This window comes from Dasypus novemcinctus, chromosome 18 (genome assembly GCF_030445035.2).
Source record: "Dasypus novemcinctus isolate mDasNov1 chromosome 18, mDasNov1.1.hap2, whole genome shotgun sequence".
Classification (NCBI taxonomy): Eukaryota; Metazoa; Chordata; class Mammalia; order Cingulata; family Dasypodidae; genus Dasypus; species Dasypus novemcinctus.
The window spans coordinates 78,486,415-78,558,503 of record NC_080690.1 but is presented as its reverse complement, the minus strand read 5'-3'; the positions used below and the strand labels follow the sequence as shown (position 1 = coordinate 78,558,503).

The 72,089-nt window shown below is 43.4% G+C and overlaps 1 protein-coding gene, 1 non-coding gene and 1 pseudogene across 2 annotated transcripts; all 3 read right to left on the bottom strand.

The window, feature by feature from the left end:
• Positions 1 to 46,571: 46,571 nt before the first annotated feature.
• LOC111764681 (leukocyte immunoglobulin-like receptor subfamily B member 4) lies at positions 46,572 to 49,594 on the bottom strand. The gene is made up of 4 exons (XM_058280799.2): positions 49,555 to 49,594; positions 49,439 to 49,476; positions 49,156 to 49,208; positions 46,572 to 48,500 (listed from the first exon to the last, which is right to left on the bottom strand). The coding sequence occupies exon 4, from the start codon at positions 48,468 to 48,470 to the stop codon at positions 48,132 to 48,134; it is 339 nt and encodes a 112-aa protein (XP_058136782.1). The 5' UTR covers positions 48,471 to 48,500; positions 49,156 to 49,208; positions 49,439 to 49,476; positions 49,555 to 49,594; the 3' UTR covers positions 46,572 to 48,131.
• On the bottom strand, positions 47,760 to 47,866 carry LOC111763959 (U6 spliceosomal RNA). Its single transcript, XR_002796677.2, has one exon. It is a non-coding gene; the product is annotated as a U6 spliceosomal RNA (small nuclear RNA).
• Positions 49,595 to 49,924: 330 nt separating the features above from the next.
• Positions 49,925 to 53,642, bottom strand: LOC101429350 (leukocyte immunoglobulin-like receptor subfamily B member 3; annotated as a pseudogene).
• Between the last annotated feature and the right edge of the window lie 18,447 nt (positions 53,643 to 72,089).

The window sequence follows — 72,089 nt, the reverse complement described above, 5'->3', positions numbered from 1 at the left end:
CTGAGGACTGTACTGTTGACACAAAGAAAACAGAATTGATTCTGGAAATTCCAAGTCTCTGGAAGAAATCAAGCTCCCAGATGATAGTGCCCCATTTGAAGACTTAGCTAAACTTGGAACTTGTAAATCAGGATTGAAGACTTGTGGAAAGTCTTACTGTCTGACGGCTTGGACCCTTGTTCCTTCCTTGCTAAATGAAGAAGCTTTTTCTGCGAGCTCTTTGAACACAACCACTGGCAGCCTAGAATAAAAGGGACATGAAAAGGACAGATTGAAAGAGAAACAGCTTTAAGTGTAAAACCATGGAAGCTAAGATCTGTAATTAGGACATTGCGTTGGCCAAGAGAGGAACCTCATCCATGAGTACAGAGGGTGAGTTTACCCCAGCAGTTGAAGAGGGTGGATGTTCCCACTTGATGGTCAGAGAGAGTTTTGCTGCCCCAGAGTACAGAGAGGGTGGAACACATTCTTCAAGAATTAGGGCAATTAAGGTCAGCACCCCACAATTCTGAGAGTGATGCACCTATCCACCATGGATTAGGGAAAGTCAGATGGTCAACTCATTGCTCTGAGAGGGTTGAGGTTATATGCCAAATGTTAGGGAGGATGTTGCCTTCACCTCACTGTACTAGGATGGTTATGTCTCTAACCCAAAGATAGGATAAGGTGTGACAATCACACCAGTGCTCTTTGAGGGTGAGGTCTGGAGGTTGGTTTCACCACCCAGAGCCTTGATGAGGGTGGAACCAACACAATGGCCATTCAGTAAGCCTTTGGAAAGGGTGAATTCCCATAAGGCCCCAGGAGAAAAAAAAGACATCTTAAGAATGACTTCAGACGTTGAATGAAGGTACACTGCATGTTTACAGAACTCTTCTGGACCCATAATATATGTTTCCCTCCCAATTTCTCCTTATTGTAATGAAAATGTTTAGCCTTTGTCCATTTGTGAATTGGAAGCAGTTAAATTGTTCTGTAAGTTTCAGAGGACTATACAGACAGGACTTTTCCCCCAAGATGAACTCCATTTCTTTAAATTGATTCCAATGTGATTCTACATTTAGCATTCCTTCTGATTTTTTGATTGCGGACACAAACAATAACGTTTCCGCCTAGAACCATGACCCCCCAAGCCCGGCTGCTGACCTACAGCAGTTACAAAGTGATAGCAACAAAGAAATGCTACCAGGGTCTCACAGGGTGGCAGACGATTGGAAGCTGATTAGGGGAATATTTTGCGAAGTGTGGGAATTTCGGGTTTGGACTCTGTTATTAGCGTTTCTGGCTGGAGCCCCTCCCCGGACCTGGATATTTGATCTGAATCATTAAATTGGCTGCAGCCTAGAGGAGACCCCAGGTGGACATGCCCGGGGACCACAGGGTGGGAGGGTTCCTGAAGTCAATTGGTGATATATCCACACAATAGACCCTAGTAAGGGAGTGAATTGTAGGACACAGAACACAGGATAGAGCTTGTGGATGAGACCTCACCCATAGGGCTGGCACCCAGCTGCGGGGATTCCTGAAGGCTGTGATGCACTGTGGTGCTCCCAGGCTTCCTGTTAACTGGACTTGAGGTTGCCAGGTCTGAGTTCCCTGGACTCTGGTGGCCCACACGCGAGAGACTCACACCGCCTGAGGCCTCAATACCTCAGACTGTCCATCCCTGAATCCACCACGCCCTGAGGTTCATCTGAGGCCCTTGAATGTCCTAGCCCTGAACGTTTGCATTTTTTCTTCTTTGTTTTATTTTGTTTTGTTTTTGTTTTTATTCTATTTCTATTTTTTATTCTAGTATTTTTAATGTTCTGATTCCTGGCATTGCATTATCTCCTAGTCTTCCCTCCCAGCGTATCCCCCAAAGTCTCTTTTTCTTTTTTTTTTTTTTAATCTTCTCTTTCTTGTCCCTGATCTTCTTCTATTCTATTTAATCTTAAAAATACAATAGGTCCTGCAGGAAACACCTCACATTTGCTGGGTTTCCTCATCCTCCACTGCCTCATTTCTCTGTGAATAGATTTAGGCTATCTACACTATCCCCTTTCCCCTACAACTTGATATCCTCCACCATCTGCTATCTCTCCTACATTCCACCTCCCTTTCTTTGATCCACTAAGCATCTAAATCTTAATTTCTAATACCTTTGTTTAGTTTTCCATCTGGTATCCGCCCTTGAAACTATTACCTTTCTTTTCTCTTTCCCTCTCTCACAAAAACAATAGCTTCTTAGTACGTACCATATTCCTCCCATATTCAGTCGTCTACCTCATTATAGGTACTTTCCTACTACTATAACTCTACACAATTTACACGATCTAACCTCCATCCTCCCAGAACTCATATTGTTGCTTTGTTAACATATATCACCAATACTACTTTACACTTTTTCCTTCCTTACACAATTGCCTTTCCCCAGCACTAATATTTTCCTTTAAAGTGAACTTAACCAGCAATAAGAAATTGGAATAAGAAGAACAAAGTGACAAAGAGAAGATATAACACTTATGAAAAAACAACAGCTAATTAATCCCCAAGACTAGACAAAGAAGCTACGGAACTGATTAAACCCGTCAAGGAAAAATGATGACAAGACAGCAACAAAAATCTACAAACCAAACCAGTAATCAGGAAAACATGGCTGAATTCAATCAACAAACTAAAAATCAGGAAGGGGAGCAGAACTTCGCACAAGCAATGAAAGATCTCAGAACATTTATCACCGACAAATTTGATGAAGTAATGAAAGAGGTTAACAACATGAAGACAACACTTGGAGGGGAAATTGCAGACATGCGCAAAAAAATAACAGATATGATGGAAATGAACACCACAATTCAAGAAATCAAAAATACACTTCCAGCAAATATCAGCAGACTAGAAGAGGCAGAGCAGAGAATTAGTGATGTGGAAGATAGTGCACTGGAAATCAAACAGATAGTAGAAGTGGTCAATAAAAAGGTAGAAAAAATCCAGATAGGACTTAGGGACCTGAATGATAATGCAAAACGCTCAAACATACGTATTATAGGCATTCCAGAAGGAGAAGAGACAGGAAAGGGGTCAGAAGGAGTGTTGCAGGAAATAATGACTGTAAACTTCCCAAATCTACTTAAAGAGACAGATGTACATATCCAAGAAGCACAGTGCACTCCACTGGTCATAAACCCCAGGAGGCCCACCCCAAGACATATACTTGTCAAATTATCCAATGCTCAAGACAAAGAGAAAATTCTAAAAGCAGCAAGAGAAAAGAAAACCATCACATACAAGGGAAGCTCCATAAGATTAAGTGCTGATTTCTCATCTGAAACGATGGAGGCGAGAAGGCAGTGGTATGATATAGTCAAGGTACTAAAGGAAAAAAATTTCCAACCAAGAATACTCTATCCAGCTAAACTACTATTCAAACATGATGGAGAGTTCAAAATATTCACAGATAAACAGGAACTGAAAGAGTATATCAACAAGAAACCTCCCCTTCAAGAAATTCTAAAGGGAGTTCTGCAGGAAGAAAGAAAAAAACAGGACAGTCAGAGATGGAGGAGAGTGTAAGAGCAACAAAAAAGACAAAAATAGAAGGGGAAAATATAATAATACAAACAAAATATAACAAACACAAATCCAACCAAATTATGGCTACCACAAATAATTCTCTGAACGTAATAACACTGAATGTCAACGGATTAAACTCACCTATCAAAAGATTCAGACTGGGACACTGGATAAGGAAATATGACCCATCTATATGCTGTCTACAAGAGACACATCTTAGACCCAGAGATTCATGGAGGTTGAAAGTGAATGGCTGGAAAACAATCATACAAGCAAACAACAACCAAAAAAAGGCAGGAGTATCTATATTAATATCAGAAAAATAGACTTTAAATGCGAAACAATTGTGAGAAACAAAGAAGGATACTACATTTTAGTGAAAGGGACAATCTGTCAAGAAGATTGAATGATCATAAATATTTATGCTTCTAACAAGGGTGCCTCTAAATACGTGAGACAAACGCTGGAAAAACTAAGTGAAAAAATAGATGCATCTACAATTATAGCGGAAAATTTTAATACACCACTATCAACTCTGGACAGAACATCTCAAAAGAGAATCACTAAAGAAACAAAACATTTGAACAGTATATTAGAAGAGCTGGATCTAATAGACATATATAGATCATTACACCCAAACACAGCAGGATATACATTTTTCTCAAGCGCACATGGAACATTCTCCAAGATAGACCATATGCTAGGCCACAAACAAAGGCTTAATGAATTCAGAAAGATCAAAATCATACAAAACAATATCTCTGACCACAGTGGACTGAAGCTGGAAATTCGCAAGGGACAGAGACCCAGACTTCACACCACAATTTGGAAATTAAACAGCACACTCTTAGAAAAACAGTGGGTCAAAGAGGAAATCTAAGAAGAAATCAATGACTACCTTGAAACAAATGGTAATGATAACACAACATACCAAAATTTATGCGATGCAGCAAAAGCAGTACTGAGAGGGAAATTTATAGCCATAAATTCACATATCAAAAAAGAAGAAAGAGCAAAAATTGAAGAACTAACTGCACTTTTGACAGAATTAGAAAAACAACAACAAAGTGACCCAACAGGAAGAAGAAGGAAGGAAATAACAAAGATAAGAGCAGAACTAAATGAAATAGAAAATAAGAAAGCACTTGAAAAAATAAACAAGACCAAAAGCTGGTTTTTTGAGAAAATTGACAAACCTTTAGCGAGACTAACAAAGAAAAAAAGAGAAAAGCTGCAAAAACACAAAATAAGAAACGAGAAAGGTGATATCACCACTGACCCCACAAAAATAAAGACTATCATAAGAGGATACTTTGAAAAACTATATTCCAACAAAAATGACAATTCAGAGGAAATGGACAAATTCCTAGAAACACATAAGCAGCCCATATTGACGAAAAAAGAAATTGATGATCTTAACAAACCAATCACAAGCAAAGCGATAGAATCAGTCATTAAAACTCTCCCAACTAAGAAGAGCCCAGGGCCAGACGACTTCACAGGTGAATTCTACAAAACATTGCGGAAAGAACTAACACCAATCCTGTTGAAACTATTCCAAAAAATCGAAACTGAAGGAACATTGCCGAACTCCTTCTATGATGTCAACATTATCCTAGTACCAAAGACAAACAAAGACACCACAAGAAAGGAAAATTACAGGCCAATTTCTCTAATGAACCTAGACGCAAAAATGCTTAACAAAATACTTGCTAATCGTATTCAACAACACATTAAACGAATTATACACCATGACCAAGTGGGATTTATTCCAGGTATGCAAGGATGGTTCAACATAAGAAAATCAATCAATGTGATACACCATATAAACAGATTGAAGGAAAAAATCACATGATTATATCTAGATGCAGAAAAGGCACTTGATAAAATACAGCACACCTTCTTGATAAAAACATTCCAAAAGATCAGAATACAAGGAAATTTTTTGAACATGATAAAGAGTATATATGAAAAACGTACAGCCAACATTGTTTACAATGGCAAAATGTTGAAATCGTTCCCTCTAAACTCAGGAACAAGACAAGGATGCCCATTGTCTCTGCTCCTATTTAACATTGTCTTCGAAATACTTGCTCGAGCACTGAGGCAAGAACCAGATATAAAAGGCATTCAAATTGGAAAGGAAGAAGTCAAAATTTCATTATTTGCAGATGACATGATCCTATACATAGAAAACCCTGAGAGATCTACAACAAAGTTCTAGAACTCATAAATGAGTTCAGCAAAGTCGCTGGTTATAAGATCAATACGCACAAATCAGTAGCATTTCTTTACACTAATAATGAGCAAGATCAGGAGGAAATCAAGAAACAAATACCATTCACAATAGTAAATAAAAAAATCAAATACTTAGGAATAAATTTAACTAAAGAGGTAAAAAACGTATACACCGAGAACTATACAAGACTGTTCAAGGAAATCAAAGAAGACCTAAATAAATGGAAGAATATTCCTTGTTCATGGATAGACAGAAAACTAATCTACACATTCAATGCAATCCCAATAAAAATCAACACAGCCTTCTTTAAGGAACTAGAAAAACTAACCACGAAATTTATTTGGAAAGGAAAGAGGCCCTGAATAGCCAAAGACATATTGAAATATAAAAACGAAATAGGAGGAATCACACTTCCTAACTTCAAAACATACTACAAAGCTACAGTAGTGAAAACAGCATGGTATTGGCATAAGGAGAGACACACAGACCAATGGAATCGAATTGAAAGTTCAGATGTAGAACCTCATGTATATAGCCATATAATATTCGATAAAGCCATCAAACCCTCTCAACTGGGAGAGAATGGCCTATTCAACAAATGGTGCCTGGAGAACTGGATAGCCATATGTAGAAGAATGAAAGAGGATTACCATCTCACACCTTATACAAAGATCAACTCAAGATGGATCAAAGACCTAAATGTAAGAGCCAAGACCATAAAGATCTTGGAAAGCAGTGTGGGGAAACATTTACAGGACCTTGTAATTGGAAATGGCTTCATGAATAACACACCAAAAGCACGAGCAGCAAAAGAACAAATAGATAAATGGAACTTCCTCAAAATTAAAGCCTTCTGCACCTCAAAGGAGTTTGTCAAGAAAGTAAAAAGGGAACCCACACAATGGGAGAAAATATTTGGCAACCATATATCTGATAAGAGACTTATAACTTGCATATATAAAGAACTCATATATCTTGAAAACAAAAAGATAAACAACCCATTTAAAAAATGGGAAAAAGATTTAAACAGACACTTCTCCAAAGAAGAAATACAAATGACTAAAAAGCACATGAAAAAAAATGCTCCAAATCTCTAGCTATCAGGGAAATGCAAATCAAAACTACAATGAGATACCATCTTATTCCCATAAGATTGGCAGCTATGAAAAAAACAGAAGAATACAAATGCTGGAGAGGATGTGAAGAAAGGGGAACACTCATCCACTGCTGGTGGGAATGCAGAAGGATCCAACCATTCTGGAGGACAGTTTCGCTGTTTCCCAAAGAACTAACCATAGATTTGCCATAACCCAGCAATACCACTGCTGGGTATATACCCATCAGAACTGAAAACAAGGACACAAACCGATATATGTACACCAATGTTCATAGCAGCATTGTTCACTATCGGCAAAAGTTGTAATCAATCCAAATGCCCATCAACAGACGAGTGGATCAATAAAATGTGGTATATACACACAATGGAATACTACTCGGCTGTAAGAACAAATACACTACAATCACACGTGATAACATGGATGAACCTTGAGAATCTTATGTTGAGTGAAGCAACCCAGGCATTGAAGGACAAATACTACATGACCTCAATGATATGAAATAAGCAAACTGCCTCAGAGAGCTAGAGTCTGGAAAAGAGGCTTACAGGAAATCGGGGTGTGGAGGAAGGATGTGAGTTAACATCTGCAGGGGTGGAATCTGTGATGAGCTGGCGGTAAGTATGAGCACAAAGAAGGGACAAAATGGGGGCAAGGGGTTGCCTTCGGGTGGGGCTTTGTGGGTTTGAGGGGGGCTGGGGTGGGAAGAGGGGTAATATTGTCCAAAAATTGGGGGGAGGGAGGGGTAACATACGAACATGGGAGAGTGTCAGGTGTCCGTTGAGAACAGAATGTTGAGAAAATTGTATCAAAGTATAAGTAGGAGGGTCACCTGGTTAGGATGCTCAGGGGGTATGGCCTGATGCGGGACGGGCTCCAGGGGAATAGCTGAAGGCTCATTTTGCCAAGGTGGGTTGTACCATTGGGAAGAGACCCAAGAAGTGAGAGTTGGAGTGGACCCACATCCTGGGGAGGACTAATGCCGTCAAATAAAGAGAACTGTATCTCTCGTGAGAAAGGATGGCTCCCAGGGCATTAGGGCAGTTGAGAAAGTCAGGTCCTGAATACTGCTGCAAGTATCTCTGGATATGGCTTCTTGGGAAATGGAGATTGGCTGGCGTTGTGGGCCCCAAGGGGAGGGGAAAATGGATGTGGAATGGATGGAACCAAGGTAAATATCGGGGCAAGAGAGGAGTTCTGTGAGAGTACACGAGGATGAATATAAAACATGTAATATTACACCAGAAACATATAGGGGACAACAGACTAATAATGTAAACCATAAGGCAAAACATAGGATAACTAAAAAATTTAGAAAACTGTACAATCTAAAGTGTGGACCACATAGTAAGCACAGATGTCACCTTGTTTGAAAGCTATTGTCTCAGAATCTGTACATCAGTTTCAGGAAATATGATATGAATAAGCTAAAAGATTATCGTTGTGGAAGGGAAAAGGTTTTATGGTGGATCTGGGGAAGTACTGTATATTGTATATATGAATTTCAGTGATCTAAGACTCTTGTGAAGCTGACATTATGTTGGGATTCACTTTACAGGAAGTTTTGGATCACAGAGTGGTTCAATAATGGCAGCGGAGGAATAATGATATAGGATGTTATTGACAGGATATATATGGCTGACAGGGAGTTATACAGGGCATATGCCCAGGGTATATAGTAATGTCTAGATATACTCATAGTGGAAACAATTAAAAACAACAGCTGGGGGGGTACTGGGCCCCTGGCCGGGGGGTCACTGTCATGGACCCTGGGGGGGCAGTGGCAGTCCCCCAGGTGCAACAGCAAGAACCAGGAAGGAAGGAGGGCCCAACAGTGGGTTCCTGATACCAATGGCTATGCTTTTGAGCCTATACACCTGCAAGAAGAACAAGGCCTAGAGTAGCACTGTGCCTGGGAGTTTCCTCCTGACAGCCTTCATGTTACTCAAATGTGGCCAGTCTCGAAGCCAAACTCAGCATGTAGATGCAGTGCATTCCCCCCAGCGTGGGACATGACACCCGGGGATGAGCCTCCCTGGCATCGAGGGATCACTACCACATACCAGCTGAAGATGCAACTAGAAAATGACCTTGAATTAAAGGTTCAATGAGGATCAGCAGAATATCCCTGTCTACATATAATAACATGACTTCAAAATGCTGTTTGACTTAATGTAAGGGGGAAATGGAAAGGAGAAATTAGATTATAAGGCTATGAGTCTCTAAAAAAGAGTCTGGAGGTTGTCAGAAGGAATGCCATTATGCACAACTGAGCACAGTCTAAGAGACAGATAAAGTAGATACAACCCCAGGTATTGGTTCTTTTGAGAGATAAAGAGACCCATGGGTTCTATGGTCATGGCAGATGGGGTTCACTGCCATGGCAGATGGCCCTTCTTTGGAGCTGGTGTTTCTGCATGATGGAATTGGACTCGGAGGGGATCTCTTCTCACAAGACTTGCATGCTACTTTATTGGAATTGTAGTTGGTGCTGGGGTTTAAGATATATTTAGGGGATTTGAATCTCTGGACTGATAATAAGACACCCAGGCCCAGAGCCTCAACAGACTTCAGCTCCTACACTTTGATTTATTGGACTGACCCCACTCAGCTAACATGGAGTTGAAGAAGGTCAACCACCACACCATGGAGCCTAGAGTGTCTACAACTGAAAGCAGGAGGAGTGCATCCAGTATCCATGTGGAATCTAAGCCCCCACTTGACATAGATGTGCAATGGACACAACCAATCCAATGTCCACAGGAAAATGTGGAATGGGTGTGGGAAGAGTAGCCATGGTGGCTGCTGGGTTTGGGGAATGGGAGGAAGAGATGAGATGTGGAGGCGTTTTCAGAACGTGGAGTTGTCCTGGGTGGTGCTTCACGGACAATTACGGGACATTGTAGATCCCCCCAGGGCCCACTGGATGGAAGGTGGGAGAGTGTGGGTTATGATGTGGACCATTGACTACGGGGTGCAGTGATGTTCAGAGATGTACTTACTGGGTGCAATGGATGTCTCACGATGATGGGAGAGAGTGTTGCTGTGGGGGGCGTAGGGGGTGGGGGCGATGGAGATGATTGGGACCTCATATTTTTCTAATGTAATTTTTAAAAATAAAAAATTTTAATAAAAAAAATTATCCAAACTGCAAAGGTAGAAGTCAAAATTTCACTATTTGCAGATGTCATGATCCTATACATAGAAAGCCCTGAGAAGTCTACAACAAAGCTTCTAGATTTTATTAATGAGTTCAGTAAAGTCGCAGGTATAAGATCAATGCACAAAATTCAGTAGCATTTCTGTACACCAATAATATGCAATCTGAGGAGGAAACCAAGAAACAAATACCATTTACAATAGTAAATTAAAAAATCAAATACCTAGAAATAAAGTTATCTAAAGATGTAAAGACATACACAGAAAACTACACAACACTGTTCAAGGAAATCCAAGACTTAAATAAATGGAAGGATATTCCCTGTCCATGGCTAGGAAGAATAAATATCATTAAGATGCCTATCCTACCCAAAGTGATCTACATGTTCAATGCAATCCCAAAAGAAATCAACACAGCATTTTTTAATGAACTATAAAAACTAACTATGAAAATCATTTGGAAAGGTAAGAGGCCCAAATAGCCAATGACATATTGAAAAAGAAAAACGAAATTGTAGGAATCCCACCACCTGACATCAAATTATACTACAAAGCTACAGTAGTGAAAATGGTATGGTATTGACACAAGGATAGAAGGATAGACACACTAACCAATGGAACTAGATTGAGAGTTCTGATATAGATCCTCATATATACAGTCACATGACATCAAAATGGCAACCAAGTCCACTCAACTCGGAGAGAATGCCCTCTTCAACAAATGGTGCCAGAAGAACTGGATATTCATATGCAAAAGAATGAAAGAGGAATACCATATCACACCTTATACAAAAATCAACTCAAGATGGATCACAAACCTAAATATAAGAACCAAGACTTTAAAGACCTCGGAAAATTACGTAGGGAAGCATCTGCAGGACCATGTAACAGGAAATAACTTTGTAAACTTCACACGGAAAGCATGAGGAGCAAAAGAACAAATAGATAAATAGGACCTCCTCAAAATTAAAGCATTTTGAACCTCAAAGGAGTTTGTCAAGAAAGTGAAACGACAGCCTGCTCAATGGGAGAAAATATTTGGTAACCATATATCTGATAGGAGAATAATACCTTGCATATATAAAGAACTTCTACATCTCAAAAATAAAAAGACAAAAAAATTTTTTAAAAATGGACAAGAGATTTGAACAGATAATTCTCCAAAGAAGAAATGCAAATGGATAAAAGAAACATGAAAAACATGCTCAAAATCAATAGCTATTAGGGAAATGCAAATCAAAACTATAATGAAATACCATCTTACTCCCATATGACTGGCAGCTAGCAAAAATCAGAAGACTTCAAGTGTTGGAAAGGATGTTAAGGAATGGGAACACTCATCCGCTACTAGTGGGAATGCAGAAGGATCCAGCCACTCTGGATGGCAGTTTGACATTTCCTCAAAAAATTAGCTATAGGTGTGCCACAAGACCAAGCAATCCTACTGCTGGGTATATACCCAGAAGTGCTAAAAACAAGGACACAAACAGATATATGCACACCAATGTTCATAGCAGCATTATTCACTATTGCCAAAAGTTAGAATCCACCGAAATGCCCATCAACAAGTGAATTGATAAACAAAATGTGGTATATATATACAAAGGAATACTGCTCAGCTATAAGAAGGAATACAGTATAAATACGTGGCATAAAATGGATGAATCTTGAAGACTTTATCTTGAGTGAAGCAAGCCAGGTTCTGAAGGAAAAATACTACATGACCTCTCTGATATGGAAGAAACAAATCTAGCTATCTCAAAGAGTTAGAGACTGGATGATAGGCTTACAGGAAATCGGAGGGGAGAGGAAGGTTGTTAGCTGATGCCTATATGGGTGAAATCTATGATAAGTGGAGGTAAGTATTATTACAGGGAAGGGAAATGATGGGAACATAGGATACCTTTAGATGGGGCTTTGAAGGCATGAGTGGGGCTAAGGTTGAGAGGATGGGTCAGATGGCCCAAGGAATTGGGGGGAGGGCTCAGGGAAAAGTTGTACATGGGATTGTCAGGTATGTGCTTGAAACTAGTATATTGAGAAAACTCTTTAGAAAATATTATAAGGAAGGATTATCTGTTTACAGTGCTTAGGGTGGGGCTTCTGGCACAGGGGTAGGGTTGTAGGGAGTGTGTGAGTGCTCATCATGTCATTGTGTGCTATATCATTGAGTGGAGACACATACAGTGAATGGGAAGGTATACCACCATCCTGGGGGTCCTGATGTTCTCAAACAGAGGGTATTGTGTCTATGAAGAGAATTGGTGGCATCCAATGGGGGAGGACAGTCTAGTATGTCAAGCCCTCAACATTGCTGCAAAAATCTGTGAATCTGGTCCTTCAAGCAGGGAAGCTTGGTTGTCACTGTGGGCTCTGAGGGGAGAGGGAAAGAGGAATAGAATAGATGGAAGCAGAGTAAGTGGAGAGCAATGGAAATGTTCCAAAGATCATACAATGGTGGATATAGGACATGTTAAATTACACCACAAATGTATAAAATTCTATAGGCTAAAATGTGAACCATAATGTAAAATATAAGGTAACTAAAATTTTAGAAAATTGTACAGTCTAAAATATAAACCATAATGTAAACCACAATGAAACCATGTTTGATAACTATGTGTCAAAATCTGTACATCAGCTGCAGCAAATATAACATGAACATGTAAAAAAGATCATTGCTGCGGAAGGGGGAAAAGGGTTTGAAGTTGGGAATATGGGAGTCCCCTATATTGTATATGTGACTTTACTGTGATCTAAAACTTTTTTGAAGACAAAATTAAAAGTTAAAAAACAAATGTAGACACTGAGAAAAAAATGGAAGAAATTGCCTTGCCAGGGTTCGTACAGGACAACACCTATTACTGTGATGAAAGGTAAAATGTCAAAAACAAAGTTTTATGATATTTTTCATTTTTAGTGCCAAATTTAGTTTTACTAAATTTGTATGTATTCAATTTCTAGTAATTAAACCGATCAGTATATTTTCATTTTCTTTCTAAGAAGTTTTGGATGACAGAGGGGTTCAAATATGGCAGGGAAGGAATGCTGGTGTGGGGTGTTATAGATGGGGGAAACATGGTTGGGAGGGAGTTCTCCAGCGCATGTATATAGGATACATAAAAATGTTTGGATACATGTTGTATATTTTCTTTTTTTCTTTTTTTTTTTTTACTTTTATTTATTTATTTTTATTGACTTTGTAATAATATTACATCAAAAATATATATGTGAGGTCCCATTCAACCCCACTCCCCCACCCCCCCCTCTCCCCCCCAAAACACTCGTTCCCATCATCATGACACATCCATTGGATTTGGTAAGTACATCTTTGGGCACCTCTGCACCTCATAGTCAATGGTCCACATCATGGCCCATACTCTCCTCCATTCCATCCAGTGGGCCCTGTGAGGATTTACAATGTCCGGTGATTGCCTCTGAAGCACCATCCAGGGCAGCTCCATGTCCCAAAGACACCTCCACCTCTCATCTCTTCCTGCCTTTCCCCATACCCATCGTCCACCATGTCCACTTTTCTCAATCCAATACCACCTCTTCTATGTGGACATTGGATTGGTTGTGTCCATTGCACCTCTATATCAAGAGGAGGCTCAAATTCCACATGGATGCTGGATGCAATCCTCCCATTTTCAGTTGTAATCACTCTAGGCTCCATGGTGTGGTGATTGTCCTTCTTCAACTCCATCTTAGCTGAGTGTGGTAAGTCCAATAAATCAGATTGTAGGTGCTGGAGTCTGTTGAGGCTCAGGACCTGGCTATCACATTGTCAGTCCAGAGATTCAAATCCCCTAAATATATCTTAAATCCCAACGTTAACTACACCTCCAGCACATTAGCATGAAAGTCTTATGAAGGGAGATCCCACCTGAGTCCAGATTCATCACACATAAACACCATTTCCAATGAGGGGCCATCTGCCCTGGTAGTTAACCCCATCGGCCATGGCCATAACTCTCATGGGTCTCTTTAGCCTTCAAAGGAACCAATATCTGGGGGTTGTATCTGCTTTATCTGTCTCTCTGACTCTGCTCAGTTGTGCATGAGGGCAATCCTTCTGCCAGCCTCCAGACTCTTTTTTAGAAACTCGTAGCCATATAAACTCATTTCTCCTTTCCATTTCCCCCTTACTTTAGGTCAAACAGCATTTTAAAGTCATGTTATTTTATGTAGACATGGATATTCTGCTGATCCACATTGAACCTTCCATATAAGGTCCTTTATTTTCATAGTAGTTACATTTCTAAACAATAACTGAGGGAGTATTGAGTTCCTAGCCAGGGGAGCTCTGTCACACTCCCCAATGGAACAGCAACAGTCCCCCAAGTGCAAGGGCAAAGACTAGTTTAGAAGGATGCTCCAATGATAAGCCCATGATATGGAAGATTATGTCTATTAGCCTATGTGTTTGAAATTTCTACTAGGCCTAGACCTGCAGGATGCCTAAAAGTTACCTCCTGAGAGCTTCCATGTTGCTCAAATGTAGCCACTCTCTAAGCCAAATTCAGCATGTAAATTCATTACCATCCCCCACCATGGGACGTGACTCCCAAGGATGAGCCTCCCTGGTGCAGAGGTAATACTACCCATCATTAACTGCTGATGCAACGAGAAAGAGACATTGTATAAAAGGGGGAAATGGTAAAGACAAATGTGTTTATATGGCTAAGTGTCTTCAATAAAGTGTTAGGAAGTCATCAGAGGGGTCTTGCTTTAGCACACCTCAGTAGGATCCCAGAGACCGACAAAGTCGATACAACCCCAGGTACTGGTGCTCTTGAGGGCTATGGAGACACACAGATTCTAAGATCATGGCAGTTAGCTCTGGAGATCCATGCCTTGTCAGTGAGCCCTACTTTGGAATTTGTATTCCTGAGTGTGATGAATTTGGACACACATGTCAACCTTCTACGCATGCCCCTTCAGTCACTTTTACTGAACCTCTGATTGGTGCTGGGGTTGGTGTATACCCAGGAGACTTCAACCTCTGGACTAGCCCTGAGTCTCAGCAGCATTGCAGCTCCTACTCCCGAGAGTTTTGGACTTGCACAGGTCAGCTAACAGGGAGGTGAAATGGTCAACCACTACACCAGGGAACAGGAGTGCCTATAACTCCATGCAGGAGTATGGCATCCATCAACCATGTGGGATCTAAGCCCCCTCTTGATATAGAGGTGGAGTTGACATCACCAACCCAGGGTCCACAGGATGGAGGAATAAAATATGGATTAAAGTGAATTTACTGGTATTCTAATATAGAACTCTTGTGACAAGTAGTGCAACAAACTGTAGCATTGATGTGGAGAAACTGGCCATGGTAGTTGCTGAGGGAAGGCAGAGGGAAGAAGAGGTATGATGTGGGGGCATTCTCAGTACTTGGAGTTGTCCTAAATGATATTGCAGGGATAGATGCTGGACACTATATATCCCTCCATAACCCACTGAATGTACTGGGGGGTAGTGTAAACTACAATGTAAAGTATAATCCTTGCAGTGCAGCAGTGCTCCAAAATGCATTCACCAAATGCAATGAATGTGCCACAATGATGAAGGTTGTTGATGTGGGAGGTGTGGGGGGGGTTGTCGGGTAGTGGGAACCTCATATTTTTTAATGTAACATTTTTTTGTGATCTATGTATCTTTTTTAAAAAAAGACAAATTAATAAAAAATAATTTTTAAAAAATGGGATAATGTGAGCTTCCAATCACCTTCTTAAAAATGTTTCTTCTAGTTCTACTATAGCACTTGCACTTGCAAAAGAGCTGATAAAAATGTTTCTCTAGTTTGTACAAGAAGGGAGAAACAGGGACCACCATTCAGGCATGGTGTATGGTATTGACCAGACTTGGCTTCTTTCTCTCTTGCTTCATCAGAGGCTAGACTCTCTTCATTTTCATTTTCTCCATTTTCAGCAAGGAAATCTTGTTTAGTTTCTTGGTTAGCCATTTCAGCTTGTTTTTCCTTTGTTCCCCTTCTACCTTTCGGTTACACGTTTTTATCTGAAGGTTTATATTTTCCCACTGCCTTCTTTGGCTTCACTTCCATTTTCACAGGAGTGGGTTTAGTGGATAGCCTCACTACCTCCTCTTGTGCTCCTCCTCCCCACTCCCACTTCAGCCAAGCTAATCTTCCTCTTGGGCATCTTGATGGTGCACAGGATGCAGCACACAGAAAGCCTTCTCAAAGCCAGCCTGCTGGCAACTACCGCACCTCCCAGCGCCTGACCACTTTGTTCTTCTAATTCTATCCTTGTTGTTGTCCCAGTTCCCTTGAAGGAAAAAGATTAGGGCCAGGGAAAGCAAAAGAGGTAAGAAAAGAAAAAGTATAATAGTAGTATTGAAAATAAATGTTAGCAGAAGAACCATGTAAGAACTGGGAGAATGATTAAACTCATGTAAGCTCTGTAGAGTTACAGGAATAAAAACGTGGAGTACCTACAATGAGATGGGACACTGAATATGGAGAATAATATAGCATGAATTAAAAGACCAGCATGACCAGGAAAGAGAAAAGAAAGGACAATAACATAAAGAGTTAATAAGAGATAGAAAACAGAATAAAAGTTTTAGAATTAAAAAAAAAAAAAACAGAAAAATTGGGGCCTAAACAAAGAGAGGTGAAATGTAAGAGCAACAAGAGAAGGTGGAAGATAGAAAGATGTAGGAAGGAAAGGAGATAGTGTTGGTAGGCAAAATCAGTACACATAGTAAAGAGGAAATTGGGGATGATGAAGCACAACAAAGAAGAAACAAGGCAGCAACACCTAATAGAAAAAAAGATTGGTTGTGTCCACTCCACATATATGTCAAGAGGGGGCTTAGATTCCACATGGATACTGGACGCAATCCTCCTACTTTCAGTTGTAGGCACTCTAGGCTCCATGGTGTGTGGTTGACATTCTTCAACTCCATGTTAGCTGAGTGGGGTAAATCCAATAAATCAGAGTGTAGGAGCTGAAGTTTGTTAAGGCTCAGGGCCTGGCTATCATATTGTCAGTCCAGAGATTCGAATCCTCTAGATATATCTTAAACCCCAGCACCAACTATAATTCCAGTAAAGTAGCATGAAAGACTTGTGAAAAGAGATCCCATTTGAGTCCAGCTCCATAACGCAGCAACACCAGCTCCAAAGAAGGGCCAACTGACATGGCAGTGAACTCCATCTGCCATGACCATAGAACTGTGGGTCTCTTTAGCCCTCAAAAGAACCAATACCTGGGTTGTATCTACTTTATCTGTCTCTGAGACTCTGCTAAAGTGTGCATAAGGGCAATCCTTCTGACAACCTCCAGACTCTTTTTTAGAGACTCATAGCCATATAAACTCATTTGTCCTTTCCATTTCCCCCTTACTTTAGATCAATCTCTGCTTTGAATTCTTAAGGCATAACATAGATGTTTACATTTGCATAACATAGACATTTACATTTTAAATAGCATGTTTTAAGAAAAATAATTAAGTTTACACCAGGAAAATTGAGTGGTGTTCATCCTTTTGCTCTCAGGAAATTCCGAACAGCAAAAATGTAACTAGTCTTCTGACTTAAATTGTTATTTTCCTTACAAGCATTTCATCAAATTGGAAGAAGTGACTCATCTCATGAAAAAAATTTCCCAGTTCCATATGTACTTTTTATTTCAAATTTTCATATACTTCTTATTTCCCCTCCATCCTCTTTATTTATAAAAGATATGAAGATGATTGATATTTTGCTGTGAACTCGGCATCTAGGCTTCTACTCCTTTCCACGTTCACTTATGATTGCATAGCTCTTACAATCAACCGTACTTTAATTAATTGCAGATTCACATGGTATTTGCATTTTTGAGCAGATTCTTGTGGAATGGTCCCCAGTAATTAGCCCATACTCAATCAAAGACTAGTAGGATTTGTGGTTTTTCAATTTATTCTTGAAGCCAGAGTGCCAGCCAGTTCCTTTCACATAAGAATGAAAAAAATAACCCCCACCTATGCACAGATATACACTGTATTTTAGAACAATGCATAGATGTACATTACCTTGAGTTCAGACTGCCATGAAAAACAGACAGACCATCAGGCCATGATAATATGTAATGAAAATGAATCACACTCCTTGGGAAAGATCTTTGAAGCAGACACTAAAGTTTTTATCCCCTCCAACAAAAAGAAATAAACAGAAATAACAGGAAATAAAATTACAAACAAAATTACATCAATCAGAAGAAAATGAAAATTCGAGTTATTTGCAAATTGTATACCTTTTCTTATTTCAAATATCATATGATGATGGAGTAAAGTGTTCTTGAGCTTCACTGTCAATAAGGCAGCTTCATTTTTAACCCATATTATTTTAAGGTTAACACATCAAAAATTCATATTTTATAACTATAGCAATATTGACCAACATGTTTAAATCTGGGTCCTATTACTTTAGGATTCTTTTGGAAATGAATTATTTTCCTGAAAGTTTTACCTGTCCTGAGCAATGGTTTTTTCTTTGATTTATTGTCACTGTAACAATACATTAAAATTCTTCTTAGAAAAAATAAAATAATTAGAAAAGGAACAAACAAAAAAATGGCTCGTTGGTATCAAATATATGGATATTAATGCAATTATTCACCTAGCCTGAACTCTTGGGGCATGCTCCTCTGTGACTCAAAAACCAAATTTGAATGCAAAGATCATCGGAACCTGTAAGAATTAAATGAGAAGACCATAGGGAACCCAGCTAGTGGAGAGGAAAGGTTTACTAAGAAACCACATCAACGTCACTTCAGGAAAAGCAAGGGGATTTAAGAACAGAGGACCCATTCCCTCTTCAGCTTCTCACATATCCCCCTTTTTGTTGTTCTTAGGAGCACCTGATACCATCAGCCCACCATAACACAAGCTAGACTCCCATAGTGGTGAGTAAGGGGATTCTCAGTTAAGGGGTGGGAGCACACAGGAACATGACCTGTCAGGGGGAGGTTGGGTGGCTGGATGGACATTAGAGCCCCTAAGGTTAAATCAGCCTCACTAACATTTCTAACCTCCATGTCCATACTTCCTAGGCTCTGCCTCCCATGACTGCACAGTGGAGAATCTCATCCGAATGGGCATAGCTGGATTGATCTTGGTAGGACTCGGGGTGCTGCTACTTCAGGCTTGGCACAGCCAGCAAAGGGCCCAAGAAGCAGCCAGGTCGTGATCACAGGAGGAAACAAGTGCACCACTCAGAGTGGGAGAGCTTGGAAAATATCCAAGGTGTCCAGTGTTTCTGGAATAAAACAGTGTGAAATGTCTGTGAGAATCTCGTAGGGAAGTGTGCTTCATTTGGATGCAGGACAATATCTGGTGTCCTCTTCCACTATTAAACTGTGGTTCTTTCCCTTTACCATGGTTGACTTTCCTGACTGGATCCCCTTCCATCTTCATCCCTATGACATCAGGCTCCATCAATCAGGGCCTATTAGGGTACTGGACTCAACCGACCTTCTCACTCTTTCCCTCTTTCAGGCAATACATTTTTCTTTTCTCTAATTAGAACATTCCATGATTTGTGCTATTGATTCACCATCTCATTAGGCCTCAGAACAAAACCTGATTATAATAACAGAACTAATGAGTTAAAACTCAGGTTCCAGTCTGGATTAGATGAATGCAAAATGATGCCCTGACACCCTCTTTGGATCCCCCAAGCCCTTCACTTTTCATTAGGTGGTACCTGGAGTAGTTTCCCATAAATATCATCACTTGGAATCACTTCACTTTTGTGTTTGAATAGCATGTTAGTGGCATAATGATAAACCAGCTCTCTGAAAATACATTTTTAAGTGGATGATTCTCTGACAGTAATTATATCGAAAATATTGTGTAATTTCCACCATCTATATCCATACTATTTTTACATCCTGAAGTGAAAGTCATGCCCATTAAGCAACAACAATCCACTCCACATCTCCCTCCTCATAACCGCTATTCTTTTTTCCACCTCTATGGTTTTGCTTATTCCAAGTATTTCATATCTGAGAAATCTTACAATATTTGTCCTTTTTGTGTTAGGCTTTGTCTTTAAGGTTCATCCATGTTGTAGCATGTATCAGTTTTGAATTCTTCCTATAGCTGAGTAATTTTATGTACTCTGGATATATCACATATTCTATAACCGTTAATTCATTGAGGGACACTTAAGTTGCTTCCAACTTTTGGCTGTTGTGAATAATTCTTCAGTAATCATTGATTACAAATATTATCCCAAGTTCCTGCTTTCAATACTTTTATATATATATATCCATAAGTGGGATGGTGGGGTCATATGGTAATGCTGTTACCAGATGGCTCTGAGTTCAGGGCTTCTTGGCCCTGGTCTATGCCTCATAGGAGAATTTAAGAACATGCTATAGGTAGGCAAGGGAATAAAGTGTTTATTAAGAAACAAGAAAATGAGAAAAGTACACAGTCTGAGGCATGGACTGCAAGCACGCTTAAGGATGAGTTGCACATGTGGGGGCCCCAGGGTAGGCCTTTTAAGATTTTTACTCCTCCCCTTGTGTAATGTCAGTTCTTTGCTGTTCTGATAGGATGACCCATCTGTCAGTTCTCAGGGGTACAATGGTGAGGCCTTTGAGAGTGCCAAGGCTTTCCCTTGACTTCAAATGGGTTTCTCATTCCAAATGAGATTCTCATGGCCAGGATCTCATGTGATCCCATGGGAAGTATCCAAGTGAGTCTCATAGCCATGTTTTCTGTCAGCCATGTTGTCTGCCAGGCCAGCCATATTCCCCCTTTCACTGTACTAACCTGCCTCAGCTCCCTCCTCAGAAACTTTACACCCTTACACTTAAAGGGGTGCTGAAAGGACAATGGTCATTCTTCTGTAGCTACTTCCTACTGGTTATGGGGAGTAGGCCCTACTACAAGGTGCAAATTCATCTGGTTATTCTGTTGCGGTAGAGAGAAGATGAATCCAGCACCCTGGTTGGACTGGATGCAATCCCCATAAAAGGATAAAGAGGATATTGATAAATGGCCCCCAAGGTGGGCCAGAAGTGGCATACTGGACCACAAGAGTGAGAAAGGTCAGGTGCCTTCAGAGGCTACATCCTCCCAAAGTTGATGGCGAATAGCATTTTTCCTTGAGTTCTTTAATGCTGTTAGTTAACTCTAGGGAGAGATTGTGGTAGATAAACTGGGTTTGGTATAACTTGCCTACCTCAGCTTGCACAGTAGTGGTTATGCTAAGGACAGATAGGAGAGGTAAGAAAAGAGGCACTACCCTTGATATAAATTCATAAAGACAGTAGAGGTAACAAGAAGACAAGTATATGATAAGAAAAAAAAGTTCATTAGAAACCATTCCTTTATCTTATAGGCAAGTTCATTAACTATTTAGAAAATGAATTAAATTTACCAGGACTTTTAACATGGTCAATATCCCTCCACCTGTGATTTAGAATAGAAGTGAAATAGGAACAGAACTCACTACTAATTAATGCACTAATCAATGCATACATTTCTCTTTGAGCTGCAATTAATAAAACTAAACTCCAAGATTGCAATACCATGCATGTTACCTCTCCATGGGAGCAGACCATAATGTCAATTGTGTTGGTTTAAACTCTACTCACATTACTCTGGTAATTTTTGCTCAACTTGGTATGTCCTTCACACAACCAGCATGATGCAGCACCATTGATCCTAGAGAGAAGCAAAGAGGGTAGGCTCCAGTGTTTCACTGGCCTGTTGCATAGCACCTTTCAGTACTATGAAACAGAGCCAATCTGGAGACAATGTCCATTGTACATCTGGCCACATAAAGACATTGCCAGCTGTTGCAGGAGTCCAAAACTGCAATGTATTCTCCATCCACTTCAGGAACATAATCAGAGTGTTGTAGATATCGTTAGTGCTTTAGGGGTCATAGTGACTGACCAAGACAATTAATCAAATGGAGAGGGACAATGCAGATATTTAGGCCTGGTTTGAATGCATAAGAGAGTTTGACAATACTGAAGTCTATCTCTTAACTTTTGTACACTTTTTCACCACTTTCAATGCAAAGTATAACGTATTAAATGAAATTAAATATTTTAGTACTTTGATGAAGTTAATCAACAGATACTTTACATTAGCAGCACAGGAAAAACTACCTTCTCAATTATTTTATTAAAATCTAAGATTCTCATTGGAATCAAGGTTTTCTTTCACTTACTACCACTTTAATATGTACATTGATGAGTCCTCTGACAGGTTTCTGTGTAATGAAGTTACTTTTGTGGTTATTATCAATTTAGATCTCTAATTAATAAGGCATTCCTGAAATTAGTCATTAAATGCTTCAGTTTAGAAGATATTTTTACAAACTCCTTATAATCAATCATAACCACAAAGACTGGTTATTACCCTTTAAATAAGCTAATTAAATTACAAGTGGCAGCCAATGAAATTTAATTTATCCATTTAAGAGAGGACATCTACATTTCCTTCTTTAACTTAATTTCATTAGACATGAACTTGTAACTTTTATCATAAAGCATACTGACTGCTAGGTTCTGGAATATATTATAACGGTTTAATTTGTTTAATTATAATTTAGAAAAGATCTTTCTATAGCTGTTGAGGACTTTTCCTTTACTTACTGAAATTCGGTTATAGGATTATTAGGCACCCTTATTTTAAGGCTTCTAAAAGTTTTAAATTGGGGAATTACAGGACACACTGATTCTTAATACCTCACCTAGTAGTTAGAAGTTTTAATTTTTGACAATTTTAATAGAGTTCTTTTAACAACTTTCATTTGTTAACTTGATATTACCATCCAAAGTATGAAGATATACACTGAACAAAAGGAAATAGAGTAAGACACAGAAGCAAACAATTACCAATGCTACTTATAATTCTCATTCTCTTACAAAATAAGCTTAACTGTAAAATAACATTATAAATGAAAATCCCTTTGGAGCCTATTTCTAATTAATCTACACTGTGAACATGCAATTTTGAGCAAGAATTTTGTTCTTTAGTTATTGGCTTATAACCAAATTGTTCCCAAAGCTTCAAAATACAGCTTACACCATTTTTCTTTACTTCAGAGCTTTATTTATTTCCCATTCTGACTTTGACAGACCTTGGATGAGAAACACTAAGTCCAGTATATACTCACTGAGGTCATTGAAGTCTCAGGGATACATGTTTTTTTCTCATGACTTGCATTTAGGAGCATCACTTGAGGTGAGAAGCCCCAATCCTCAATTTTTAGAGATAATAGGACTCTGGTGGTCTCTGGACTAGAAGACTGGGTGTTGAACCTCAAAAGTCAAAAATTCCACCAGGCAACAATCTAGTCCACACTCAAAGTCATGAGAGAAAAGCAGGGTTATTAACACCAGTAGAAGGACAGGAGACAGGGTTGTCTCAAATGTGCCTTACCTGAGCCATAGGAGGGGCAGAAGTTGTCACGAAATAACCATAAGCAAAGGCAAACTCAGTTTAGCATACACAAGGGTAAGGTTGGATCTAAAGTAACCATAAGCAAAGATAAATTAGTTGAAATTTACCATTACAATAGTAGGTTCTAGAATAAATCCACCCCATTATAGCAATTTCAGTTATTATCCTTCTGCTGTTTGATACTATAAAGGTATTTATATAATGAGCATATTCTTAGTTACAGTTTCTAGTAGGTTTCCACTTAAAAACAATTTGGGCACTTCTGTTGATTTTATGAGGAACAGCTTTCCTAAGTTTTTCTGCTCTTCCATCATTTGAACTAGTTCCATGTGGTTTTACATCAAAGCTAATTGCAAGACAGTATTGACATTTAAGACTCATTTTTGGGTACATTTCCCCATTATCCAATTTGTAACAGGAGAACCCAAATCCTATTTCCTAGGCACAAACAGACTGACAAAGTTATACACAGATTAAAAAGTAAAATGAAGATTTAAAAAGTTAAGTACAGATTAGAACAGAAAAGAGAATTTTACACACTTAGCATAGAGAAAGACCAGATGGAAGGCATTTTCCTGGAACTTTTTTATCTTATTTATTCTGATTGGGATCCCTTTTACCTTCTCTTCACTTGATGCAACTCCCATGACACATTGCTGTTGCATGTTGTGTCATCATTTAATTCCCTGAACCCCACTCAATTTTTTCCATTCTTTTTTTCTCTTCAGTTTTAGATGTTCTGTCTACTATATCACTTATTTTTTCTTCTGTCATTTCCAGTCTCTTGTTATGTGGCTCTAATGTGATTTTCTTGTATTGTTTTTGTTGTTGTCATTTAAAGTACCAGGGCTGGGAATTGAACCCAAGACCTCATATGTGTAGACCAGTGCTCAACCACTGAGCTACACTGGCTCCCCTCTAATGTGTTTTTTATCTCACTTATCATGTTTTTCATGCCCATGAGCTCTCATTTTCCTATTCAGGTTTTCAAATTCTTCTTTGTGCTTGCTCGGTCTTTTTGATATCCTTTATCTCTTTAGCCACATTGTCTTTCAATTCATTAATTTGATTTTGGAAATTTATATGAATCTCATTGACTAGTTGTCACAAATCCTGTATCTCATCTGGGGCTTTGACATATTCTTTAGCTTGGCTCATTTCTGCCATTTTCTTAGAATGGCTTGTAATTTTTTGCTGATGTCTAGGCATCTGATTATGATGCAGAGTTTACTAAGATGCTCAATTTCTCTCTCTTTTGTATAGATTTAGTCACAGGAGTCTGTGTTACTCCATCTTTGATTCTTGGTTCAGATACTTCAGGGTCTTTAGAATTGTCCCTGTTAGTTGCTTCAGTTGGGGACCTGGACCCAGTTTTGGGTTATAGACCCACTTCCTCAGGCCTTGGGGAGGGAGGCTGTGAAGACCAGGAAAAATTTCTTTCTTATTTACTTTTAGTTTCCTCAGGTGCATTTCCTAGATTGGCCAGAAGATGACACACATCAGCAGCACTCTCAGTTCAAACCCTTGTCCAGAGTGTGTTCACTGAAACATGGACTGAATCGATGTGATAAAGGATCCTGCCTGGAGACCAAGAACCTCAATAATTCAAACTTCCTCAGAGACAGCTCTCCAAACTTTGCTGATAGTGCCCTCTCTTTACCCAGGTAGGAAATAATACCACTCCCCTCTACTTCACCAACAAGTTCCACGACAAAATTTGTTGGTCAAAATCTGAGCCAGTCTTAGGATGCATCCCTCTCTTTCCTGTTTCCCAGGGTGGTAGACACCTGTGGCTCCCTTTGTCTGTAGCCACTGGCCCTGAGGCCTGAGCATTGAAAATTGTACCTACAGTGTAGGAGGGTGCCCCCAGCTACAGCATAGTTTTAACTCACAGTCATTCTGTTTTGATTCTTTTCCTTTGTCCCTCTCTCTTATGGGAGGTGTCCAGCTTTTCCCTGGTATCCTGAACCATAGAACATTTTTTCCAGGTGTTTTTCCTGTCCTCCAGCTATATTTCTGTGAGAAGAGAGAGACCCATGTCTTTCTAACCTGCCATCTTCCTGGAAGTCAAGACCTCAAGCTTAAAGTTTATACCTATGAACCTTATTGTTATAAAAATGGAAATTAGCTAAGTATAATTAATACCTAAAACTTACATCCTGAAAACCCCCTTGTTTCTCAAATGTGGCCTCTCTCTAAGCCAAACTCAGTAAATAAGCCCACTACCTTCTCCCTGATGTGGGACATGAATCCTGGGGATGAACCTCCCTGGCACTGAGGGATTACTTCCAAATGATAACCAGCAATGCAATTGGAAAAATGCCTTGACCAAAAGGAGGCTAGTTCAAATGAAAACAAGAGTTTCTATGGCTAAGAGATTTCAAAGTGAGTTGGGATGTCACTCTGGAGGTTATGCTTATGCAGGTCTCAGTTAGATTTCACTAACTGCCACAGTAAACAAAGCCTCAAACAAGACTTCCTGAGGGTTGTAGGGATATCCAAACACTGGAGGCAAGGAACATAGCATCATGAAATCAACACCCTTTTGGCAGACCCCATTTGGGAATATATGATCATCTATTTCCCTAATATAGCAGTCATACTCATTTATAATACCCTACTCATGATTCTTCTATACCTTTTATTTGAACCTACAATTCTCAATATACCTGTTAAATATATGTCTCAGAGATTTAAATCTTCAGATTGTTCACATGCAGACTGAGCCATGAATACCAGCACAGTAGCATCCAACTCATATTCTCCAGTTCTTCAGGCTTGCCTTGGGCAATCTACAAAATGATGATGGACAAGCCCCATGCCAAAAAATAAAGAATACCTACAACCTCAAGCAAAACAATTCCTTCCTTCTGCCCCATAATATCTCAGTCCCCTCTCAGCTTGAAGCACTCAGAGTGGATTTCATCCCAAATCTCTCAAGACTGAAGAATGAACAAACCTAAGGGGTAAGTGCAGCCATGGAACAAAGTAGACTTATTGTTATTCTAGTTATAATCTTGTGTTAACAGAAGAACTTGTAACATTGATATAAAGATAGCGGAACTGAGGGGGAGGGATGAATCGATGGAAAATAGGACATATTTGGGATAGTGAGATTCTCCAGTATGATACTAGAATGATGGACACAGGACATTATGCATTTACCAAGGCCTACATAACTGTACAACATGAGGCACAAACCATAATGTAAATTATAGACTTTGGTTAGTACCTGTAGCAATGTGGTATTGTTTATGAATTCTAAAAATAGATATTGAATTATGTTTGTAAACGGGTCTATTCCTCTGGGCATATTATATTGTATTGGATTCAGAGGTTACAATTTTACTTGATTAAATAAGGCCTTGATTCAGCCTTGTCAGTGGGATGCTGAGTCCCCCTCCCCCTTGGTGGGAGTGGACTCACAGAGAAACCTACATGGAAGAGCAGAAAGCTGGGAGTTATTAATTCTGGAACTGGAGAAGAATATAGAAGAAGAGATGACTCCAAAGATATGGCAAAGGTCCCAGGAGGAGAGATGACTATTCACTTTATAGTTTACAGCTGTCCTTGTGGAGTGAGCAGAGCAGCTGAGCCCAGAGAGAAATGAGCCCTGGGAAAGACATGAGACATATCCCAGCCTACAGCTGATAGTGGAAGAAGCTGGGACCATGGAGCCTTAAGAGGAAGAGAAGTCTGGACCCTTGCAGACATTGGCAGCCATCTTGCTCCAACACAGGACAACAGACTTTGGTGAGGAAACTAATTTATGCTTTATGGCTTAGTGAATGTAAGCTTCAACCCCAAATAAATATCCATTATAAAAGTCAACAGATTTCTGGTACTTTTCATGAGCACCCCATTGCATAAATATTGGTTTGATGGATGTAGGATGACCGAGTACCTGAAAGTAACTTGTTTCTTTCCCTGTTGTTAGGATACAAGGAAAAGAATTGTATGTAAATCAGAAGGTAATGAAATGCAACCCTCTCTTTGGGCCAAATTCTGCTTTTGGTGGTCAAAAATATCCTGTTGAAGCAATGAAGTATGAAAACCAGCTTCAACCAGTTGGCTGGACCTGCGCAGAAGCAGCCCCTTGCTGTCCTCACTTCAACTTGCTTAATTAACATAGTAAAATTCCCACCCGGGGTGGAGTTATCCACCCCTTTCTTGATCATGCAATGTATGTGCGTGATTTCCTGAACATACTAATCACACAGTTATATAACCAGCTATGTGTGTTCACCCATGTGGATGAACACTAATTCATAATCAAAGCAAATGCTAAGTAGTAACTTGGGTATTTAAACAAGAGTGGAACTGCAGCATGGGGAGTCAGGTCTGAGTCACTTTATTTATTTATTTATTTTAAAGATTTATTTTTTATTTCTCTCCCCTCCCCCACAGTTGTCTTTTCTCTGTGTCTATTCACTGTGTGTTCTTCTGTGACTGCTTCTATCCTTATCAGTGGCACCAGGAATCTGTGTTTCTTTTTGTTGAGTCATCTTGTTGTGTCAGCTCTCCATGTGTGTGGCACCATTCTTAGGAAGGTTGCACTTTCTTTCACGCTGGGTGGCTCTCCTTGCAGGGTGCACTCCTTGCGTGTGGGACTCCCCTATGCGGGGGGACACGCCCTGCATGGCACAGCACTCCTTGTGTGCATCAGCACTGCACATGGGCCAGCTTCACACGAATCAAGGAGGCCAGGTTTGAACCATGGACCTCCTATGTGGTAGGCAGATGCCCTATCCATTGGGCCAAGTCTGCTTCCCCAGGTCTGAGTAACGTTAGACTAGCCTTGGCTCCTTACCTCTGCAGACGTAATAAATGTGAGTTTGCCTAATTCTCATGTTGAAGTTTTCTTCATGCCATTTCTGGTTGTCCATCAAGGCCATGCTTTGAGGCCTAACAGGTTCATTAATTGGAAAAAATGAACCACACTAATCTAAGATATTAATAATAGGGGAGTAGAGATTGTTGAGCGAATCCTTAATCTGTTCAGGACTTATAATTAGGTTGATTGTAACATTTTGGAAATAGAAGGAAGTGTTGGTAGCACAATGATATGAGAGTAATTAACATTGCTAAAGTGTGAGCATGTACATGGTTGAAAGGTGAAGTTTTGGCCTGTCCATAAGGTTAGAAGGAAAGTTAGTGGATAAACCATGTGTAAGGGCATGTCAGGGGTTTATATGAGAATCTCTATACATTTTTATGTAATTTTTATGTAAATATAAATTTTAAACTGCCCTGAAAATAAAGTTTATTATGAAAAAACTCACAGGCATGTTTTTAGAGAAAGGAACAAGTTGATACTTAAATTTATATGGAAATACAAAAATGAGTTAAGAATAAAAATAATTTTGAAGATAAGGATTATTGGAGATTCACAGTAATTGATTTCAAAATTTGTATAAGATATGATAATGTAGAGAGCATAATAATTTTATAAGGAAAGATATACAGATCAATGGGTTATTATAGAGGTACCTAAAATAGACCTACATATAAATGCTTGCTTTCTTTTCACTAAAGTGTAAAAATAATTTCATGGGAAGCCAGATAATGATTTTAACAAATTACACTTGAAAAATTAAATATTCACAAAAGAACACTGAGCTTTACCTCATGCCATAAGTGAAATTTAACTCAAAATTCATACTTCTAGATATATAGTACACAGAAAATTAATAGAAAAAAATCATAGAAGAAAGTATTTATGATATTAGGTTATGCAAAGATTTCTTTGATATGACATAAAAAGAACAAGCAATAAAAGATAAATTCATTAACTGGACTTCTTTGAATTAAAAGTTTTTGGTCATCAAAAATGATAACAACCCTCACCCTAATTCCATGGACTGGAGAGGTAGCATGTGAACATGGGGATTGGTGGGTACATGGTTGAAACTATAATGTTGGGAAAACTCTTTAAACAATATAATAAGGAAGGATTACTGCTTTAGGGTGTTGGGTGGGGGGAATTTGGTGGAGGCTGCTCCTGGGGCAGGATTCTACAGAGTGTTTGAGTGTTCATCTTGTCTTAGTGTGTTATGTCAGTGGGTCAAGACCCATATAGTGAATGGAAAGGTGTTGTACCCCCATCGTTTGAAGGCCTGATGTTCTCAAACAGAGGGAAGGGAGTCTCTCAAGAGGATGGATAGCTTCCAATGGGGGAGGACAGACTAGTGTGTCAAGTTCTCAGCATTGCTGCAACTATCTATGAATCTTGTCCTTCAAGCAGTGAAGATTGGTTGTCACTATCGGCCCTAAGGGGATGGGGAGAGAGTAATAGAATAGATGGAAGCAGGGTAACTACAGGGCAGTGGAAGTGTTCCACAATATCATGTAATGATGGATACAAGACATGTTAAAATACACCAAAAATGTATTGAAGTCTATAGGCTAAAATGTAAACCATAATGTAAAACCTACATTAACTAAAAATTTAGAAAATTATACAGTTTAAAATATAAAGCATAATATACACCAAACTGGAACCATATTTTTTTAAAAGATTTATTTATTTATTTATTTCTCTCTCCTTCCCCCCCGCCCCCGACCCCGATTGTCTGTTCTCTGTGTCTATTTGCTGCATGTTCTTCTTTGTCTGCTTCTGTTGTTGTCAGTGGCATGGGAATCTGTGTTTCTTTTTTTTGCGTCATCTTGTTCTGTCAGCTCTCTGTGTATGCCACACCATTCCTGGGCAGGCTGAACTTTCTTTCGCACAGGGCGGTTCTCCTTATGGGGCACACTCCTTGCACGTGGGGCTCCCCTACTTCGGGTACACCCCTGTGTGGCTGGGCACTCCTTGCACGCATCAGCACTGTGCATGGGCCAGCTCCACACGGGTCAAGGAGGCCCAGGGTTTGAACCGTGGACCTCCCATGTGGTAGGTGGACGCCCTACCACTGGGCCAAGTCCACTTCTCAGAAACTTTCAGTCTTTAAATCAGCAAAACCCAAACTCAATTCCTTGAGATGAACTTCTCCATTCTTTCATCAACTGTCAATACAGGAACCAAAGTTGAGCGTTTGGAACAGCAAATTGTCTTAGATTTAGGAACTCAGAGGAGCTACAAGTTGATGTTGCCTTTCCTTTGTGCCACCTCTGGAAGTTCCCTTTGGTCTCTGAATCAGCACAATAAATCAGCACCTCACTTCTATTCTATCCATCTGTCTCTTTGTCTGGTTTGGTTTTTACAAATAACTTTGGAATATCCACAACTCACCAGACACTTTTTCTAGGAGCAAGAAATATTAAAATTAGCAAGACCACCACTGCTCATTCAGTTTGGAGTTGAGATGGGGAGAGAGATTAGAAACAAGCAACTAAAAAATAATCAATAAAATAAAGCAATATTTGGAAAGATACACAGGATATAGGGTAGACTGTGTTAAACTACTGAAAGAAATTCCATGCAATACTTGGAGCAATATTGCTTAACCCAGGTTCTCATGGAATTATTTTGCAGTCTGTGTCATGTGAGGTGAGAGCTGAACAATGAAAAAGAGCTCCTCATGTGAGGCTCCAGAGAAAACAAAATTATAAGGCTAAGGAGAGCTAACTGAAAGGTTTTGATATTAGAAGATACAGAAAAGATCTTAGAGTTGCCAGAAGCAATTGATAACAGGGATAAAAAAAAGTGATATGAAATAACGTAGCTCTGTATTTATATACGCAAAATGTATGTACAATGTATTGTTACATGAAAATCAATCAGTAAAGTGAGGGCAAGGAACACTCACACTCTACAGCCATTTTTCAGAGTGAGGGGTAGAGGGAAATGCAGGTACATAGAATACTCCTTGGAAGAAGAGAAGCAAAAGGCTCCTCTGGGAACTGAGATTGTGGAGAGGGAAGTGAGGGTCATCAATAGAAGGACAACTTTTCTTCTCTCTGTATAACCTCTGGGAAATGTTGAGGATTTTTACTTAGAGCATTATTTGCATTTAAAATGAACACTTGGCTTTGGCAGGAATGTTCCAGGGTCACAAGGAAGCAGGAGATGCAGGTTATTGGCAGAAGTGATGTAGTGAGAGTGATGGGTGTTTGGGTCAGGTCGGTGGGGACAGATGTGGGGACTTGGGTGATGTTGAGATGCATGTTGGCTGTAGTGTCAGCCAAGCTTGGTGACAGATTGGATCTGGGTTTAAAAGTGAAGAATTCATCAATAGTCATGACTTTGTTGGGTTTGTCAAGAGGGTGGATAAAATGGCATCCTCTCCCATCTCAAGTGTGCAATGAATTCCACTGAATTTCAGGTGCTGAGTCCTGGAGTGGGCAGGGCTTGGAAGAGAGAGGTGCCCAGCAGGTGATGATCTTCCCCCAGAAGAGAATTCTGATATATGAGCTTCCAAATTCCTTCCAAGGGGTCTCAAATTTGGCACAGGAAAACTTTTTCTCCTCATCTAAAGTATCTAGTACTTTTCATATGAGTGCATTATGCTAAAAATACATAACTGAGATCTTGGATTAAGAAAATGAGTGGGAATTGAGAGCTGAGAATGCTGTCTCATTCAGGAGACGACTCCTTCCCTGAGCTGGCTGCAGCATGACCAATAAGTTCTAGTGTGCCGGAAACACTAATTAACTTTTAACGTTCTAGTTCCTTATTTCATAACCCCCGAAACTGGTTGGTATTTGAACCTTGGAGTTATCATATCTTAAGGAGGACCTTGAAACTCAGATAACAGAGCTGAGTTTCCCCATAACATCCTCCTGCCCCCTCCAAACAGACATCCTGCTGCTCATGGATCGTGGGTAGAAGGCCCAGCATGCTCTGTCCCGCCCCTGCCTCTTTCCTCCCACATCATGACCACAATGTGGTACAGACAGGATGTGTCCAGAGTGGCCCAAAGATGTAGGACAGGTGCATCCTGGAGCCTCCTTTACCAGGAACCTCAGACACACAAGATCAGAACTACTGGACCTTTCCTCGTCCATGGTAGGATTCTGCCCTTTTGTGGACTGGAGAATAAAGACTGAGAATGATCTAGAATTTCATCAGTGGTCTCTATCCCAGGGGAAATTGAGCCATCTCAACTTCAGCTTAGGATTCTCAGTGATCCTCCAAGCACTGTGACTCCCACAATAAGAGTCCCCCAATTTTAACATTCCTAATGTGGCCATAGGATTAGGAGCGGCTGGGCTCTAAGCTGCCCTCCAAACTGTTACGCACACACTGGCACCACCTGTTCTGCATGTGCTCGTGGATTTGATGGGGAATCTGACCTTGTCCCCAGAGTCCACTGGGGCCTGTGTGTCCCAGGATTCAGAGACCCCCACTTCATACAGCTGGCGGACATCAGCCTGCAGAGGCCCTGGCACTAGAGGGTCACAGGGTCCCATTGGGACCATGGGGCCTGGGGCAGCCCAGATGGAGGGTTTAGGGTGGGTCCTGGAAAGGGGTCAGACCTGGAGCTCTGAAGGGTTCCCTTCTCCCTCAGTTTCCCCAGCTGTCACTCCAAGGCCCCCCCCCGGACTGGTCACCCTCTGCCCAGACCTGCTGAGCTCCCCCCTGATCTGCCCAAGGGGCTCATCATGCTGAGCCTGGAGGTGGGAGCTGGGAGGTCTGCGGAGGCCTCACCTGCCTGTACCTGGTACCCCTGGCCCCGACACAGCCCTGCAAGAGAGTTCCCTGTGAGAGGCACATCCTCCCACCCACACGAGGGTGCCGCAGGGGTGCCTGGCCCTGAGTGGTGGTAGGACCTGGGGACGGGCTTGTTCTCTCCTCCCAGAGGCTCAGCCTCCTTTGATCACCCTGTGTCCTTGTGTGGGATGGGGGCCTCATCTCGGGTCTGCGTCCCCTCTACTTGCCCCATAGCTCACCCGGGCAGAAAAGAGCAATGAGGGTGGTGGTCATGGCGCTGCCTTCATGGTCCTCAGCAATGCAGATGAGTTATAAAAACCACAGAGCCCCGCGGGGTGGACAGACGCACAGCAAGTGACCAGCCCTAAGCCCGGTTTCACGTGTGGGGTGTATTCACAGGAGGGGCACAGCCGCACCCCAGAGCCAGAGACAGCAGGCTTTGGTGACCTTCCAGATCAGATTGGCATCTCATCTGACCCCCAAGCCCTCATCTCATGTCAAACCCAGGGCTGGAGAGTGGCCCTTGCCTCCTACCTGGCCCCGGGAGAAGACGGGCTTTAGCAGCCAGCCAGATTCTGGTTCTGAGTGTGCCTTTTATCCAGGCTGTGTGATTGGGGCAAGTCCCTTCCCCTCGCTGAACTGAGATTTTCTTCCTCCTTCTGTCAGCCAGCTTGGTGGTTTGGAGCTGTGTACCCCAGAAGAAAACATGTTCTCAAACTTGACCCACTCCTGAGGGTGTGGACACTTGTAAATAGGACGTTTTGATGAAGTTACTTCAGATCAGGTGTGGCCCTTATGGGCCTTAATCCTACTACTGAAGGCTTATATCGGGAAGGTCATAGAGAGGGAGGAAAGCCTCAGAGGGTGCAGCCAGAAGCTGTCAGTGGACCCCTGAAGAGAGCGGGGGAGCCAGGGAGACTGCCACGTGACAGCATGCCAGGGCCAGCGACTGCCGGCAGCCGCCCAGAACGCCACAGGCTTCTGGGAGAAGCACTCGCCTGATGACACCTTCATTTTGGACTTCTTCTAGCCCCTAAACCACAAGTCAATAAATTCCCATTGTCTAAGCCAACCCATTGCATGGTATTTTCTTTAGCAACGAGGAAACTAAAACAGTCAATCAACTGTTTATTGAGCAATGACCACATCCAGGCATGGGCCAGACATGGGAGACTGATTGGTGAAGCAGACTTGTTTCTTCCCTGGACTCATGGAGAGGAGGTAAAGGCAGGAATTACAAATATTTAGGAGATGGACAGCCCAGTTATGGTTTTGGCGTGTAGATAATGAGAGCATGGGACAATGAGACTCAGTAATAGGCAGATGTCATGGAATTGGGGTCACCGAGAGAGAGGGACCCTGTGGAGGATGAGAGACCAAGGCATGAGTGGTGGCGGAGGCGTCCTCCCCCAGAAAGAGCTTTGGCTGTTCTGAGAGCAGAGAGCCCTTCCGGGAATGCTGGAACTGGTCATGTAAGATCCTGTGCACTGTGCTAGTATTTTCAATTTTATCTTTCAGACAAAGGGAAGACTATTAGCAAGGAGGTTATGAACTGATTTCTGTTTTTAAAAACCTCCATTTTGTGGAGAACAGAATGCAGAAAAGCTCTATTTTTAATAAAACAAAACTCCAACAATCTGACCCCTGGATGATGTGCTGATCAGTATTCTACGTGGTTTATGTGGGTTTTTCTCATAACCCTTACACAACACTACAACACCAACACATTTGCAGTAGAGTGCAATGAGACTGGAATACTTCTTGGTCTTTGTCTTAATCTGAGAGGTCGGAAAGGAATTTGCCACGTTCAAATTGGCTGAAGGAGCAGCCAGTGAAAAGGCACCAAAGTGTTAAATAGCTAGGTTTGTGTGTGTCCAGGGGAAAGTAGTTAACTGAGATGGACTTGTCGGGAGATATACTTAGGATCTTGTTTTGAGGAAGATGGACGTCTGTGGAAGGACATTGTATAGAGGAGGGTCAGGCCCAGATGGCGTTGCTAGAAGAGCCCTCTGGAGGGATTGAGGAATCCTCCTGGGAGGAGGCAGCTGTGGTGGCACAGGTAAGACATCCAGGGGCTTCCTCTGGGCATGGACTGTGGTGATGGCTGGTGGACGTGGACATGAGGGGTTCAGGGAGCAGGACTGTTAGGACTGATGATTGGGTGTGAAGGGGAAGGGTGAGGGCTGGAGAGCTATGCCACTCTCTTCCTTGGCTGCCTGGGTGAGCCAATGGGGCTGCCACATGGAGGATGACCCCACAAGGAGGAGAGTAATGGGGAGATATTTATAAGAGTGTTCATAATCTTTCAGAAGAAAGCACAGTCCTGCCCTCTGGTCTTTCTTTCTCTCTACCACTTCCCCTCCCTGACTTCCCTATTTCCCTCTTTCTCTCCCTCCTCCCCCAAACCTCTGATTTTCATTTCTGCATTCCCGGGATCTCTTCCTTCCTTGGTAGAACTCTCCATATCCTACTGTGAATTCTTTCTCCAGGCCCTGGGTAAGACTGCTGCTTGGAGGCAATTCAGGGCTTTTAAATGAAGACATGGATCCTGCATTTACTGACTCAGTGTATATATGGTCTCACTTACCTCCTTGTAGTGTGGATTATGGCCTCTCCTCTTAGGGATGTTGTGAAGAACCAGTGGGTCCTGAGACAAGAAAGGGGTTCGGTCTGGGGTGGCTTCGTGGGCCAGATGAAGCCGTGGATGCTGGAGACACTGAGATGATGATAGTGTCAGACTTGACCTCAGAGTGCTGACTGAAATCTTTTTTTTTTTTTTTTTTTAAAGATTTATTTTATTTATTTAATTTCCCCCCCTCCCCTGGTTGTCTGTTCTTGGTGTCTGTTTGCTGCGTCTTGTTTCTTTGTCCGCTTCTGTTGTCGTCAGCGGCACGGGAAGTGTGGGCGGCGCCATTCCTGGGCAGGCTGCTCTTTCTTTTCACGCTGGGCGGCTTTCCTCACGGGCGCACTCCTTGCGCGTGGGGCTTCCCCACGCGGGGGACACCCTTGCGTGGCACGGCACTCCTTGCGCGCATCAGCACTGCGCATGGCCAGCTCCACATGGGTCAAGGAGGCCCAGGGTTTGAACCGCGGACCTCCCATATGGTGCTGACTGAAATCTTACTTCAGATCATTTCTGCTCCAAGTACATGAAGGTGCTGGATAAATGTTATAAACTATGTGGCCACAGTCAATACTCATTTGAGAAAAAGTTCCAGGAAAGTAAGAGTGAACGTGTGAAAGTAAGCAGAGGCCAGCGGGGGCTGTGTTACTGCATCTGCATTGAGACAGCCTCAGGGTGTGGTCCTGGACCCCTGTGGAGCTGGGAGCTATGAACCGACTACTTGTTAATGAAGGGGGACAGGAATCCCTCTCTCACCAATGTGGGGTCACGGGAGAATTCCGCTTCCATCTCCACTGACGTAATTCAGTCAAATGGGTCTCATACCCACAGGAACAGATTAGTTTAAAACAAATATTCTCTTTTTGGGATTCATAAAATAATTTTAAACAGCCCCACTTGCTCTGGGGGAAGCCAGTTTCCATGGAATATCTTGAAATAGAGCTGCCCTTAGAGTCTCTGAACTGCCCTTGCTGCTGCTTCTCTGAAAGCCCCTTGCTCCTTTGAGCCGCACAATTTACTGTCAAGGCCCGTTTCACGTCCATGTGGCCTGGATGATCAGAAGCTATGCTCAGCTTCTCCAGATGGCCTTGTTCGCTTCTGCACTTTGTGCTGTAGAGCTGAAACTTTCAATCCCCCTTCCTTCTGGGTCACAGTAAAGGCAAGACGTCCTCCCCTCCTCCACAGATCCTCACAGGGCCCTAGGTTAGGTAAGCGCAGTGGCCCCCCAGGGCCTTTGGTGCATGCACTCTCAGCTGACTGGCTGGCTGTGCTTGTGCCTCATCACCCAAACAACTTTTGCACAATATCCAAAACACATGGCCCAGCAATTCAACTTCTCCGTATATACCCAAATGAATTGAAAGTGGTATTAAAAAAAAAACTTGTACACCAATGTTATTTACACATTGTGTAAATGTTATTTACACAAGTACACAAGTATTATTTACAATGGCTAACGATGGAAACCCGTGTCCATCAACAGATGAATGGATAAACACAATGTGATTTATCCATACAATGTGTAGCAGTTTGATTATTGATGAATTCCAAAAAGAAATATTGGATTATATTTGTAAACTGTCTTTTCCTCTGGGCATATTAGAGTGTATTGAATTCAGAAATTTTACTTTTACTTGATTAAATAATGATCAAGGCTTTGATTGGGCCATGTCAGTAGGGAAAAGGACATGGCAGAAGAGAAAGTGGGAATTTTGAGCTAGAGCCCTGGGAAGTAAGTATACAGAGGAGCTTGGTCATGAGGAAAGGGAGAAGACCCTGAGAAGGGAGACAAACCATTCACCTGCAGCTGCAGAGACTGGAGAATTAGCAGCTGAGCCCAGAGAGAGGCCAGCCCTGGGAATAGAGGAACCCAGAAAGCCTGAACTCCTGGCAGGTGACGGCAGCCACCTTTCTCCAACACGTGGCAGTAGACTGGCAAGGGAAGTAACTTGTGCTTTACAGCCTGGTAACTGTAAGCTTCTACCAGATAAATACCCTTTATAAAAGCCAACAGATTTCTGGTATTTTGCATCAGCACCCCTTTGGCTGATTAATACACAATGGAATATTATTCAGCCATCAAAAGGAACAGAACGCTGATACACACTACAACATAGATGAACCTTGGAAACTTTATACTATACTTAGTGAAAGAGGTCAGACACAATAGGCCACATATTGTATGATTCCATTTATGTGAAATATCCTGAATAGGCAAATCTATAGCTACTGTCAGCAGATTAGTGGTTGTAAGGTCTGGGAGTGGGGAGAATGGAAATTATTGCTTAATGGGTACAGGATTTCCTTTTGGGGGGATTGTAGTGTTTTGGAACTTGATAAAGGTGATTGTTGTACAGCATGTAAATGTACTAAATGCCCCTGGATTGTACCTTCAAAAGGGTTAAAATAGTGAATTTTGTGCTATTTGAATTTTACCTTAATTAAAAAAAAGGAATGATGTACTGCTACACACTTGAGTATATCTATGAACATGGATGAACCTTGCAAAAATGATGCTAAATAAAAGACACCAGACGCAAAAGGTCACATATTGTATGATTCTATTTATGTGAAATTGTTATATCTAAAATAGCCATATGACAAGACATATGAAGAGTTATAGTTAAAATACCAGTAGATAAACTAATATGGAATACTAAAAAATATTCAGAAAAGCCAAAAGAAGGTAGGAAAGAGTAAACAGAAGAACAAGCAATAGAGGGGATACCCGGAAAACAAATAATAAAATGGTAAAGCTGAACAACCTCATCAGTAATGGCATTAACTATAAGTGGTCTACGTACAGCAAGTCAAGCAGAGGCTCTAAGGCCGGCTGGAACAGACCAGCGCTCCCGCCGCCCGGCTGCCCGCTCGCCGCCTGCACCCCTCCTCGCCCACCTCCCCGGTCGCCCCAACCCGCTCAAGGAGCCCCGCTTCACCACGGTCCGCGGCTGGGCCGCTGCCGTCTTTGCTTTTGCCACCTGCGGATGCTTAAAGGGTCAAACAAATTCTGGTGTCTTGTCCTAAAGAAAAGAACACGGCCGGGTCTCTTTGCAGGGTCAGGGTGAAGCAGACGTCACGGGGGTCCGCTGAGGACGCGCGGGGCCATGTGAACTGGGGAATCCCTGCCTCGCGGGGGTGGCTCCTCCGCGCGAGGGTAGGGGGCGTCTTAGTCTTGGCTTTGCTGTGCTGCGTCGCTGCTCTTCCCCTTCAGGCACCGCGTGAGCCTCCGGGGGGATCGCCCAGCACCGCCCTCGGCTGACTGCGCCTTCTCCTGGTGCCGCGCGCTTGCGGCTGGCGAGCCCTGCGCCTGGGCGGACGCTCTTAGGGACCCTGGAGCAGCTACCGGCCACGGCGCTGTGGGGACCTGGGGCCTTGTCGCAAGCCTCCAGAAGTGGCATGTCACTTTGACTCTGTCACGACATGGATCCCCAAATGTGTCTGTCATCTTTGGCTTTCTGAATCTGGTACTTTGGGGAGGGAATGCTTGGTCTGTGTCCGAGGACAGCAGCTTACAGAGTCCACCAAATACTTCTGCGCAGGGTCGAGGAGGTACCCCGCCCCCTGCCCCATCCCCTTAGAGGGAGGCGCGCACTGTGTGAAATGCGTGACCTGTTGCCCACATCTGGAGGGGCATTGTTCGTTTCTAAGAAAAGTAACGGCTTTTTCAATAAATTGGGCGGGTTCAAAATTTTGCTACGTTTTAAAAAAGTGTAAAACCTGTGTCTTTCCTAGAAATTTGAGATGTAAATATATTCTCACATAAAATTTCAAAGTTCAGAGGCCTATTATAAGAATACATAATTTTATTTTTATTTATTTTTTATTTTATTAAAGATTTATTTCCTCCCCCTTCATTGTGCTCACTGTCTGCTCTCTGTGTCTGTTCATTGTCTGCTCATCTTCTTTTTTAGGAGGCTGTGGGAACTGAACCTGGGGCCTCCCCTGTGGGAAGGAGGTACCCAATCACTTGAGTCACCTCTGCTCCCCTGTATTTTATTTTTTTAAGGATTTATTTTATTTATTTATTTCTCTCCACCCCCTTGTGTTTGCATTTGCTGTGTCTATCTGCATTTCTTGTTTCTTCGGGAGGCACCGGAAACCAAACCCGGGACCTCCTATGTGGGAGGGAGGCCAGCGACACCTCCATTCCCTGGTTTATTGTGTTTATCATTTCTTTTGTCTCTTGTTGCATCATCTTGTTTTGTCAGCTTGCCGTGCCTGCCCATCATGCCAGCTTGCTGTCTTCTTTAGGAGGCACCAGGAACCGAACCAGGGACCTCCCATGTGGTAGGTGGGAGCCCAATTGCTTGAGCCGTATCTGTGTCTCCCTAAATTTTTATTTTTTATATTTAAAAATTTTTTAAAGATATATTTTTTATTTATTTCTCTCCCCTTCCTCGCCCCACCCTCCCCAGTTGTCTGCTCTCTAAGTCCATTCGCTGTGTGTTCTTCTGTGTCTGCTTGTATTCTTGTCAGTGGCACCGGGAATCTGTGTCTCTTTTTGATGTGTTATCTTGCTGCGTCAGCTCTCCATGTGTGTGGCACCACTCCTGGGCAGGCTGCACTTTTTTCGCACTGGGCGGCTCTCCTTACCGGGCACGCTCCTTGTGCATGGGGCTCCTCTACATGGGGGACACCCCTGTGTGGCACAGCACTCCTTGCGCGCATCAGCACTGCACATGGGCAAGCTCGTCACATGGGTCAGAAGGTCCTGGGTTTGAACCCTGGACTTCCCATATGGTAGGCGGATGTTCTATCCAGGGAGCCAAATCCACTTCCCCCTCTATTTTTAAATGAAGGATAATTTCTTCACTAACTTGATTCCCTTCCAAAGAGTAAGCATTAACAGATATCTTTATTCAGAAAAGAGTTATCATAATAAGAAAAAAATCTTTATTTGGAATATATACTACTGTAAGTTTGTACAGATCATATACCTAAGATCTTTTCTTAAGAAATCCTCATTACATATATCATACTTAGAAAAAACATTGTAAGTTCAAAATTTATATCTGAACATTTTTCATATCTTATGAAAGATTTTAAATTGCAAAGACTGGGTGTATGTGTTACTTCTGTTTTTCTAAATGACCTGCAGCACTAAAATTGTTCTGAGAGCAGGGGCTTGGAAATTTCAGACTGAAGTGTATTTTAATTTTGTCATTCTGTTTTGTGACATTTAAGTTTCCATGATGCTAGGTGTATAATAGGCTAGCTGCATGAGTAGAAAGAACATGGCTTAACTAGATATTTTGATATGTATGGTCATGACTCTTAGTGATATTTGTTTGTTCTCCTTTGTTTCTCAGCTACTTAAGCTCAGGCTGTCTGGTCTCCTTGCAAGTAGAGTGAAATAATCTACCTTTTTTGGCAGGCTCCATTTAGAGGGTTAAAATTTAAGATTATCTTTTACTTTTTTTCAACTGTTTTTTTGTCTTTATTTATTTTTTAATGTTACATTTAAGAAATATGAGCTCTCCATATACCCCCACCCCCCTCAGCCCACTCCTCCCCCCTTAACAACAACCTCCCCAATCATCATGAGTTATCCATTGCATTTGATGAATACATCCTGAGCACCACTGCACCTCATGGTCAATGGTCCAAATCATAGCCCACACTCTCCCACAGTCCACACAGTGGGCCATGGGAGGACATACAATGTCTAGTAACTGTCCCTGCAGCACCATCCAGGACAACTCCAACCCCGGAAAATGCCCCCACATCACATCTCTTCCTCCCTCTCCCTACCCCCAGCAGCCACCATGGCCACCTTCTCCACACCAATGCCACATTTTCTTCGATTACTAATCACAATAGTTCATGAATAGAATATCAGTAAGTCCACTCTAATCCATACTCTATTCCTCCATCCTTTGGACCCTAGAATGTTTGTCTCCACTCCACATCTATTTCAAGAGGGGGTTTAGATTCCACATGGATGCTGGATGCAGTTCTCCTGCTTTCAGTTGTAGGCACACTTGGCTCCCTGGTGTGATGGTTGACCTTCTTCACCTCCATGATAGCTGAGAGGGGTAAGTACAATAAACCAGAGTGTAGGAATTGCTAGTCTGTTGAGGCGCAGGGCCTGGCTATCACATGGTCAGTCCAGAGTTTCAGGTCCCCTGGGTATACATTAAACCCCAGCACCAACTACAGTTCCAGTAAAAGTAACAGGAGAGGCTTGTGGGCAAAGATCACATCTGAGTCCAACTCCATCACACAGAAACACAAACTCCAAAGAAGGACGAACTGACATGGCACTGAACTCCATCTGCCATGACCATAGGTCCTGTGGGTCTCTGTAGCCCTCAGAAGAACCAATACCTGGGATTGTACCTACTTTATCTGTCTCTGGGACTCCGCTCAGGTGTGCATAAGGGCAACTCCTCTGATAACCTTCCAGCTCTTTTTGGAGACTCATAGCCATATAAACTCATTTGTCCTTTCCATTTCCCATGTTTATTCAGGTCAAAAAGCATTTTTAACTCCTGATATTATATGTAGACTGAGATATTTTGCTAGTCCGAGTTGACACTTTTATTCAAGGTCATTTTCTAGTTACACCATCAGCTAGTACTTTGTAGTGCCAGGGAGGCTCATCCCGGGGGTCGTGTCCCACAATGGGGGGAAGGCAACACACTTACATGCTGAGTATGGCTTCGAGACTGGCCACATTTGAGCAACACGGAGGCTTTCAGGAGGGAACTCTTAGGCACCCTGCAGCTTTAGGCCTTGCTCTCATTTCAGGTGCACAGGCTCACAAGCATAGTCTTTAGTATGAAGGGCTCATTGTTGGACCTTCCTTCTTTTTTTGGTCTTTGCCATTACACTTGGGGGATTGTTGCTGTTCCTTTAGGGACTGTGATAGAGCTCCCCTGGCTAGGAACTCAGCACTCCCTCAGTTGTTGTTTTTATTTGTATCCACTATGAAAATATCCAAACATTTTTATATTCCCTGGATATATGCCCTGGAGAACTCCCTGTCAACCATGTGTCCCCTATCAATAACACCCCACACCAGTATTCCTCCCCTGCCATTGTTGAACCTCTCTGTGATCCAAAACTTCTTCAAAAGTGAAGCCTAATATATTGCCAGGTTCCATTAATAGTAAAATGGAATATAGTGATGAGTTTAAAGTTAGATATAGAATACATATTAATTTAGAAAAATTAAGGCATATGAAATGTTTTATTAGAAAATGTTTTTCCCCACACATCTGGAAACTTTCCTAGGTCATATGCCAATACCCCTTTACATTAAGAGTTTGGGTTAGGTGGGTAAGATAATAGAAAACAAGGTCTGACTACTCCATGATACCTGTCACTCCGACAAACAAGGAAGAAAGCTAGTATGCCAACACAAGTTCAATTCTGGTGGAAACTGTGAATGTCTGGGCAATTCATCATTGTGGATTTCAGTTTCTTAATGTTCATTCTTATTTCACAAATGGATGATTAAGGAATTATGCATCACAAACAAAAGAACCTAAGGGAGGGAAACAGATGTGGCTCAACCAATTGGGCTTCGGTCTACCATAGAGGAGGTCCAGGGTTTGATGCCCAGGGCCTCAAGGTGAGGATAAGCTGGCCCACGCGGAGTGCCAGCCCATGCAGGAAAGCCGCTCAGCACGAGAAAGCTGCCCTGCGCAGTAGTGCTGGCTGATGTGGAGAGCTGGTGCGGCAAGAGACACAGGAGAGAAAATAAGAAGATGTAGGAGAACAGGGAGTTGAGGTGGCACAAGAGAGTAATTGCCTCTCTCCCACTCTGGAAGTTTCCAGGATTGGTTCCTGGAGCCACTTAACGAGAGAATACAAGCAGACACAGAAGAACACACAGAGAATGAACACAGACAGCAGACAGTGGGGGAAATGGGGAAGGGGGAGAAATAAATAAAATAAATCTTTTAAAAAAAAGAACCTAAGGGAGCTGTAATATGGTGGATAGTCTATATTCTGAGTACAGGCTCATTTGCATGTGGCTTTCTAATCTTTTTGTGGTAAGGAGGTCCAGGTTTCCTAATCTCATAACGTGATTGTTTATATATGAAGCACATCTTGCTGTTGCCTCATTTTTGTTGCTTTTGCTCATGACAAGAAATGTCAATATGACAATGCTTATCTTTTATGCAACAATGTAATAGGAAAAAATCAACATGACCCATTAAAGAGAATGTCATATAGCCTTGTATATTCAGTCTATAAGACATTCTCTTTAAATATGATGTAAATTTGTTAAAAATGAGCTACAATGTAAACCATTATCCATGTGGTATATTCACCAAATGCAATGAATGTCCCACGATGATGGAAGAGGTTGTTGATGTGGGAGGAGTGGGGTGAGGGGGCTGGGGGGTATATGGGGACTACATATATTTTTTGAATGTAACATTTAAAAAATAGAGAAAATAAAAGGATAAAAAAATATACTATGCAAACACTAAAGCTTAAATGGCTGTACTAGTTTCCTATTCCTGCTGTAACAAATTACTAGAAGCTATGCTGATTAAAACAACACAAATTGGGGAGAGGATGTATCTCAGTGGTTGGGCACCTGCCTTCCACATACAAGATTCCAGGTTCAATCCCTGGTACCTCCTAAACACACACATACACAAATTTATTATTTTACAGTTATGGAGATCAGAAGTACAAAATCTGGTTTTCATTTTTTGTTTTTGTAAAGTCAAGGGAGGGTGAGAGACACGTATCTACTTCATCTTAGTCCAGAAATGGTAGTCTGAAATGCACCTGATTTTATATACTGGCCACATATCCATTGACATTAGAAAAATAATTTTTTGAGTGATGCATCATTATAATATTTTGTATTTTCTTTGCACACAGTTGTGTAATAAGGAATACAATTTTATTGTATCCGTGTCAGCCTCATCACATTTTCCCTTTATTTAGTGGTACCTGCAGTGCCATGCTGAATAGAAGGCTCATGTGGACATCCTTGTCTCCTTCCCAGTCATTGGGGGGTATTTCAAGTTCTCATTGAAAAAGATGACTATTGTAGTTTTAAAAGGATGTCTTTAGAAATTAGAGGAGATTCTCTTTTATTTCTGGTGAGTTTTTATTTTCATTGTGATCTCTTTTGTGAATTCTAGCACAAAGTTTTTCTGCATCTGTTCAGATCATCTGTGTTTTATTTATTCTGTTAATGTGTTGAATTTTGTTGACTGATTTTTGACTACTGGAACAGTATGTGATTATGATGTGTTATTCTTTTTATATATCACTGAATATTATTTGTCAATATTTTGTTTAGGGATTTATGTCTAAGTTTATGTGATTTTCCCATTTGGTAGTTTGCTTGTCAGGTTTGGTATCTTTTTTTTGTTTGCCTGACAAAATGTGTAGGGGTTGTTCCCTTCTTTTCTGCTCTCAGGAAAAATTTGTGTAAGTTGATATGTGTGTGTGTTTCATTACTGCATGAGTGTTTGCAAGATACCAGTAAAGCTTCCTGGACCTAGAGTTTACTTTGTGGAAAGGTATTTAATTACAGATTTACTGCATTAATTATATATATATTTATGATATGGATATGAATATATATATGGGTATACACATGTAAAGATTCTGATTTTCTATTTATTCTTTTTTTGTTTTTATTTACTTTTGTAATGTTACATTCAAAAAATATGAGGCCCCCATATACCCCCCACCTCCCCTAACCCACTCCTCCTCCCATAACAACAACCTCCGCCATCATCATGAGACATTCATTGCACTTGGTGAATACATCTCTGAGCACCGCTGCACCTCATGGTCAATGGTCCACACTATAGCCCACACTCTCCCCCAGTCTACCCAGTGGGCCATAGGAGGACATACAGTGTCCAGTAACTATCCCTGCAGCACCACCCAGGACAACTCCAAGTCCCAAAAATGCCCCCACATCTCATCTCTTCCTCCCACTCCCTACCCTCAGCAGCCTTATGTTGGATATGTGGGAGTACAGTATATTGTATATATGAATTACTGTGATCTAAAATTTTTGTGAAGATAAGCTTAATAATCAGGAAAAAAAAAGAAAAGAAACAGAAAGGCTGTAGACACTGAGGAAAAGATGGAAGAAGTTGCCTAGCCAATTTGCATACAGGGCAACACTTACTGCAGTGATGGAAGGCAAAACATCAGAAACTAAACTTTTGCATTTTTAAATTTTTTGATACCCCAATTTACTATTACCTTAATTTTTCTAAATTAATATGTATTCTATATCTAACCTTTAAACTCATCACTATATTCCATTTTACTATTAATGGAACCTGGCAATATGTCGGGCTTCATTTTCGAGGAAGTTTTGGATCACAGAGAGGTTCAGCAATGGCAGGGGAGGAATACTGGCATGGGATGTTACTGACAGGGCACACAGGGTTGGCAGGGAGTTCTCCAGGGCATTTATCCGGGGTATATAAAAATGTTTGGATATTTTCATTGTGGTTACAATTAAAAACAACAACTGAGGGAGTGCTGAGTTCTGTTTATTCTTATGTCCATTTTAGTAAATTGTAATTTTGAGGGTTTTGTCTATTTCACCTACATTTGCTAATACATTGGCATACTTTTTATAATATTCTGTTATCTAAAGTCTGTAGGGTATGAAGGCTTTCCACTATTTCATGCATGATATTGATAATGTGTGCCTTCCTTCCCTTTTTCTTGTTCAGAATGACTAAGATTTTGTAAATTTGTTTAGTGGGTTTAAGAATGAATTTTTTTTTGCTTCAGTTTTTTTTCCTATTTTTGTGTTTATCCTCTTTAGTAGCTTCTTTTATTTTTTCCTTCCATCTTCTTTGGGATTAATTTGCTGTTCTTTTTCCAATGACTAGACGAGGTCATTGCTTTGTAAAAATGAAATTTATTAGAGAAGTTGTGTTCACGGAACAGTCATGCATTGAATATAGGCTTCCACGGACCACCCCATGCTGGCGCCTAGCCCTGGTGCGGTGCCTCTGTTAGCCGATGGCAGTCCTTAAAAAGTGCAGAGGTTTTGTCGGGACAATGGAGGTCTCGGTAAGGGACGGCGTTGCACAACACTGTGAACGTAATCCGCAACGCTGAATTAGATATTTGAATGTGGATAAAAGGGGAAGTGTTGCGGGTGAAAGTATAGCTCAGAGGTTGAGCCCCTGCTTTGCATGGATGAAGTCCCGGGTTCAGACCCTAGTACCGCCAGAAAAAAAGAGAAATATTAGGCTGTATGTGTTATTACTAGAATAAAATTTTTTTTTAATCCATGCAGTTGCACAACACAAACAGTGAACCCTAAGTTAAACCATGGGCTATAGTACATAGTAGGTCATTGCTTATTTATGTATTAATTTATTGAAGTATATCACTGACATGTTAACATGTATAAACAATAAGTGTATAGTAATACCTGTGAACTTACAAAACAAAGATATGTAACATCACACAGGACTCTCATACCTCACCCTACCACCAAACCTTGCATTGTTATTAAACATTTGCAACTAATGATTAAAGAGGATTGTCAAAATATTACTACCAACCAAAGTATTTTCCCCAACCTCCCCCATTATTATTATCTTTATATCATTTATATATGAACATGCATAAACAATAAGTGTATGGTAAAAGTTGTGAACTTACAAAGCAAACATGCATAACATCATACAGGGGTCCCAGCACCCTGCATTGTTGTGAGACATTTGTTGCAAATTATGAAAGAATACTGTCAAAATCTTACTACTAATTATAGTCCTTATCTTACATTTGGTGTGTTTTGCCCCCAACCCACCCTATTATTTTTTAAATGTATTTTTTACGGCAGAAGTTGTAAACTTACAAAACAGTCATGCACATGTGCACAATTCCCAAGCAGCACCCCTCTATTAACACGCCACACTGTGGTGGAACATTTGTTACAGATAAGGTAATATATCTGATTGTTACCACCTCCATAGTGTACATTTGGCTCACATTTTCCACACTGCCCCATTATCAACACAGTACCTCTTTGGCATAGGTCACTGCAGTTGTACTTTCCCCACGCTTCTCCACATTCCCAAAAATGTGGAATGCTTCATGGATTTGCGCGTCATCCTTGCGCAGGGGCCATGCTAATCTTCTCTGTATCGTTCCAGTTTTAGTGTACGTGCTGCCAAAGCGAGCTCAGGTCATTGCTTTTTAAAGCTTTTCCTTTGCTAGACTTTTCATTTGTTTCTTAATGTTCCCACTTCACAGCTCTGATTGTGTAACACAGAGTAGCAGTCTGAACAGCGTCACTTGCATTTGGGTTTCCTGGGGCTTGGTTTTTAGAGGCGTACGACTTGACCTGTGAACACGGGGGCGCTGGCCGGCTCCCTGTGGCCGGGCTCGCCAGGCTGCAGGCGGCGGGGCCGCGCGGTCCGTGTCCTGGCGGGGCCCGCAGGCGCTCGCTCAGCGGCTGGCCAGGGCCGCGTACACGCTGCGCTCCTCCGGGGGCCGCCCTGCCGGGGCGGGAGCGGGTGCGGGCGACTCCCGCGCGAGGGCCGAGGGGTTCAGGCTGGCGTAGGTCACGTCCTGGGGGTCTTCGCCCTGGAGAGGGGGAGAGGCAGAGGCAGGTGCGGGGTCGGGCTGGGGCTCAGCGCGGGGGGCGGAGGAGAGACCCACCTGGCTGCCCGTCCGCCTGTCCTCCTCCACTTGTCTGTCCTCGTCCCGCGATTCCCCTGGCAGGGGCGCGGGGTCGCTGGCCGCTCCCCGCCTAAGTGTTGAGCGGGTCACCTGGGCGTACGTCATTCCCTGGGGGTCTTGTCCGCCGGGGCTCAGCTGGAGAGAGACGGCGAGAGGGCCGTGGTCTCCTTGTCCCACGCTCCAAAACGCCTAGCCCGCGTCCGCCCCTCTCTGCCGGAATCTGCGGGGACTCCGCGCAGCCCCCGCCTCTTCGCTAACCCTGCGGTCCTTGCTCCTGGGGCTCAGCCGCCCCGGCTTGCGGCTTACGCTCTCCTGCGTGTGCCCGCCCTTCCGCCCCTGGACGGCGCCGTGCGGGGCTCTCCTCAGATGCCACCGCTTAGGGCGCCCGTCCTTGTTGGAGCCTCGCTGCCCCACCACCTGGCTTCCCTTTCCCTCATGGCACTTTACCCTCCTGGACGCTGAATTTGCTTGCATATCGCCCCTCGCCCCCTGGACGTGAGAGAGCCCTGCTGCCTGCCTTTTCCGCAGCCTGGTAAAGAGCGGGCTTCCCCTACATCCTGCTGAATGAGTGAGGGGGCCTAGGGGACGGCTTGCTCACGTATTCCCTTGAGACCTGGACCTTCTGTCAAAGAGAGGAGAGGATCTAGGGCGAGACAGCCAGGAGACAGTGGGGTCCCAGCAGCCAGGCGCAGGGCTCTCCAGAAGGAGCGGGCAGCTGCGGGCAGCGGCGCGAGCCGGGCAGCGGGAGGGCGGAGGCGAGCCGCCCGCTCTTGGGCAGCGGGAAGCTCACCTGGCTGTGCAGCTCCACATCCTCCTCAGGAGGCTTGTCTCTCACGTCAGCGTCTGGTGGGGGGGACGGGAGGGGCGGTCACCGCTTGGCGAGGGTCCCTGGGGTCGCCCGCCCCCATTCTAGGTTGGGCAGCTGCGATCCCCAGTCGACGGTGATGCCTGGGAGCGTGCAACACCCATTTCGGCCTGGGGTCCTCCCAGCCTATCTGGCCCCCACCCCCCCATTACCAGTAGATGTCCCTGGGCCCCATCTCCCCCCAGCAAGGCCCCTCCTGTCCTCTCACAGAGGCTTTCTTCCGGCGGGCCAGCAGCTGGACAGCAGCTGGAAGGAGAGAGGAGTGTCAGGGGAGAGAGGGAGCCGTCAGCGAGGGGAGGCTGGGGGTCTTTGGGGAGCAGTTACCTCCACCGCAGGCCTCTGCCGTGGGCCACTGGATCTGCAGCCCCTGCAGGAAGTTGGAAACCAGCCTCTCTCAGGGCAGGGGAAGGACGACAGAGTCTAAGCCTGGACAATGTCACAACCACCCACCCTCCGTATCGACTTCTACATAAAAGAGAACAAGCCTTGAAAGGACCTGCATGTAGGTTTCACTGTTTCCCAAGACGGAAAGAGTCAAAGGAAGGCCCTAAATGTGTGTGTGAGCACTGGCACTATGCACTTTCTTTCTGGAATTTTTGATAGTGAAATTCTGGAGAAGGATTTCAAAGCTGACTTTTCCCACCTCTTTGGGACCACTTTGGTTGGTCCCGTAAGCATGTCTTTGGTCTCCCACAAAAACCCGTGTCTCAGGTAGCCCAGGTCTGCCACCTGCTACTCACCTGACTTCTGGCTTTTCCCCTGGCGCTGGTGTCGGATGAGGAGGAAGACAAGGAGGAAGAGGAGCAGGACGAAGGCCACCGAGACCCGGATCAGTACAACCAGGTAGCCTTTGAGACCTTAGGGTGCAAGGGATGCAGCAAGTGAGCCAAGGACGCCCACGGAGGCGAGGCCTAGTGTGTGCCAGGCACGTGCTGGGGCCTTTGCATTTGTCTCCAGTCCTTCCACATGGGATCTACCCCGACCCGCCAGCTTGGCAGACAGGGAAACTGAGGCTCACGGAGGTAAGGCACGAGACTTGAGCCCAGGACTGAGGGCGCCCTTGTGCTTTCGTGGTGCTCTGGGACCCTGGCCTGACAGGAGAGGCCTGACCTCAGGGCCTGCAGCTGGACAAGCCTCCGTGCTTTTCACCCTCCCCTCCGCCTGCCCCCAGCCCAGCCCAGAGCCCGCTCTGCAAAGCCTGCCTGGACTTGGGGGCCAGTGTGCACCTGGGAAGGGGGGAGCTGGCGCTGCCCTTTACCGGGCTCTGGAAGAGGCCAGGCCCCAGGATTCCACCCAATCACTCAGCAGCCTGTGCATGGGGTGGTATCAGGGTGAAGCGGAGACTCCGAGGAGAGATGCCCTCCCCTGTGGTCCCACAGCTGGAAGCAGCAGAGCGGACAGACGCTGGAGTTGGCTCCAGCCCTTGCTCTTGGCACCTGAGCTGGGGAAGGAGCCTGAACTCCCCACGCCCACGAGGCCACCACCCCTGCAGGAGACTGGTTGGGCCCACCGCGGTCACTGCCCTCCTCTCCAGGTCACTACCAGAACGTTAGGGTCTGGGCCAGGGTCTTCTTTTGGCATTCAGAGAAGCTGAGGCCCAGGGAACACGTGTCCAGAAGTGCCTGAGCAGTGCAGAATTCAGCTCCTGCCTCCCACGGATCCCACCCCCCACAGTCCCCAGATGCAGAGACCCTCGCTTACCAGTCGTGGGGGCTGGCTCCGAGGGTGTGAGGGGCTGATGCTCAGAGCCTCCTGGGGACCAGCACAGGGGAGGTGAGGGCTGGGACTGCAGTTCTCCCCCTTCATCCAGCTGGGCCCCAACATCTCTGTGCCATGATCACCTCGAAGCCCCTGGGCACTTGCTCCTGGGACACAAGCCCGTTCCTGAGCAACTGAGGGGGTATTTGACCATTTGAGGGACTCTCAGAACTGACCCTGGAGGACTGTGACTGAGGAAGTCTCTGGGACTCACCTGTGGTGGATTTGGGGGCTGGGGACCCAAGAGTATCCTGGGAATGTGTGTGGGAAGTGGAGAGGGGCTGGGGCTGCTCTGGGGTCCCCATCTCCTCCCAAACCCTTCACCTACAATGTCCTGTGACCTCCCCAAGGAGCTCTGCTCCACCTAGGGCGGACCTCCCTGTGAGCTCTCTTCCTTCCCCTCCCAGTCTAGAGCTCTCCTGAGACAGGTGCTGAGCAGAACCTGTGCCCTAAAAGGACAGGGTAAAGGCTCCTCACCTGACACCACGAGCTCGAGGGGGGCACTGGGCTGAGACAACAGGTAGGGGATGGTGCTGTATGAGCTGTAGCACCTGTAGGTCCCCCCGTGGGCTGAGGTCATAGGGCTCATGGTGAAGTTGGCCAGGTACAGGTCAGCTTGGTACTGGAATCTACATCGCAGGGGGGGATCAGCTCCCCCCTCCTTGGGCAGAAGGATAATGCCCATCTGGTTCCTTGACTCACACCGCAGGGTCACATTCTCTCCTGAGGACACCTTGGGGCCCGGCTGGGCAGAGAGGGAGGGTGTGGAAAGGAACACTCCTACAGAGAAGAAGGTAGGTGAGGGGCTGCCAGCCCCCACCTGGGCTTTGGACTGAGATTCCACCAGAGCCCCTCCCTGAGGACCTCTCAACTCAGGGTCTCTGCCTCTCTCCAGCTCCCATCCTCTTTCTGTCTCTCCCCCTCCCTTACACCCTCACACCCCGAGCCCCTGCCCACCTCACCCTGGGGCCCTGAGCAGGGCCTGTGTAGGGTCAGAGTCCTGGATGGACCTGGCTGGGCCCCTCACCTGCAATGAGGACATCCAGGGGCTCACTGGGGGCCAACCACTCTGAGGAGTCGTGTCCACCGTAGCATCTGTACCGGCCCCCGTGGGTGTAGCTCACTCGGACCAGGGGGAAGTCGACCTGAGAGCCCAGCCAGAAGCTTCCGGCCAGGGCGCAGGGTGAGGACACGTTTCCCACTCCTTGGACAAAGCTAATCTGTCATAGCTGATGTCAGAGCGACACTGGAGGGTCAGGTTCTGTCCTGAGGCCACGATGGGGCCTGGGTAGGCCAGGAGCGATGGCTTCCTGGACACACCTGGGGGAGACGAGCATGGACATGAGGGGGCTGCATTACCCCACAGAGTCCCATCTTCCTCCCTAGGTTTGGGGTCACTGTGTGTCTGTGGCCCCAGGATGCCTGTGCCTTAGTGTCTGTCTTTGTCATAGGAGGCTCTGCTCTTCTGGTCCCTTTTCTCCTGGGCTCCCCTAGGACAAGGCTCCCCTTAACCTCTCTGGGGCCTCAAGATATAAGGAGCAGGGACAGGATTTCCTCACCTGAGACTTGGAGCTCCAGGGGCTCACTGGGTTCTGACCACACCTGGGGGCTGTTCCTGTAGTAGCCGTAGCATCTGAATGACCCCCTGTGGCTGGGGCTCATGGGCCCCATGGGGAACAGGGCCTGGGACAGCCCCCTGAGGAGTGGCTGTGCATCCAAGGTCCAGGAGCGCCCATGTTCTCCTTCCTCAGACAGAACAAACCCTCCAAACCTCTCAAATGACCCACTCTGGAGCGTCACGTTCCCTCCTGAGGTCACCACGGGACTTGGAAGTGCAGAGAGGGTGGGTTTTCTGTAGGCTCCTAGGAGAGAATGAGGAGCTGTGCTCAGTGGGGCTCACCCTCCCCATTTCACCAGGGTGGGCTGTGAGAGGGAGGCACCCCTGAGAGCAGACCCAGTTCCTGAGGGCATGGCTTGAGGCTGGGGCCCCTGAGTGTCCTCTCACCCATCATCACCAGCTCCAGGGGCTCACTGGGTGCTGACCAGCCTCTGAAGTTGCCATAGGAGCAGTGATACCATCCTGCATAGTCCTCTGTCATTGATCTGATGAAGAACTTGGCCTTGTCCCTGGGCTCCCGGGGGTTCTGTGTGTCCCAGGGTTCTGGACTTCTCTCTCTATACAGACGGTACTCCTCAGCCTCCAGGGTCACCCAACACCAGATGCTCACAGACCCCCCCCCCCAGGTGATCACAGAACCGGGTTCAGCCCACATGATGGGTTTGGGGAGGGTCTCTGGAAGGGATCAAAGTTTGGATTTTAAGGCAATTCTTCACTAACCTTGGTTACTGCCCTCTCAGCTCTAAAGTTCCTGCCAGTTTTATCACCATTGTCCCAGATCAATAAGGCTGGAAATTCTGGGGTCAACTCACCTGCCTTCACTGGGGTCCTCTGGCCCAGATTCATTCCTGGAAGAGAGTTCCACGTGAGAGTTTTGCACCCTGAAGCTTGAGCATCTCCTCTCCTCCCCTTAAGCCTCCAAGCTCTGTGGTCTCCTGGTAGACCAGGCCTGGTAGACCAGACCCTCCCAGACTAGCTTCCCCTCCCCATCTCAGATCTCACCGAGGCAGAGCAAGACCATGAGCGTGGGAGTCATGGCATCTCCTTCCACTGGTTCCGGTTGGGCAGATGGAGGAGATCACAGCACATGGCAGGATGAACAGACAAACAGGATGTGGCCATGAAGGCTGGTCCTACCCATCACGGGGTTGTCTCATCAGCCCCACAAGAAGTGGAACTGCCCCTCCCTGAGAGCCTGTTCTTGTTTCTCCAGGGTGGAGCTCAGAGCTCCAGGGTCTCTAAGACATTTGAGACAGAAATGTGGTCTCCCCTGACCCCAGTCATTGTCTGCCTGATCTGCCTCATCTCCAAAAGACCAGGATTCAGCAGCCAAGTACACCTGGGTGCCAATTCTGATCTTCTCCTCCTGGCCCAGGTTGAGGTGGGCATGTCCTTTGCTGTCAAAGCCTCCCCTTTGGTGTCTCCCTCCTTTGGTGCCCATCCTTGAGTCCTTACCCTTGGCCCTTGTCTCTCCATTCCCTGGAGATGCTTCAGTGAGATGCAGTCTTCCCTGCAGAGCCTAGAGCAGAAGAGACATACATTTTACAATCAACTGAGTAATTAAAGTTGAGTTACTTGGTAGCAATGAGTATAAGGAGAAATACAGAGAAATAGAAAAAGAAACATGATTTATCCTGGCTTTGCAGTGTCGCTTTTCTTTCTAAATGGTTCCCTTTGTGGACTTCCCTGCCCCACAACTTGCGTTTTCTCAGTAATAGCCTCTTTCCTTCTCTCTGGAAACAGACCTCTGCATCATCTCTGCTTCCTCAGTGGCCCTCATTTCCTCGGCCAGAAATCTCCTCAGCCTGTGACTCAGTCTTCCAGGATTGTGCAAGCATGAATTGGGTTTGTGTTGTTATTTTTCTAAAAGCTGTTTTCATTGAATTCCTGACCTATACTGCACTCTACGTGGATTTTAGCTATTAAGTCTCTTCTCTGTCCTTCCTGTCTTCATTTGAGCATGTTGATGGTGAACCCAGGGCCTGAGAGGGGTTGTGACAGTCAGTGGTCCCTGGAATCTGAACGGGGTCGATCCTTGTTAGTTTCCAGAGCAGATTATTACAGGTGGATGGAGATATGAGGGGATCAGGTGCCAGACTCCATGTTAAGGTGAAAGGTTCTTGAAGTGCCTACTGAAGAACTCCTGACCACTCCAGATCTCAAGACATGCTACTTACACATTTCTGAAGCCTGTAGCTACACTCCTGTGCAGAGGGAGAGAAATTAAAGTTCCTGAAATGGAGAAGGAAGGAGATCAAGTACAGAGGCCAGAGCAGAGTGTCCAAGGTGCCTGCGGTCAGCAGGGTTCATGAGGGAGGTGGTGTACATGTCTGAGTGGTTGCAGGAGGAGAACCTCAGAGAGCTCAAGGGGCAGGGAGGTCAGTGCTCTGGGAAAGCTGGTTGCTCTATGCTGACCTCTATGTGTGGGGAACTGGGATATTTCTGCTCCATGACCTGACCCATGACCAGCATGAAACTCAACTGGGAGTATCCTATTATGTCAATGACTGTAGGAACTAACTTTGGCTTTCACTTTGAGAAGGTGGAAGTCTTAAGAGGGTTTTATGCAGTGCTTAACATGATCAGTGAGACAGTTTGAGTTCAGTGGATCAAAAATAAAGACTGAAATAATCTAAAAAAAAAGCAACCTTTTGGAAGTGGATGTGGCTTAACAGATAGAGTGTTTGTCTGCATACCACAAAGGAGGTCCAACTTTCGATAGTCAGGGCCTCTTGGCTTGTGTGGTGAGCTAGCCCATGCTCAGTGCTGCTGCATGCAAGGAGAGCCAGCCCATGCAGGGACGTCCTAAGGGTGCCCCCTCGCAATGAGTGGCCCATGCAGGAGGAGAGTCGCCCCTCGCAAAACCGCAGCCTGCCCAGGAGTGGTGCCATGCACACGGAGAGCTAACGCAGCAAGATGACGCAACAAAAAGAGACACAGATCCCCGGTGCCACCTGCTGAGAATAAAAGCAGGCACAGAAGAACACACAGCAAATGGAAAAAAGAGCAGACAATTTGGGGGGTGGGGGGAATAAATAAAATCTTAAAAAAAAAAAGAAAAAAAAGCAATCTTTGATTGCCTGCCAGGGACAGGCTCTGTGGCCACTTTGGGGAGGCCTGTGACCATCTGGTATCGGGGGAACCCTGGAGGACAAGGAGTACCATGTGGCTAAAAATGGAAGCCCAGCGCCCTGCGACAGAGGGAACCCACTGGAGTCTAGGGACAAGGCCAAGTTCCTCATCCCATCCATGGGATGCAGAAAAAGCTGTACTGAGATGGAAATTCATAGGCATAAATGCATATATCAAAAAAGAAAGAGCTAAAATTGAAGACCTAACTGTACACCTGGAGGAATTAGAAAAAGAATAACAAAATAACCCCAAAGGAAGTAGAAAGAAGGAAATAACAAAGGTTAGAGCAGAACTAAATGAAACTGAGGATAAGAAAGCACTAGAAAAAATAAAACCAAACACTGGTTCTTTGAGAAGATCAATAAAATTGACAAACCCTTAGCTAGACTAACAAAAAGCAGAGAAGATGCAAAATACAAAATGAGGAAGGGGATCTCACCACTGACCCCATGGAAATAAAGAGTGTCATAAGAAGATACTTTGAAAAATTATATGCCAACAAGATGGATAATTTAGAGGAAATGGACAAATTCCTAGAAACACACAAGCAGCCTACATTGACAAAAGAAGAAATTGATGAACTCAACCAATCCCAACTAATGAGATAGAGTCAGTCATCAAAAACCTAGTTGGGAGGTTTTTGATGACTGACTCTATCTCATTAGTAGGATCTCTTTGCACAATACTTTCATGCTACTTTACCGGAATTGTAGTTGGTGTTGGGGTTTAAGATATATTTAGGGGATTTGAATCTCTGGACTGACAATATGATAGCCAGGCCCTGAGCCCCAACAGACTTCAGCTCCTACAATCTGATTTATTGGACTCACCTCACTCAGCTAAGATGGAGTTGAAGAAGGACAACCACCACACCATGGAGTCTAGAGGGCCTACAACTGAAAGCAAGAGGATTGCATCCAGTATCCATGTGGAATCTGAGCCTCCTCTTGACATAGAGGTGCAACGGACATAACCAATCCAAAGTCCACAGAGAAAAGGTGGCATTGGAGTGGGAAAAGTGGACATGGTGGCTGATGGGTATGGGGAATGGCAGGAAGAGATGAGAGGTGGAGGCGCCTTTGGGACTTAGAGTTGCCCTGGATGGTGCTTCAGGGGCAATCACCGGACATTGTAAATCCTCCCGGGGCCCACTGGATGGAATGTGGGAGAGTATGGGCCATGATGTAGACCATTGACCATGGGGTGCAGAGATGCCCAGAGATGTACTTACCAGGTGCAATGGATGAGTCATGATGATGGGAGTGAGGGTTGCTGGGGTGGGGAGTGGTGGGGTGGGGGTGGTAGGGTTGAATGGGACCTCATGTTTTTTTTTTAATGTAATATTTTTACAAAATAAATAAAAAAATAAATAAAATAAACCTCCCAACTAGGAAGAGCCCAGGAACAGATATTTTCACAGGTGAATTCTACAAAGAACTGAGAAAGAACTAACACTAACCTGCTTAAACTCTTCCAGAAAATAAAAGTGGAAGGAACATTGCATAACTCATTCTATGATGCCAACATCAACCTAATACCAAAGCCAAAGATGCCAACAGAAGAGAAAGGTAGAGAATCGGCTGTGACTAAAGTGATAGGGCTTTTGCCTACCATATGGGAGGGCCCAGGCTTGGTTCCTGGAACCTCCTGGTGAAAAATAAGAAGAGAAAACGTGCCTGTATGGCAAGCCAGTGTCTGTGTGGTGAGCCAGTGCCCGTGCAAGTGCTGGCCTGGTGGGCCAAGTGCCCATGTGGCAAGCTGAGTGCCTGCATGAGTGCTCACATGGCAAGCTGAGTGCCCATGCATCACGCAGGTGCCCACGCAGGTGAATCACACAGAAAGATGATGATAAAAGAAAAGAGAGATGTAGAAGAGAGTCAAGGTGAAGTACAGCACAAGCCAGGAACTGAGATGGCGCAGCTGACAGGGACCCTGTCTCTACAACAGAGCTCCCCAGGATCGAATCCTGGTGAATCCTAGAGGAGAAAAAAATGAGAAGAGAAAACAAAAAGAGAAATAGATACAGAAGATCACACAGCGAATGGACACAGACAGCAAAAATAGCAGAGTGTGGCATGGGGGAGGGGGAGAAATAAATAAAAATAAATAAATCTTTAAAAAAGAATTGAAGGAAAAAAGAAAACTACATACCAATCACTCTAATGTACCTAGACGTTAAAATCCTCAACAAAATACTTACTAATCGTATTCAGCAATACATGAAACGAATTACACACCATGACCAGGTGGGTTTCATTCCTGATATGCAAAGATGATTCAACATAAGAAAATCAATCATTTCCAAAAAGGGGCCATCTGACCTGGTAGTTGACCCCATCGGCCATGGGATGGGGGTGGTGAGGTTGAATGGGACCTCATATATATATATTTTTTTAATGTAATATTATTACAAAGTCAATAAAAAAAAAGAAAATCAATCAGTGTTATACACCACATAAACAGATTGAAAGAAAAAAATCACATGATCATCTGTATAGATGCCGAAAAAGCATTTGACAAAATGCAGCACCCTTTCCTGATAAAAATACTACAAAAGACAGGGATAGAAAGAAACTTCCTCGACATGATAAAAGGTATATATGAAAAAACCCACAGCTAACATCATATACAATTGTGAAATTCTAAAAGCTTTCCCTCTATGATTGGGAACAAGATAAGGATGCCCACTAACACTGCTTTTAATATTGTGTTAGAAGTACTTGCTCAAGCACTGAGGCAAGAAAGAGATATAAAAGGCATCCAAGTTGGAAAGGAGAAGTCAAAATTTCAGTATTTTCAAGGATATGATCATATACATAGAAAAGCCTGAGGAATCTACAACAAAGTTTCTAGAGCTTATAAATGAATTCAGTGAAATCGCAGACAGTAAAATCAATGCACAAAAATCAGTAGTATTTCTGGACACCAATAATGAGTGATCTGCAGAAGAAATCAGGAAAAGAATCCCATTTACAATAGCAACTAAAATCATCCAATACCTAGAAATAAATTTAACTAAAGATGTAAATGACTTATATGCAGAACACTACACAACAGTATTAAAGGAAATCAAAGACTTAAATACATTGAAGAATATTTCCTGTTCATGGATAGGAAGACTAAATATCTTAAAGATGTCTATCCTACCCAAACTGATCTAAAGTTTTAATGCAGGAAAGCAGACTTGGCCCAATGGATAGGGCATCCATCTACCACATAGGAGGGCCACGGTTCAAATCTCGGGCCTCCTTGACAGGTATTGAGCTGGCCCGTGGGCAGTGCTGATGCATGCAAGGAGTGCCCTGCCATGCAGGGGTGTCCCCCGTGTAGGGGAGCCCCACGCACAAGGAGTGCGCCCCTAAGGAGAGCCACGAAAGAAAGTGCAGCCTGCCCAGGAATGGCACCGCACACAGGGAGAGTTGGTGCAACGGGATGATGCAACAAAAAAAGACACAGATTCCCATGCCACTGACAACAACAGAAGCAGACAAAAGAACATGCAGCAAATGAACTGAGAACAGACAACTGGGGCAGGGAAGAGGAGAGAAATAAATAAAAATAAATCTTGAAAAAAAAGATTTATTGCAATCCCAATAAAAATCACCACAGCGTTTTGTTTTACTGAATTGGAAAAGCTATGAAATTTATTTGGAAGAACCAGAGACCCTAAACAGCCAAACACTATTGAAAAGAAAAATGAAATAGCAGGAATCACTGTACCTGACTTTAAAAAACACTACAAATCTACAGTGGCCAAAACTGCATAATATTGGCTCAAAGACAGACATAATGATCAATGGAACTGAATTGAGAGTTCTGATATAGATCCTTGCATATACAGTCATCTGGTATTCGACAGGACCACCAAGCCCGCTCAATTGGTAGAGAATGGCCTCTTCAATAAGTGGTGCTTGGAGAACTGGATATCCATATCCAACAGAATGAGAATGGAACACCACCTCACACCTTATACAATAATTAATTCCAGATGGACCAAAGATCTAAATATAAGAGCCAAGACTATAAGGACCTTGGAAATTACTATAGGGAAACATCTATAGGATCTTCTATTAGGAAGTGGTTTTATGACGTTCACACCCAAAGTACAAGCAATGAAAGAAAAACTAGGTAAATGGGAACTCCTCAAAATAAAAACTTTTTGAACCTCAAAGGAGTTTGTCAAGAAAGTGAAAAGTACAGGTGATATATGGCTGACAGGGAGCTATACAGGGCATATGTCCAGGGTGCATGGTAATGTTTGGATATAATCATAGTGGCAACAATTAAAAACTACAGCTGGGGGGGTACTGGGTTCCTGGCCAGGGGTGCTCTGTCGTGGTTCCTAGGGGAGCAGCGGCAGTCCTCCAGGTGCAGCGGCAAGGACCGGGAAGGAATGAGGGTCCAACAGTGAGCCCCTGATACTAATGACTATGCTTGTGAGCCTATATGCCTGAAATAAGAACAAGGCCTAGAGCAGCACAGTGCCTGGGAATTTCCTCCTGACAGCCTTCATGTTACTCAAATGTGGCCAGTCTCAAAGCCAAACTCAGTATGTAAATGCAATGCCTTCCCCCCAGCGTGGGACATGACACCCAGGGATGAGCCTCCCTGGCACCGAGGGATCACTATCAACTACCAACTGATGATGCAACTGGAAAATGACTTTGAATTGAAGGTTCGATGCGGATCAGCAGAATATCCCTGTCTACATATAATAACATGACTTTAAAATGCTGTTTGACCTAATGTAAGGGGGAAAAGGAAAGGAGAAATGAGTTTATATGGCTATGAGTCTCTAAAAAAGAGTCTGGAGGCTGTTGGAAGGATTTCCCTTATGCACAACTGAGCAGAGTCTAAGAGACAGATAAAGTAGATACAATCCCCAGGTATTGGTTCCTTGGAGGGCTAAAGAGACCCACGGGTTCTATGGTCATGGCAGATGGTGTTCACTGCCATGTCAGACGGCCCTTCTTTGGAGCTGGTGTTTCTGCGTGATGAAACTGGACTCAGATGGGATCTCTTTTCATAAGACTTGCATGCTACTTTACTGGAATTGTAGTTGGTGTTGGGGTTTAAGGGATTTAGGGGATTTGAATCTCTGGACTGACAATATGATGGCCAGGCCCTGAGCCTCAACAGACTCCAGCTCCTACAATCGGATTTTATTGGACTCACCTCACTCAGCTAAGATGGAGTTGAAGAAGGACAACCACCACACCATGGAGCCTAGAGTACCTACAACTGAAAGCAGGAGGATTGCATCCAGTATCCATGTGGAATCTGAGCCTCCTCTTGACATAGAGGTGCAATGGACATAACCAATCCAAGGTCCACAGAGAAAAGGTGGCATTGGAGTGGGAAAAGTGGACATGGTGGCTGATGGGTATGGGGAATGGCAGGAAGAGATGAGATGTGGAGGTGCCTTTGGGACTTGGAGTTGCCCTGGATGATGCTTCAGGGGCAATCACCGGACATTGTAAATCCTCCCAGGGCCCACTGGATGGAATGGGGGAGAGTATGGGCCATGATGTGGACCATTGACCATGAGGTGCAGAGATGCCCAGAGGTGTACTTACCAAATGCAATGGATGTGTCATGATGATGGGAGTGAATGTTTTGGGCGGGGAGTGGTGGGGTGGAGGTGGTGGGGTTGAATGGGACCTCATATTTTTTTTAATGTAATATTTTTACAAAATCCATAAAAAAATAAATAAATATAAATAAATAAAAAAAAAAGAAAGTGAAAAGTCAGCCTACCCAAGGGGAGAAAATATTCAGTTACCATATATCTGATAGGAGTCTAATATCCAACTTGTATAAAGAAATCCTACACCTCAAAAATATAAAGAGAAACAACTGATTTTTTAAAAAATGGGCAAGTGATTTGAAATGACACTTCTCTAAAGAAGAAATACAATTGGCTAAGAAAAAGCACATGAAAAGATGCTCAACATTACTAGCTATTAGTGGAATGCAAATCAAAACTTCAGCGAGGTTTCATCTTACACCCATTAGACTGGCAGTTGTTAAAAAAAACGGAGGAATACAAGTGTTGGAGAGGATGTGGAGGAATGGGAATGCTTATGCACTGCTGGTGGGAATGCAGAATGGGGCAGGCATTGTGGAGGACAGTCTGGAAGTTCCTCAGGAAGCTAACTATAAAACTGGCATATGATCAAGCAATCCCACTGCTGGGAATATACCTAGAAGAATTGAAAGCTGGGACATGAGCAAAGATATGTACACCAATGTTCATAGTGGCATTATTCCCTATCACTTAATGTTGGAAACAACCCAAATGAGCATCGACAGATGAATGGATAAGCAAACTGTGGTATATACCTACCATGGAATATTACTCAGCTGTAGAAATGCAGTATTAACACAAGGGATAACATGCATGAACCTTGAAGACATTGAAGGACAAATATTATGTGACTTCACTGATACAAATTAAGCAAATTGTGCAGATTCACAGAGCTAGAGTCTGGAGAATAAGTTTACATGAAATAGGAAGTGAGAAGAAGGTTGTGAGCCAACAGTCATATGGGCAAAATCTATGATGGAAGTGTGAAGTTGTACAATGAAGGAACATGGAGAGGTATAGTAATACTATTGTGTTGGACAGTGCAGGTCAGACAGCAGCATAGGGTGGGGATGGCAGGTTGATGGTCCCTGGAACTCGTGGGAGGGTTAGGGAAGGGAGCAGATAAACACTGGGCTTTTTTTTTTTAATATTTATTTATTATTATTTTTTTTTAATTACATTAAAAAAAATATATGAGGTCCCATTCAACCCCACCGCCCCCGTCCCCCACTCCCCCCACAGCAACACTCTCTCCCATCATCGTGATACATCCATTGCACCTGGTAAGTTCATCTCTGAGCATCACTGCACCCCATAGTCTTTTGGTGTTGAAACAACACTGTTGGAAATGCTCTTTTGGCAATATGACAAGGAAGGGTTACTCGTTTAGGGAGCTGGATCAGGGGACATTTGGGACAGGGTGCATCTGGGGCAGGCTTCTAGGGAGTGTGCGAGTGATCATTTTGTCATAGTGTGTTATCAGTGGATAAAGACCATACAATGATTGGGAAGGTGTTGGACTTCCCTCCTGGGGAGGCCCTCTATGTTCTCTAACAGAGGGTAGGAGTCTCCGGAGAGCATGGGTGATGCCTAATAGGGGAGGACAGGTCAGTGTGTCAAGCCCTCAGTGTTGCAGATAACTATGAATCTTGTCCTTCAGGATGTGAAGCCTGGTGCTATCCTTGGGCCCCAAGGAGTGGGGAAAGGAGGAATAGAATAGAAGGAACAGGGGACAATCTGGGGCAATGGAAGTGTTCTACATGATCTTGAAATGATGGATACAGGCCATGTTAAATTATATCAAAAAGTTATAAAAGTCAGTGGTTCAAAATGTAAACCGTTGACCTAGGTTAGTAGCTATGTTTCAATATTTGTACATCAGTTGTAACAAATATATCATCCACATAAAAAAAGGTTATTGAAAAGAAGGGGGAAAAAAGGGAGGATGTTGGGTATATGGGAGTCTCCTGTATTCTGTATGTATCTTTTCTGTGACCTAAAACTATTTTGATGACAAAATGAAAAAAAGTATGACACTGGGGAAATAAGTGGAAGAAAATAATGTCACTGTACATACAGGAAAACAGATCTTACATCAATGAAAGGGAAATTGTGAAAAAAAATTTTTTTAATATTTTTTCATTATCTTTTAAATCCCAACTTTTAAATTTTATTTTATTTTTGGTTTTTAAAAAATGTCCTGTTAATTTTTTTTCTTATGTTTAAAACTGTCTTTTTTTCTTATTAATTGTATTTGTCTGTTTTATTGGCTTCATTTTTGAAGAATTTTGGATCACAGAATGGTTATAACTGTGGCAGGGGAGGATCATTGGTGTGGGATGTAAGTGATGGGCTATACATGGGAGGAAGTTCACCTGGGCATACATATAATGTATATGAATGTGTTCAAATGTTCATGGAGTATTGTCAAAGTGAATGGAGAGTCACAAAATAACCAAGAGAATATAGAATTCCCATACTGGAGAGCCCTGCCACATTCTCTAATGGAGCAGCAACATTCTCCCAAGTACTGTGGCAATGACTAGTGAAGCAGAACAGTCCATTGATGGGCCCTTGATATTGACCACTATGCTTGTGAACCTTTGTTCTTGAAATTGCAACTTAGCCAGGTGTTTGCAGGGTGCATAGAGTTACCTTCTGAAAGCCACCATGTTGCTCAAATGTGGCCTTTCTCTAAGTCAAATTCATCATATAAATGCATTATCTTCCCTGCAGCATGGGATACGACTTCCAGAGATAAGCCTCCCTGGCACCAAGGGATTACTACCAAGCCCTGGCTGGTTATGCAACTGGAAAAGTGCTTTGACTACATGGGAAGAAGTTCACCTGCGCATACATATAAAGCATGTGAATGGGTTCAAATGTTTATGGGTTCTTGTCGCAGTGGGTGGAGATTTATATAGTAACCAAAAGAATATCAAATTCCCATCCTGGGGAGCTGTGCCTCATTCTCTAATGGAACAGTATGAATCCCCCATGTACAGGGGCAATGACTAGTGAAGGGGGATTCTCCATTGAGAGGTCCTGATATTGATGAGTATGCTTATGAGCCTTTGCTCTTGAAATTAAAACTTAGTCTGATGTTGTAGGGTGCCTAAGCTTCACCTACTGGGAACCTCCCATTGCTCAAATATGGCCTCTAAGTCAAATTCAGCATATAAATGCAATAACTTCCCCCCAGGATGGGTCATCACTCCTCAGGATGATTCTCCCTGGCAACGAGGGATTGGTACCAAGTACCAACAAGCAATGCAAGTGGAAAAAAATTGAGGACCTGAGTGTGATGGAGTTAGACTCAGATGTGATCTTTGTCCACAAGCCTCTTCTGTCACTTTTACCAGACCAGTGGTTGGCACTGGGGTTTAGTGTATACTCAGGGGACCTGAATCTCTGGACTGTCCATGTGATAGTCAAGCCATGAACCTCAGTAGACTTGCAACTCCTACCCTCTGGTTTATTGGACTTAACCCAGCCAGCTAACAGGGAGGTGAAGAAGGTCAACCACCACACCAGGGAGCCAAGAGTGCCTACAACTGCAAACAGGAGAATTGCATCCATCATCCAAGTGGAACTGAAGCACCCTCTTGATACAGAGGTGGAGTGGACATAACCATCCCACGGTCCACAGAATGGAAGAATAGAGTATGGATTAGAGTGACTTATTGATATTCTATTCTGGAGCTATTGTGATCAGTAATGGAAATCAGTGTAGCATTGAGATGAAGAAAGTGGCCATGGTAGCTGCCGAGGGTGGGGAGTGGGAAGAAGAGATATGATGTAGGGGCATTTTCAGGACTTGGAGTCCTGGGTGGTACTGCAGGAACAGTTACTGGACATTGTATGTCCTCCCATGGCCCACTGGGTGGACTGAGGGAGAGTGTAAACTATAATGTGGATCACTGACCATGTGGTGCAGCAGTACTCAGAGATGTATTCACCAAGTGCAATGAATGTCCCATGATGATGGAGGGGGTTGTTGTTCTGGGAGGAGTGGGGTGAGGGGGTTGGGGGTGTATATGGGGACCTCATATTCTTTGAATGTAACATTTAAAAAATAAATAAAAACAAATAAATAAAAAAAGGACCTTGACCAAAAGGGGGAAAAGGTAAAGACAAATGCATTCATGTGGCTAAGAGACATCAGAAGTGAGTTGGGCAGTCATTCCAGCAGTAATGCTTATGTGTTTCTGAGCAGAATCTCATTGATAGCAAAAGTAGATACTACCCCAAATAGAGGGACTCCTGAAGCCTTTTGGGACACCCAGACACTATAATCAGGACAGATAACTAAGAGTTTGGTCCCTTGCCAGTGGACTCTACTTTGGAATTTATGCTCCCCATTGTGACAGGGTTGGACTCAGCTGTGTTTTCACTACACATGGCTTTTCTTTCCTTCCACTTGAACCTATAATTAGTGCTAGAGTTGGTAGTACTAATTAGTACTAATTGAAGTCCAAGACACTTAAATCTTGAGGCTGTCTATGTGCTAGCTGGGCCCTGAATCTCAATGGAGTTGTAACACCGACTTTCCAGTTCATTGGACTCACCCAGGATTACTAACAAAGAGGAGAATATGAACAAATCACATACCAAGGACCTGAGAGTGTCTGTAACTGCAAGCAAGAGTTCCATCCCTCGGCTCAAAGGCTTCCCTCACCATCACAGAATCCTCAGGATTGGGGAATGAAGTATGGACTAAAGTAGACTTACTAGCATTCTACTATAGACTTATTGTGCTTCTAGCAATGGAGGAAAGATCACTGATGTGGAGGCAGTGGCCTTGTTATTCTGGGAGTAGGGAGAGGGAAAAGCAGTTGTAATACAGGGGCATTTTCGGGACTTGAGAAAAGTCCTGAATGACATTGCAATACAAAAACAGGCCATTATGTATCCTGCCATAACCTTCAGAGTTTAGTGGGAGAGAGTGTAAGCTACAATGTATCTCTAATCCATGCTCAGTGGCAATGCTCCAAAATCTGTTCATCAATTGCAATGAATGTACCACACTAACGAAAGATATAACTCATGTGGGAAAATGTGCGAATTGTGGAGAGTGAGGCATATGGGAATCCCCTATATATTCTATGTAACATATATAAACCAAGTATCTTTTAAAAAATAAAAATATATATTTAAAAAACTAGAGCTAACAGACATCTATAGAACACTTCACCCAATAGCGCAAATACATAGTCTTCTTTAGTGCACATAAATCATTCTATTTTAGGATAGACCATATATTAGGTCACAAAAAGTCTTAGTAAATGAAAAAATATTGATCTCATACAATGCATCTTCTCCTACCACAATGGAATGAAGCTAGAAATTCATAACAGAGGGAGAAATGGAAAATTCACAAGTGTATAAAATTAAACAATGTACTTTATTTTTTTTCTTTTTTTTTTATTGAGTTTTTAATAATATTACACTAAAAATATATATGTTAGGTCCCATTCAACCCCACCCCCCCCACCCCACCTCTCCCCCCCCCAGCAACACTCATTCCCATCATCATGACACATCCATTGGATTTGGTAAGTACATCTTTGGGCACCTCTGCACCTCATAGTCAATGGTCCACATCATGGCCCATACTCTCCTCCATTCCATCCAGTGGGCCCTGTGAGGATTTACAATGTCCAGTGATTGCCTCTGAAGCACCATCCAGGGCAGCTCCATGTCCCAAAGACACCTCCACCTCTCATCTCTTCCTGCCTTTCCCCATACCCATCAGCCACCATGTCCACTTTTCCCAATCCAATGCCACCTCTTCTATGTGGACATTGGATTGGTTGTGTCCATTGCATCTCTATGTCACGAGGAGGCTCAGATTCCACATGGATGCTGGATGCAATCCTCCCACTTTCAGTTGTAATCACTCTAGGCTCCATGGTGTGGTGGTTGTCCTTCTTCAACTCCATCTTAGCTGAGTGTGGTAAGTCCAATAAATCAGATTGTAGGTGCTGGAGTCTGTTGAGGCTCAGGACCTGGCTATCACATTGTCAGTCCTTTAAAAGAATAAATGGGGGAAGTAGGAGTAGCTCAGTTTTTGAGTGCCTGCTTCACATGTACAAAGTACTGAGTTCAATCCCTGGTACCTTTTAAAAATAAATAAATGAATAATAAAGAATAAATGGGACAAAGATGAATATCTTGAGGCAAATGAAAATAAAAACGGCATACTTAATCTTATGGGATGCAGCAAAGGCAGCACTGAGGAAGAAATATAAAACTCTGAAGACTAGAAGAAATAGCTTAAATCAGAGACCTAAACTCAAAACTGCAGGATCTAGTAAAAGAAGAGCAAGCTATACCAAAGTGAGAAGGAAGGAAATAACAAACATTAGAACAAAAAATAAATGAAATGGCCTAGAGCTGCAGGGTGCCTAAGAGTTACCTCCTGAGAGCCTCCATGTTGCTCAAATGTGGCCAGTCTCAAAGCCAAACTAAGCATTTAAATGTGTTGCATTCCCCCAGCATGGGACATGACTCCCGGGGATAAGCTTCCCTGGCTCTGAGGGATTACTACCAAGTACCAGCTGATCATATAACCAGAAAATGGCTTTGGATAAAAGGGTCAACTTGGAAGAGCAGAATATCTCAATCTACAAATAATACCAGGAGTTAAAAATGCATTTTGACCTGAATCAAGGGGGAAATGGAAAGGACAAATGAGTTTATATGGCTATGAGTCTCCAAAAAGAGCCGGGAGGTTCTTTTTGCATAAGGGGTTGCCCTAATGGACACCTCAGCAGAGTCCCAGAGACAGATAAAGTAGATAAAACCCCAGGTATTGGTTCTTCTGAGGGCTACAGAGACACGCAGGTTCTATGGTCCTGGCAGGTGGAGTTCAGTGCCATCTCAGTTGGCCCTACTTGGAGTTTGTGATTCTGTATGATGGAGCTGGACTCAGATGTGATCTTTGTCCCCGAGTCTCTCCTGTTACTTTTACCAGAACTGTAGTTGTTGCTGGGGTTTAATGTATACCCAGGGGACCTGAATCTCTGGACTGACCGTGTGATAGCCAGGCCCTGAGCCTCAACAGACTTGCAACTCTCCTACACTCTGGTTTATTGGACTTACCCCACTCAGCTAACATGACGGTGAAAACGATCAAACACCACACCAGGGAGCCAAGAGTGCCTACAACTGAAAGCAGGAGAATTGAATCCAGCATCCATGTGGAATCTAAGGCTCCTCTTGGTATAGATGTGGAGTGGACACAACCATTTTAAGGTCCACAAGTTGGAGGAATAGAGTAGGGATTAGAGTGGACTTGCTGATATTCCATTTATGAACTATTGTGATTAGCAATAGAAGAAAATGTGGCATTGGTGTGGAGAAAGTGGCCATGGTGGGGGTAGGGAGTGGGAGGAAGAGATGTGATGTGGGGGCATTTTTGGGACTTGGAGTTTTCCTGGATGGTGCTGCTGGGACAGTTCCCGGACATTGTATGTCCTCCCATGGCCCACTGGGTGGACTGCGCAAGAGTGTGGGCTATGATGTGGACTATTGACCATGAGGTGCGGAGGTGCTCAGAAATGTATTCACCAAATGCAATGAATGTCTCATGATGATGGAGGAGGTTGTTGTTATGGGGGGAGAAGTGTGGTGAGGGGGGTGGGGGTTATATTGGGACCTCATATTTCTAGAATGTAGCTTTAAAAAATAAAGACAAAAAAATAAATGAAATGGAGAGAATAAAATAGAATCAATAAACTAAAAGTTGGTTCTCTGAAAAGATGAATCAGTATTACAAACTTTTAGCTAGACTGACAAAAAAATAAAGAGAGAGGCCATAAATAATAAAAATCAGAAATGAAAATGGGTCATTACTTCTAGTGCCACAGAAATAAAAAGGCTTATAAGAATATACTATATTGGGAAGCATGTTTGGCTCAACTGACAGAGCATCCACCTCCCATGTAGGAGGTCCAGTGTTTGAACCCATGTGGTGAGCTGGCCCACATGCAATGCTGATGTGCATAAGGAGTATTGTGCCATGCAGGGCTGTCCCCCGTGTAAGGGAGCCCCATGTGCAAGGAGTGTGCCCTCAAGGAGAGCCACCCCACATGAATAAATAAAAGCATAGCCCACCGAGGAGTGGCATCACACACACGGAGAGCTGACACAGAAAGATGACACAACAAAAAGAGATGCAAACTCCCGGCGCCACTGATAAGAAAGCAAGCGGACACAGGAGAACACACAGTGAATGGACACAGAGAAGAGACATTAGGGGGCAGGGGGTGGAATGGGAGAGGAATAAATAAATAAATAAATAAATAAATAAATAAATAAATAAATAAATAAACTATGAACAACTCTATGCCAATATATTGGGTAGCCTAGATGAAACGGACAAATTCCTAGAAACACACAAACTATCTATATTTACTCAAGAAGAAATAGAACATCTCAACATCCCAATAACTAGTAAAGAGATTCAGTCGGTTATCAAAAACCTCACAACAAAGCAAGGCCCAGGGACAGATGGATTCATAAGTGAATTTTACCAAAACACCAAAAGAAGAATGAGCTTGCTTTCTTTTCATGCTGGTAGCATTCATGCAGACATGGCCAATGTTCCTGAAACCCGACAGATTTCTGTAAGAAGTGTAGCAAGCACCAACCCCACAAAGTGACACGGTACAAGAAGGGCAAGGATTCTATGCCCTCAGAAAGTGTCATTATGACAGGAAGCAGAGTGGCTGCGGTGGGATGACTAAGCCAATTTTCCAGAAGAAAGCTAAAACTACAAAGAAGATTATGGTCAGTCTTGAATGTGTTGACCCCAACTGCAGGTCTAAGAGGATGTTGGCTATTAAGAAATAAAAACACTGTGAACTAGGAGAAGACAAGAAGAGAAAGGGCCAAGTGATCCAGGTCTAAGCTTTGTCTTTTGTTATGACAATAAAATCTCGAGGTTATGGTGAAAAAAAAAAAAGCATGAACACCAATCCTGCTCAAAATCTTCCCAAAAACTGAAGAGGAGAAAACACTCCCTAATTCATTCTTTGAGGCCAACATCACCCTGATATCAAAGCCAGATGAAGATACTACAAGAAAAGCAAATCATAAACCAATATCCCTTATGAATTTATTTATTTTTTTAAAGATTAATTTTATTTATTTCTCTCCCCTTTCCCCCCGCCCCCCCCCCCCATTATCTGTGCCCATTCGTTGTATTTTCTTCTGTGACCACTTCTATCCTTATCAGTGGCACCAGGAATCTGTGTTTCTTTTTGTTGCATCATCTTGCTGTGTCAGCTCTCCATGTGTGCAGCACCATTCTTGGGCAGGCTCCACTTTCTTTCACACTGGGCGGCTTTCCTTATGGGGTACAATCCTTGCACATGGGGCTCCCCTATGCAGGGGACACCACTGCGTGGCAGGGCACTCCTTGCACACATCAGCGCTGCACATGGGCCAGCTCCACACGGGTCGAGGAGGTCTGGGGTTTGAACTGTGGCCCTCCCATGTAGTAGGCAGATGCCCTATCCATTGGGGCAAGTCCGCTTCCCCCTTATGAATTTTGATGCAAAAATCCTCATCAAAATACTAGCAAATCAAATCCAACAGCATATGAAAAGAATTATACACCTTGATCCAGTGGGATTTATCCCAGGTATGCAAGGGTCATTGAACATAGGAAAATCACTTAATGTAATAGCCCACAATAACAGAGAGGAAAACAACAACAACAACAAAAATTGGTATCATTTCAATTGATGCAGAAAAGGCTTTGGACAAAATCTAGAATCCTTTCTTGATAAAAACACATAGAAAACAGTGCATAGAAGAAAACTTTGTCACCATGATAAAGGGCATATATGGGAAGCGGACTTGGCCCAATGGATAGGGCATCCGCCTACCACATGGGAGGTCCAAAGTTCAAACCCTGGGCCTCGTTGACCTGTATGGAGCTAGCCCATGCACAATGCTGATGTGCACAAGGAGTGCTGTGTCACACAGGGGTGTCCCCAGCATAGGGGATCCCCATGCGCAAGGAATGCACCCCATAAGGAGAGCTGCCCAGCGTGAAAGAAAGTGCAGCCTGCCCAAGAAAGGCACCATGCACATGGAGGGCTGACACAACAAGATGACGCAACAAAAAGAAACACAGAATCTTGGTGCCACTGATAAGGATAGAAGTGGTCACAGAAGAAAACACAGCGAACAGACACAGAGAGCAGACAACTGGGAGGGGGGAGGGAAGAGAAATAAATAAGAAATAAATCTTTTTAAAAAATACTTTGAATCTTGGATTTCCAGAGCAGATTCAGTCAGGTGGGTGGGACATGCAGGGATCAGGTGCCCAACTCTACAGCCAAGGTGGAAGGTCTTGATATGCCTACTGAAGAACTCTCAACTACTCTAGATTCCAAGAAATGTTACTTGTAATATTTCTGAAGCCTGAAGCTACACTCATATGCAGAATAAGAGAAATGAAAGTTTCTGAAATGGAGAATGAAGCAGAACAAGTACAGAGGCCAGATCAGGGTGGCCAAGGTGCCTGGGGCCAGCATGGGGTCATGAGGGAGGTGGTTTACATGTCTGAGTGGTTGCAGGAGGAGAACCTCAGAGGGCTAATGGGGCAGGCAGGTCAGAGCACTGGGGAAGCCAGTTGCTCTAAGCCGATGTCCATGTTTGTGTGAGGGAAGAAGTGGGATATCTCTGTGCACAGACCTGACCCACGAGCAGCAATAGGACATTACCATTATGGGTTAGACTGGAAGACTT

Bases quoted from the DNA above. Each gene is read 5' to 3' on its own strand.
- LOC111764681 (XM_058280799.2), bottom strand. From the start codon at position 48,470: ATGACGTACGCCCAGGTGACCCGCTCAACACTTAGGCGGGGAGCGGCC.